Source organism: Oncorhynchus masou, chromosome 21, assembly GCF_036934945.1.
Source record: "Oncorhynchus masou masou isolate Uvic2021 chromosome 21, UVic_Omas_1.1, whole genome shotgun sequence".
Taxonomy (NCBI): domain Eukaryota; kingdom Metazoa; phylum Chordata; class Actinopteri; order Salmoniformes; family Salmonidae; genus Oncorhynchus; species Oncorhynchus masou.
Window position 1 is genome coordinate 30,162,546 of NC_088232.1, and position 66,813 is coordinate 30,229,358.

The window sequence follows — 66,813 nt, forward strand, 5'->3', positions numbered from 1 at the left end:
CTAATTCATATAGCTAACTAGCTATCCAAATCATACATAAAATGTCGTCCTCACAGTTTGATAGATAGCTAACGTTAAGCATCTGCCCTAACAAGCTAATTAGCTAGCTAGTTTGGCTTGTATTAGCTAACTTAGCTAGCGACCAAAACAGTAACTTACATCTTGCAGTCGCTATAATCAGCAACATGTGCTGGCATTCATGAAAACAAAAATAACCGAAAAGCAGAGCTTGAAGAACTTGTAAAATAATTAAGCAAATAGGCTCACCCTCTTGGTCTCGTTGTGAATCTGGTCTATTTCAAGTTTACCGTTTTTTCTTGCTTTTTGGCGACACAATGTAAACACACTGTACTGATCACATTATTCACCTCCGGTTGTTCATACGACCAGTACGTGCTCATTCATTGGTTACTTAGTGAAGGGGGACTTCTGGAGGAAAAGAAAGCGGAAGCGGACGCTGGTGTGGATTGTGAATGTAATGGCGGTAGAATCAAGGAGATATTGAATATTGTCCAAAATATGTACAGTTCTGAGAATATCCCTTCGTATCTTGTACAATTTGTTAATGAGGAGCAGCTGATCGGATTACCAATATTGAAAAATATATTTCAAATTTCCAAACTGAGATTTCCAAAGTGCTGGGTAAAGTGAAGGCTGTGAGGATCACGATAGGCGTGCGTGCATTGAGTTTTCGTACTTCTCTGATCATAAGGAACGTGTGTTGCGTCTCACCCGCTTTGAGAAGTTTGACGTGTCGTGTATGTCTCTTCGGAACAGGGAACCCATGAAGGCGTTAGTATCTGGCCTCTTGTGGGAAGTCGATGTTGAAGAGATTAAAAATATTCCTGGAGTGATCGTGCGGTGAATGATGAAAAAATGAAGTCTCTCTTCTTTTTTTATATGAAGTCTCTCCCTACTCAAGTTCAGTTTGTGTTATATAAACTACAGAGTCGTAGCATTTATCCCAAGACCAATGCAGTGTGATCATTGTAAAGCTTTTGGACTTGTTTCAAGTGTTTGCAGAAGGGAGAAGCCGAGATGCCCAAGTTGTGGAAAAGATCATGTCATGTGTTTTTAAAAGTGATGGAAATGTGACATGTGGCTTCATGGGTCCCATCACATTAAACATCTTTGGAATGCCCAACAAGTGTGAAAGATAATGAGGTGGCCAAAGTCAGGGCTGTCTAGAGCACTTCATATGCAGCGGCTGTTAAAAGGGCTGAGGGTTCAAATTGTGCAACTGAAGAGCTCATGGTGGTGGATAGGCCTTTTACTGCAGGCTGCAGGGGTTGCCTTTCACCAGCAGGGCTCAGATATTTTAAAGGTAAAAAAGGTGGACTTTGTGGCCTTTTATAGCTATGGTGATCAATGGCACTGCCAAGGTGGAGAGAAGGTCCAGGAAGATATATAATATTGTGGATGCAGATGAGCGGTTCCTGGGACTGACAAATTTCTTGGCAAAGGACTTGCATGGAGTATTGTCACAAGCCGTACCATCCTCTCAGGCCTTAGAGCCTGAGAAGGGAGATATGGAGATTTGAAGGAAGAAGTGGGAGTTGTGTTTTGGCTTTGTAAATGTACTTTTTTTTAAGTGTGTGTGTGGGGGGGGTGGATTAAGTTACATATTGGTTTTATTTTTACCTTTCAACCTGTCCAGTTGGTGGCGGCAATACACCTTTTGGGGGTTGTAGTCCACCATAAAACCCACAGAAGAAGGAGGGACTTATGAATTGGAAAAACGATATGCAAAGAACGAGAAGTTATCATTGAGAATACTGCTAAATGGTTTAAAAACTTTTAAACCAGTTAAATGTAACTAAATGTAATCTTTGAAATCCCCAAAAGTAATTATTTATCATGAGGGCCATAAACAATTTGTAATGCTGCATATTCCAAGAAAGGTTAAAATATTACTTTTCTAGTAGTCACTTTTGGGGGCACAAACTCGATTACAGTAACTTACAAATATGATAAAAATATGAAATATTTTATGATGTATTTTCTATTCAACAAAACCGTATGATGATAAGGCTTGAAATTACCTATATGCTTTTAAATATAGTATAATCAAATTATAAAAGGACAAACTAAGATTTCATCTTCCTTATTAGTGTAAATACATATTTGTATGTTTAGTGTTGGAAAATATGCAAATTTTCTCTAAATGTCTATCAAAATGTATGCCTCCATTTTAGCTGAGGAACGTTCAAGGTTCTCTTATATCGAGGCTGAGTTGAGTTTTGATAACTGGTCAAGGGATTTGTTAGTCGATCAAATGTATTTATAAAGCTCTTTTTACATCAGCCGATGTCACAAGGTGCTGTAAATAAACCCAGCCTAAAACCCCAAACAGGAAGCAATGCAGATATAGAAGCGCGTAACAACATTGAGTCAAAGAAAGTAGTACAGTATAAATAACTGCTTCACCAGTAGAAATCCCCGATCAGACTTGTAGACGATGTCATGGCGATGTGGCTATCAAAGCTCATACGTACAAACACGTCATCGTGTCTAACGGTCATCTCACACCGAACTGCACATGCGCAGGCCGTTAAATCAAAGGCACTCCTTTGATATATATACAGTACCAATCAAAAGTTTGGACACACCTACTCATTCAAGGGTTTTTCTTTGTAGACTAATAGTTAACATCAATCAACTATGAAATCATGTAGTAACCAAAACAAGCACTTGTTGGCTGCTTTTCCTTCACTCTGGGGTCCAACTCATCCCAAACCATCTCAATTGGGTTGAGGTCGAGTGATTGTGAAGGCCAGGTCATCTGATGCAGCACTCCACCACTCTCCTTCTTGGTCAAATAACACTTACACAGTGTGCCTTGAATTCTAAATAAATCACAGACAGAGTCACCAGCAAAGCACCATCACACCACCTCCTCCATATATCACGGTGGGAACCATACATGCAGAGATCATCCGTTCACCTACTTTGGGTCTCACAAAGACACTGTGATTGGAACCAAAAGTCTCAAATTTGGACTCATCAGACCAAAGGACAGATTTCCACCGGTCTAATGTCCATTGCTTGTGTTTCTTGGCCCATGCAAGTCTCTTCTTATTGGTGCCCTTTAGTAGTGGTTTATTTGCAGCAATTCAACCATAAAGTCCTGATTCACGCAGTATACTCTGAACAGTACTCTGAACAGATTTTGAGATTTGTCTGTTTCTTGAACTCTGAAGCATTTATTTGGGCTACAATTTTGAGGCTGTTTACTCTATTGAATTTATCCTCTGCAGCAGAGGTAACTCTGGGTCTTTCATTCCTGTGGCGGTCCTCATGAGAGCCAGTTTCATCATGCAGCTTGAAGGTTTTTGCGACTGAACTTGAAGAAACTTTCAAAGTGTTCTTGAAATTTTCCCGGATTTACTGACCTTCATGTCTTAAAGTAATGACGGACTGTTGCTTCTCTTATTTGAGTGGTTCTTTCCATAATATGGACTTGGTCTTTTACCAAATAGGGCTATCTTCTGTATACCACCCCTACTTTGTCACAACACAACTGATTGGCTCAAATGTATTAAGAAGGAAAGAAATTCCACACATTCACTTTTAAGAAGGCCTATCTGTTAATTGAAATGATTTGAAATGCATACCTCAAGAAGCTGGTTGAGAGAATGCCAAGAGTCTGCAAAGCCGCTGTCATCAAGGCAAAGGGTGGCTACTTTGAATAATCTAAAATACCAAATATATTTTGATTTGTTTAGCACTTGTCTGGTTACTACATTATTCCAAATGTGTTATTTCATAGTTTTGATGTCTTCACTATTATTCTACGATGTAGAAAATAGTAAAAAAATAAAGAAAAATCCTGTAATGAGTAGATGTCCAAACTTTTGACTGGTACTGTGTGTGTATATACATATTTTTTTATTTTCCTTGATTTTTTTCCCCTAACCCTACCACTCCTCTCCTAATTGGAGTAAAATAATTGACGACAACAACACCTCTACTTCCAGCTTATACACACTATATAGATTTATCGACTCAATGTATTTTACAATAGTTATCTTTTTAAATCAGACTTTATTAGTATAATGAGTCATTTACACAAGAAACTCTACAGAGCACCAATGGCTACAATGAATGGCTAAATTACTTCTGGACACGTAGAGTGGCTGAGCGCCTCCTCCTCATCACTCCATTCATACAGTCCCATGTTTACCACATTCTTGCCGGGATAAACCTTGCAGATGCCGGCCAGTGTAGAAGCGGAGTAGACGTGGGCGGATGTGTGTGGACGTATATTTGAATAAATCCATAGAATATTCACCATCACAAAGAAATCTATTATTAATACATTTTAAGCAGGTCCTAAGAAACATTTTAAGACTAATACAATTTATTTTCAACTGAATAGAATGGCATATTTTGTTACTGGTCTGTGCAGCCGATATGGTTGCGCCATGCACATGAAATCAAAAGTTATTTTGTTCATTAAACAGACAAGACACACTTAGGCTACCCTGATTTTTCCCACACAACTTGTGTCATGGTAATGTGTGGAACCGCTATCATATAAACCAAGTTATATTTTGAAACAGAACCCAAGGCAAGCCCATGCTTTTTTGATTCACATTTAATCTGTCATTTAATCTAAAAAAAATAATAGGCCTACACTTATTGCAAGCTAAATGTTTCTGATCAGTGATAGATGAGCAAACGAATAGATGAGCTATACAACCTTCACTTATTTGCCCAGCCAGAGAATTAAACAAATATGCAGACGGAGATTCAGTGAAACAAAATCACATTGATTAAGACAGGCTTTCGGTCTTGAGTAGGCCTCGGCTACGAATGAAGAGCAAAATAATCCACTTGTGAAGCTACATAACATATTGGCAAAATGTTCTGATCAGTGCTAATGAATGAGCCAACTAGACAAGATGATCATGAGCAGCACTGACCTCAACTTTCCACAGCCTAATTGTAACCTAATGAATATCCAAATGGATAAAAATACAAATCTGACATTGATTTATTTATCAAGACCCTACGCTTATCTCAAAGCAGCGCAAAACGGTGCTGACCACACGCTGGTAGGCTATTGCTTCAGTCATGGGTATTATAAAAATTAGATGACTTTGCAAAGCAATAATTTGATGCTATCAATTGCATTAGCCTACTTTGTTCCAATATTTTCGTCATTCAGTGATATTTATTCCCACAGTATTTCTTTATGGATCCATCTAGTTGTGGTTAAGAAAACAGTGCATGTGGTGGGCTATGCGAAGAGATGGGTAAAGTGACATGCCTTGCAAAGTTTAGAACTGCCAGAATGATAGTAGTAATGGGCGCTGCCTAGCAACCATCAAGAGTTTAAGAGCTTAGTGCTGGTCAATGCCACCACAGCATTCCGGCTACATTCCATACTAAGCTGTAGGTAGATCTTTATGACAATCATGACTAGGTCAGTTGGTGGAAATAAAAGTAGGGGCTTTTTCACCAGCAATACCTTTCATATATAAGAAAAAAAAGGTTGTTGGGATGCTAAAGTTGGTGGGAAAACATCTTGGTTTGAAAGGTGTATGAGTAAATAGGAAAAAAGCTACACATGTAGGTTCTCCCTTACATATTCCTGAGATTTTTACCTTTCAGGATTGGGGTCATAACAGCGAATAGCTCCAACCGTTCCAAAGTTAGGACAAAGATTGTATGAAGAAGATAGAAACAGCTGTTTGTCTCACCCGCTAATAGTGCTAATAGCAGACATGGTTTATTTCCTCTCCAATCTTAGCGAGTTGACAGCGCAGCTCTGACCCAATGAGATCTTAGTCGCTCAATTTTAACGTCAAACTAAAATGTAAAAAATATATAAAAATGCAGGAAAATTAGTTGTCTCATTGAATGACATCTTTATTACATCTGCTTGTTTGTAGGTGACCAAATACTTATTTTCCACCATAATTTGCAAATAAATTCATTAAAAATCCTACAATGTGATTTTCTGGATTTTTTCTTCTAATTTTGTCTGTCATAGTTGAAGTGTACCTATGATGAAAATTACCTCTCTCATCTTTTTAAGTGGGACAACATGCACAATTGGTGGCTGACTAAATACTTGTTTGCCCACTGTATGTCTTGAGATGTTGCTTCAATATATCCACATAAATTTCCTTTCTCATGATGCCACCTATTTTGTGAAGTGCACCAGATCCTCCTGCAGCAAAGCACCCCCACAACATGATGCTGCCACCCCTGTGCTTCAAGGTTGGGATGGTGTTCTTCGGCTTGCAAGCCTCCCCCTTTCTCCTCCAAACATAACAATGGTCATTATGGCCAAACAGTTCTATTTTTGTTTCATCAGACCAGAGGAAATTTTTCCAAAAAGTACAATCTTTGTCCCCATGTGCATTTGCAAACCATAGTCTGGATTTTTTATGGTGGTTTTGGAGCAGTGGCTTCTTCCTTGCTGAGCAACCTTTCAGGTTATGTCGACATAGGACTCGTTTTACTGTGGATAATAGATACTTTTGTAACTGTTTCCTCCAACATCTTCACAAGATCCTTTACTGTTGTTTTGGGAGTGATTTGTACTTTTCACACCAAAGTACATTTATCTCTTGGAGACAGAACACATCTCCTTCCTGAGCGGTATGACAGCTGTGTGGTCCCATGGTGTTTATACTTGCGTACTATTGTTTGTACATATGAACGCAGTACCTTCAGGCATTTGGAAATTCCTCGCAAGGATGAACCAGACTTGTGGAGGTCTGCAATTTTTTTTTCTGAGGTCTTGGCTGATTTTTTATATTTTTTATTTGATTTTCCCATTATATTTTTATTTGATTTTTTATTTAACTAGGTAAGTCAGTTAAGAACTATTGTTATTTTCAATGATGGCCTAGGAACAGTGGGTTAACTGCCTTGTTCTGGGGTAGAACAACAATTTGTACCTTGTCAGCTCAGGGATTTGATCTTGCAAACTTTCAGTTACTAGTCCAACGCTCTTACCACTAGGCTACCTGCCACCCCAATACTTCATATCAAGCAAAGAGGCACTGAGTTTGAAGGTAGGCCTTGTACTACCTCAAATAGGCTAATTGACATCATTTGAGTCAATCAGAAGCTTCTAAAGCCATGACAGAATTTTCTGGAATTTTCCAAGCTGTTTAAAGGCATAGTCAACTTAGTGTATGTAAACCTCTGACCCACTGGAATTGTGATACAGTGAATTAGAAGTGAAATAATCTGTCTGTAAACAATTGTTGGAATAATTACTTGTGTCATGCACACAGTAGATGTCCTAACTGACTTGCCAAAACTATAGTTTATTAACAAGAAATGTATGGAGTGGTTGAAGAACGAGTTTAATGACTCCAACCTAAGTGTTTGTAAACTTCTGACTTCAACTGTAGGTACGGATACCCACAAGGGCCATCTTACTACATCTTCCCCTCTCCAATGAACAGTAATTCAACATTCATAACCACTGAAGCACATCTGAAATGCAATTTGGAAACCAGTGTTATTCTCTTTAACATGCATCTTCACATCCTGAAACAGTGTTATTCTCTTTAATGTGCTACTTCACATCCTGAACCAGTATGAAAGCGTTAAATTACACAGTCTGAACTCCTATGCATTAACTTAGGTACAATCTCTTTTTGCTGGGTATGGTCCCCAACACGCAACATAGTCTTTCAAGCTATAAGACTCCTGAACAGCTCATGAAATGGCTCATCAAGTGGGGGGGACTATTTGCATTGTCCCCCCCACAACCTCTTTTACGCTGCTGCTACTCTCTGTTTATTATCTATGCATAGTCACTTTAATAACTCTACTTACATGTACACATGACCTCATTTACCTCGACTAACCGATGCCTCCGTACATTGACTCTGTACCAGTACCCCCAGTATATAGCCTCGCTATTGTTATTTTACTGCTGCTCTTTAATGATTTTTGAAGGTATTTTTCTTCAAACTGCATTGTTGGTTAAGGGCTTGTCAGTAAGCATTTCACTGTAAGGTCTACACAACTGTTGTATTCGGCGCATGTGACAAATAACATTTGATTTGATTGTAGGATTCTATGGTTATAACAAGCAGTAGCAATCGGCAGAAGGTTATGTGCAGTCCCTTAAAACAACATTCATCTTTTTCCTCTGATCTGTCGTTGCTGGCTAGATGTCAATTGTAATGGTCATGTTCCTGGTGGCGTGGTCACCATACTCCATAGTGTGTCTATGGGCATCATTTGAGGACCCCAAAAAGAGTCCTGCCCCCATTGCTATCATCACTCCTCTCTTTGCCAAGTCCTCCACTTTCTACAATCCCTGGATCTACGTCATTGCCAACAAAAAGTGACCATAATGCCTACAGTGCCTTCGGAAAGTATTCAGACCCCTTCCCTTGTTGACACTTTGTTACATTACAGCCTTATTCTAAAATGGATTAAATTAATAAAACATCCTACACACAATCCTACACACAATACCCAATAATGACAAAGTGAAAACAGGTTTTTAGAAATTGTTGCAAATTTATAAAACTGAAAAAACTGAAATACCTTATTTACATAAGTATTCTGACCCTTTGCTATGAGACTCGAAATTGAGCTCAGGTACATCCTGTTTCCATTGATCATCCTTGAGATGTTTCTACAACTTAAATGCGAGTCCACCAGTGGCAAATTCAATTGACTGGACATGATTTGGAAGGACACACATCTGTCTATATAAGGTCCCACAGTAGAAAACCATCCATGAGATCGAAGGAAATGTCTGTAGAGCTCTGAGATAGGATTGATCTGGGGAAGTGTACCAAAAAATGTCTGCAGCATTGAAGGTCCGCAAAAGCAGAAGTCCCTCCATCATTCTTAAATGAAAGAAGTTTGGAACAACCAAGACTCTTCCTAGAGCTGGCCGCCCGGCCAAACTGAGCAATCGGGGGGAGAAGGACCTTGGTCAGGGAGGTTACCAAGAATCCGATGGTCTGACAGAGCTCTAGAGTTCCTCTGTGGAGATGGGAGAACCTTCCAGAAGGACAACCATCTCTGCAGCACTTCACCAATCAGGCCTTTATGGTAGTGGCCAGACGGAAGCCACTCCTCAGTAAAAGGCACATGACAGCCCGCTTGGAGTTTGCCAAAATTCACATAAAGACTCTCAGACCATGAGAAACAAGATTCTCTGGTCTGATGAAACCAGGATTGAACTATTTTTGTTCTGAATGCCAAGCGTCACGTCTGGAGGAAACCTGGCACCACACCTACGGTGAAGCATGGTGGTGGCAGCATCATGCTGTGGGGATGATTTTCAGCAGCAGGGACTGGGAGACTTGTCAGGATCAAGGCAAACATGAACGGACAAAAGTACAGAGAGATCCTTGATGAAAAGCTCCTCCTGAGCGCTCAGGACCTCAGACTGGGGCGACGGTTTACCTTCCAACAGGACAACGACCCTAAGCACACAGCCAAAACAACGCTCGAGTGGCTTCGGGACAAGTCTCTGAATATCCTTGAGTGGCCCAGCCAGAGCCCGGACTTGAACCCGATCAAACATCTCTTTAGAGACCTGAAAATAGCTGTGCAGCAACACTCCCCATCCAATCTGACAGAGCTTGAGAGGATCTGCAGAGAAGAATGGGAGAAACTCCCCAAATACAGGTGTGCCAAGCTTGTATCGTCATACCCAGCAAGACTCAAGGCTGTAATCGCTGCCAAAGGTACTTCAAAAAAGTACTGAGTAAAGGGTCTGAGTAATTATGTTAATGTGATATTTCAGTTTGAATTTTATTTATACAAAAACCTGGTTTTTCTTTGTCATAGGGTATTGTGTGTAGATTGATGAGGGGGAAAAAACTATTTAATACATTTTAAAATAAGGTTGTAACATAACAAAATGTGGAAAAAGTGAAGGGGTTTGTATACTTTCCGAAGGCACTGTATATGTATATACATATATGTACAGTGTAATTACAGTATATGTACACACTGTATGGTATTTATTATTTGATTGCACTGATGTTAGAGGATGGGATAGGTGTAAGCAACTTTAAAAGGATGGGATGTTAAAGGGGTGTCCTGACTCTCTGAGGTCATTAAAGATCCCATGGCACTTATCGTAAGAGTAGGGGTGTTAACCCCGGTGTCCTAGCTAAATTCCCAAGCTGTCCCTCATACCATCACAGTCACCTAATCATCCCCAGCTTACAATTGGCTCATTCATCCCCCTCCTCTCCCCGGTAACTATTCCCCGGGTCGTTGCTGTAAATGAGAACGTGTTCTCAGTCAACTTACTTGGTAAAATAACGGTAAAATAAAAATTTATTTAAAAAAAGTCCTACCCCACCAAGCTTTCTAGACCCTACCAGTGGTCATGAGAGAACAGTTAAAAAATCTATTTAAGACTACTGAGGTACAGCCCAAGTCACCCATTATTTATTGGGACATCAAAATATACGAAAGTGGTTTTAATTCATTTGAGACATTAGACGTCAACCTTACAGCTTTGCCTGCATTGCTGTGTATCAAAGAAGAGCTTCTGTCCAATGCCAGTGTTTCTGGACCATGGTTACATTTTTAAGATTCACTATATATACGAAAGTATGTGGACACCCCTTCAAATTAGTGGATTTGGCTATTTCAGCCACACCCATTGCCATACCACCATGCAATCTCTATAGACAAATTGGCAATAGAGCCTTACTGAAGAGCTCAGTGACTTTTAACGTGGCACCATCACAGGATGCCACCATTCCAACAAGTCAGTTTGTCAAATTTCTGCCCTGCTAGAGCTGCCCCGGTCAACTGTAAGTGCTGTTATTAGGAAGTGGAAACGTCTAGACGCAATAATGGCTCACCCGCGAAGTGGTAGACCACACAAGCTTACCGAACGGGACTGCCGAGTGCTGAAGCACGTAGCATGTAAAAGTAATCTGTCCTCGGTTGCAACACTCACTACCAAGTTCCAAACTTCCTCTGGAAGCAACGTCAGCTCTATAACGTTTTTGTCTGGAGCTTCATGAAATGGGATTCCATGGCCGAGCAGCGGCTGGAGTTGGTGTAAGCGCGTTCTCTGGAGGGATGAATCACTCTTCACCATCTGGCAGTCCGACAAACTACCTGCCCTCCAGGACATCTACAGCACCCGATGTCACTGGAAAGCCAAAAAGATCATCAAGGACAACAACCACCCGAGCCACTGCCTGTTCACCCCGCTATCATCTAGAAGGCAAGGTCAGTACAGGTGCATCAAAGCTGGGACTGAGAGACTGAAAAACAGCTTCTATCTCAAGGCCATCAGACTGTTAAATAGCCATCACTAGGCAGCTTCCTTCCGGTTATGTAACCCTGCACCTTCGAGGCTGCTGCACTATATACATAGACTTGAAATCACTGGCCACTTTAATAATGTTGACATATTTTGCTTTACTCATCTCATATGTGTATACTGTATTCTTTTCTACTGTATTTTAGTCTATGCTACTCCGACATTGCTCATCCTAATATTTATATATTCCTTGATTCCATTATTTTACATTTAGGTTTGTGTGTATTGTTGTGAATTGTTAGATATTACTGCACTGTTGGAGCTAGAAACACAAGCATTTCACTGCACCCACAATAACATCTGCTAAACATGTATATGTGACCAATAACATTTGATTTGACAGACGAATCTGGGTTTGGCGGATGCCAAGAGAACGCTACCTGCCCGAATGCATAGTGCCAACTGTAAAGTTTGGTGGAGGAGGAATAATGGTCTGGGGCTGTTTTTCATGGCTTGGGCTAGGCCCCTTAGTTCCAGTGAATGGAAATCTTAACGCTACAGCACACAATGACATTCTAGACGATTATGTGCTTCCAACTTTGTGGCAACAGTTTGGGAAAGGCCTTTTCCTGTTTCAGCATGACAATGCCCTGTGAACAGTGAGATCTATACAGAAATGGTTTGTCAAGATCTGTGTGGAAGAACTTGACTTGCCTGCACAGAGCCCTGACCTCAACTCCATTGAACACATTTGGGATGAATTGGAACGGCGACTGCGAGCCAGGCGTAATGGCCCAACATCAGTGCCCAACCTCACTAATGCTCTTGTGGCTGAATGGAAGCAAGTCTGTGCAGCAATGTTCCAACATCTAGTGGAAAGCCTTCCCAGAAGAGTGGAGGCTGTTATAGCAGCAAAGCGGGGACCAACTCCATATTCATGGCTATGATTTTCAATTGAGATGTTCAATGAGCAGGTGTTCACATGCTTTTGGTCATGTAGTGTTGGTGCTTCTATATTAACTGGGATTTATTTTGATATGTTGGGGTTAACTATGTACATTTTTATTTCATGACATTATAGCCATAGTCTTCCCGATGCGTTTTACTTTACTGTAATATTAGCATAAACAAACAAAGTATGTTTCTGTGTACAACATTATGCTTTCAAAATGTTCTTCCCTGTGGCAACACACTCATCCAAGTGCTCAGTATTCACAGTAAGTGCATATATGCTCTTCTTTATTTCTTATACATTTGAACACTTTTCATTGTTTGAAACAATATTGAAATAATTTTTTATACATGTAAATCAACATACCTGGCCAGAGATGAAAAGTTTTCATGGTTATTTAGATCATCTGAAATTCTGTACAAGCAGTTCATACAAAATTAAATATTTCTGCATCAAAAACATACTTTTATAAGTAATGCAGGAAAGGCACTAAGTACAGAAAATTGATTACACTAGATTAAAGATAGAGTATTCCGCTGAGTTACTGGCCGGAATTCAGTCATTTCAGAGTTTTTCTGCCCTTCAGAAGTGTGTTTGCACAGCAGAGTGCCCAGGATGGAGGGACTTGACACTTGATTTAGAAACAAGCAGTCCTGTGGCATGATCTATCCCTATTGTTGAATGAATGAGTAGAAACCGCATGAAGGTTTGTGATTTGGATTAGGTTTACAGTTCTTTAGTCTTGTGTTGGCCTGATGTCATCAGTAAGTGACGTTGCTCTCCAGCCATGAGCTGATCTCTGCCTTGTTCCTCCTGACCCACTCAATGTTGTTCTTCACTGTTTCTAGAGCTTGCTGCCTAGGCATCTCCCCAGCCCCGGCATTAGGGTTCAGCTTGAAAAAGTGCTCCATCTAAAATACAACCAAACAGTCAGTCATAAACATAGCCACAGTCAAAAGGCACAATCCACATACATCAGTCAATCTTAAATTCGAGCACACCAGCGCTTGTTTTTGATTTGAGTGGTATAATGTTAGAGTAATTCCAGTTCTATGAATAAAAGGGCTCTGTCTTAACCTGCCACAGCTGTAACTCTGTGTTGTAGGTGGTGCTGATTCTGGTCAGCAGGCGTCCCAGGTTCCTGTCGTTGATGGTGTATCTGTAACAAAACAAAAGGAGGCTTAATTGCTGCTAATTCAGTCAATTTACATCGCATTCCATGTAGTCACTATCACTTCAATGACTCTGGGCTCAGTGACTCTCCATTCAGACTCAGAGAAGTAAATCAGAGAATGGGCTCACCTGTTCACTAGGTAGTTCCAGTTGAGGACGACCCAGTTCCAGGCCATGGTCTTGCCGTAGCGATTCAGAGAGACATAGCGGACCACAGTGAACAGATCCTGAGTCCTCACAATACTCTCATCTTTACACGCCTCCAGTAAGCTGTGAAACAACAACACCGTTATCTTAAGCACCATTCTCATAAGCCATATCTAGCTGAACAAACTAAAATATTCCCAGAAAAAAGTATCACACTTTTGCCAATAAATGTACTCTCGCTCTAGTAATAACGTTTCAATGGATTATGTTAAGAAGTGATTTTGAATAATGCTTTTAAAAATTATATATAAAGAGAAAGTATGAAGAGAATGATTGTTTTTTATTTACTTATTCAGAAGACTGATGTTCTCCACAGATGCCAATCCATACAAGAGCTTGTCCTTCTCTTGGGCCAAGCTCTCTGTTTTGTATCTCTCAAACATTACGTTCCACTTCGCCCCAGTGCCTGAGTTCTTCATGCCGTAGCGATACACCAGCAAGCGCAGGTTCACCCCCACAGTGCTGGAGGTCAAAGGTCATGTTACCATTTAGGCTTAGTGGGATAAACAGGATTTTAGGAATATGAATGCTAATGAAGTAGTTAGTTATGTCCATGTACAGCAGATTGGTTTAGTAAGTAGATCATGTGTCATTTTAGTGATTTTATTCAAGAGTCAAGACTAATACTGTATATACCTGATGGTTCCTGCGATCCATTGGTCAAATATAGCAGATGCTTCATTTAGAACTTCCTGGTCGCCCATTTGACAAGCAATTTCCAGGACTGTCTCACGCAACAGCCTATACAAAACCAATATAGACAATACAGTTTAGGATCAATATTCAGTAAATACACCAGTGATCTGTCAAATCCTAGTCTTACCTATCTCTCTGGCTTCCCACGTCGTCCCATCCCAGTTGCCTGGAGATAGTCTGCACATGCTCACGGAATAATTTCTGTAGGGAAAGTAAGTGACACCCCATGTATGAGTAAACTCACAAGATTATTATTTTGTGTGTGTGTGTGCGTGTGTGTGTGTGTGTGTGTGTTCTGGTTGGCCAGCAGAGGGCGGAATTCACCTGTCAAATGTGTTTGTTTTTAAATGACTCACCTGGAATTTGGGGTAAAGGACAGTGTCGTCTGATAACATGTCTTGCACATAGGCGATGGAAGAAGACACACGTTTCCAGACGATGTACTCAGTCTCATTGGTCAGGTATTTTGTCAGGTTGAATGCATTTCCATAATCGACAGCGTCTGCCCTGATGAGGCCGATAAGACAACGACATTATGTTTAATCTCAGTTTTATATTGACAGATGTACTTCAAGGAAATGTCAGTAGTGTTAATTTACCTTCCCAGAGCAAAGATATCATCAATGTAACTGCATCGGTCAGCAGCGTCTAACTCCTAGTAAAGAAAGTGTCATGCTGATCACCACAAGTTTAACCCATGAACTGGTAAGATTAAAACAATTAATATTGCATCTGATACAATAGTAGCAGTTTGAATTATATTACCTGATGATTTGTTTGGAGTTGTTGACTAATTGTGCTCCATATGCTGTCAGGGTGATTGACTCTGTAAAATCCAATGTGGTCGTTGTTGACCTTCAGCAGTCCATCCGTAGCAGGGGAATAGCCAGCTAAGACTAGCTCTATTCGTATGACAGACGAACATGTATGACTTCAATTTGACTAAATACATGATGTTACCAGAGGCTGGAAATGTAATGTTAAAAAGGTCAAGTCTAGGATTTGGTCAGAAATATCTTTACCTGGATTGGACTTGTTGAACATGATGGAAATAGATGTATTACTATCCACTGAGTACCACTTAACAGGGATGTTCCACTTGTAACTAAGATAAAAACATAGACCTTTTAAGAAATACCGGTTTCTCCTAAAAAAATATAGCTGAAACTACATCCATGGGGAAATCAATCAATTATCACAAAGGGATTTGATATTGCTGTGAATAACTGACCTGAGTGGTGAGGGTGGCTGGGTGGGATTGGCATTGGGGTCCAACAGGAATCTTCGCTGGGTGAGTTTGGTCTGAGCATTGATGGTAGACAGGTCCAGTACTGGGTAGCCCATCTGTTTGGTCCATGTGTCCATCACGTCTGCTACAGGCAACCCACTCACCTGCAAACAAAATGTTTTAGTGTGTATCATACAAATAAAAACACGACGTTAGATGCAGTGAAATAATGTCAATAATATCAACTATTTATATATTTATATATTTTTGAATTACTACGACCAAATTAGATATGACAAACATACATTAGCAAGTGATGCCCAAAAGTTGTCTGTTTTGGCATTCTCAAAGTGGAAATCTTTCAAGTATTTCTGTTGAAGGGAGAGAAAAACAGGTTACCATCAATTTAGCAATGTGGCCATCCATAGATTTAATGATAAATCAAATGTAGGTTATGTATTGCTATGACCCTTTCAAGTTAAGTATTACCATGGTAGACTGTCTGACAGTAATCATCATTTTAATTCAACAAGGAAGGGATTGCATCTCCCTAACACTCGCTATTACCACATGATTCCGCTATTGACTGAATAGGAATCAAGAGACTTGCTGTAAGGATACTATTATCTACTCAGATGAAATGGACTCTTACCCGACAGCCATCTCTGAAGTTGTCTCGACCCAACCAGTCCTCCACCATCCTGAGAATTGATGCCCCCTAGAATAACAGTTACAGGAACATGTTTGGAATGGATTTAAAGACTCATTTAATTTCATTACATTTTATTCCATCCCATGAAGTAAGGTGAAAAGAGGCACAGTTTAAGATTACCTTACTGTAGGATATGCTATCAAACACAGAGGTAATCTGAGCCGGAGTTGATACATCCACAATGATTGGATGGGAGGTGACGAGTGCATCGTCCACCATGACAGGAAGTACATCACTGATGATCATGATGTCACGCTGGTAAAGACAGAGACCGAAGTAGATTTAGAATTTATGCATAACCAGAGTTGAGGTTAAAGCAAATCCATTTCAAATCACTCAATTTAGGATCTATTAGATGGACTCACCATTCCCCAGAGGGGCTCAGCCTCCTCTACACCGATGTACTCAAAGAAACTGGCAAAGCCCTCATTTAGCCAAAGGTCATCCCACCAATCCATGGTCACGATGTTCCCGAACCACTGCAGGAAAATACAACATGCAAAGTTATCTTCCAGCTGACTTTATTTACAAACAAGTGTGTATGGGTGAGTGTGAGGGCGTGCATGTGTGTGTGAGTGCTTGTGTGTTCTGGATACTTCAGCCAACAGTGGGACTCAAAGATAGTTGGACTAGTTAGCCAAGGACACAAAACAACAGAGAAACACACACATACCAAACAAAGCTCCAACAACACAATCTTTTCATACACACAAAATATCATAGCATGCAGGTTAACACTCTACAGCTCTGCATACAGTATAAAACATAAAACACAGAACAAAGTTACACAATAAGAACATATAAAACCCACATAGTTTCTACTGGTATTTACTAGTGAAGTTAAGTGCTACTCTCACTTTTTCAAATTTTCTTATGATATATATATATATTAATATATATTTGTACCTTTATTTAACCAGAAAAGGCCTATTGAGACCCAGAGTCTCTTTTTCAAGGGAGACCTGGCCAAGAAGGCAGCAACAATCAATACATTACATAATTAAAACATACAACAATACAATACAACATGATCCAGCCCCCAAAAAGCATTTACACTCTTCCGTAACAGAGTCTCCCATCAATATTTTAAATTCATTCAGTGGCACTAACATATCTAGATGAAGCATGGATTGTAGATTATTCCATGTGTCTGGTGAACAAGAAGAGAAGGCAGTCTTGCCTAATATTGTGAATGTTCTGGGGACTTTAAGTAGCAACCACCTAGCAGACCGGGTATGGTAACTGCTGGTGCTGAAGGAGACCAGACTACAGAGGTAAAGAGGGAGTTTACCCAAAAGGGCATTGTCGATGAACACATACAAATGTATCTTTCTGAGCATATAAAGTGAGGTCCAACCTACCATATGGTACGATGTGCAATGGTGGGTGAGTGACTTGTCATTTGTAATAAAGCGCAATGATGCATGATAAACACAATCCAGTCTCTGTAAGACGGAGGAGGTTGCATGCTTATGCAACAAGTCATCATAATCAATAACAGAGAGAAAAGTGTGCTGCACAAGCTTCTTTCTAGCCGTAAGCAAAAAGCAAGACTTATTACGAAAATAAAAACCCAATTTCAATTTAAGCTTTGTCACAATATTATCCACATGAACTTTAAAGGACAACTTGTTATCCAACCAAATACCTAGGTATTTGTAGGATGACACTTTTGCAATGGATAAGCCACCAGATGTGACAATGCTAATGTTCTCTGGCAGAGTTCTAGCTCTGTTAAAGGTCATGAATTTATTTTTTTTGTATATTCAAGACCAATTTGAGATAATAAAGGGAGACCTGCAGTGATTGAAAAGCAGTCTGGAGCTCTTCAACAGCCTGAACCAGAGAAGGAGCACGTGAATATATAACTGTATCATCTGCATATAGATGTAACTTTGCTGGTTACATCCCATCTCCCAAATCATTAATAAAAATTGAGAACATCACAGGAGCTAAAATGGAACCCTGGGGCACACCTCTATTAATCTCAAGAAAGCTAGACTTGTGATTGTCAGTATATACACATTATGTTCTGTCAGAAAAATAGTTCCTAAACCAATTTACTGCCCCTTCACTGAGACCAATGTTACTGAGTCTAGCTAGCAACAGTTCATGGTCAACTGAATAAAAGGCCTTTGATGAATCCACAAACAGAGCAGCACAATGTTGCTTTTCATCAAGTCCATTAATGATGTCGTTTGCCATTGCTGTAGCTGCAGTTGTGGTGCTGTACCCTAATCTAAAGCTAGACTGAACCACGCTCAATATATTCTTTTCAATTAAGAAGTTTAACTGTGAGTTCACTAGGGATTCATAAACTTTGGCCAAGATAGGGCGTTTAGAGATAGGACAATAGTTATTAGCATCTGAGGGATCTCCACCCTTTAGCAGTGAGAGGATATAAGCTGATTTACAAATGCTGGGTATGGAATTGTAGACCTCAATGTAAGAAACAGACATGTGCTTTTCTGTGGATTTTCATGCTTTTTATTGCTTTTTATGGATTACCGGAGTGTTTTATTTCTTTATGACTGGATCACTATCTGAACTGCACATTGTAAGCATGTTTGTTGTAACTCTAGGATGTGGTTGCAACTGTGCTGATATTCACCTTCCTGTAAACAGGCTGTGGGAACAAGGAAAGAGCACCCAGTTCGCACTTCCCCCTCAGTCCTGTCACTTTGGACAGTTCATAAAACTTTATGGACAGCCCCATCACCCTCTTATTGCCCAAAAAAGAAAAAAGTCCTCATTGTTGCACATCATAAAAGGCTTAATGGATAACTGGGGGGCTGACATAAGTCAATAAAACACTATCATTCCCATTACCAAATTCATGGTCAATATCAAACCATTCCAAGCTATTGATTGATACAAAGATAGGGTTGTTCTCTTTCCAACTTTGAGCTCTGCCGCTAACATGTGCTTCATGACTTTCCCCTCATCATTGGACTTCATCATGGTGACACAATACCGTCAGTGGTGACCCGTCATTCCGGGAAAGGCCACACCTGTTTAGCTATAAAATACATACAGTATATATGTATACAGTTGAAGTCGGAAGTTTACATACACCTTAGCCAAAAACATTTAAACTCAGTTTTCACAATTCCCAACAATTAATCCTAATAAAAATGCCCTGTTTTAGGTCAGTTAGGATGACCACTTTATTTTAAGAATGTGAAATGTCAGAATAACAGTAGAGAGAATTATTTTGTTCAGCTTTAATTTCTTTCATCACATTCCCAGTGGGTCAGAAGTTTACATACACTCAATTAGTACTTGGTAGCATTGCCTTTAAATTGTTTAACTTGGGTCAAACGTTGCGGGTAGCCTTCCACAAGCTTCCCACAATAAATTGGATGAATTTTGTCCCATTCCACCTGACAGAGCTGGTGTAACTGAATCAGGTTTGTAGGCCTCCTTGCTCGCACACGCTTTTTCAGTTCTGCCCACAATTTTATATGGGATTGAGGTCAGGGCTTTGTGATGGCCACTCCAATACCTTGACTTTGTTGTCCTTAATCCATTTTGCCACAATTTTGGAAGTGTCCTTGGAATCATTGTCCATTTGGGAGACCCATTTGCGACGAAGCTTTAACTTCCTGACTTATGTCTTGAGATGTTGCTTCAATATATCCACATAATTTTCCAACCTCATGATGCCATCGATTTTATGAAGTGCACCAGACCCTCCTGCAGAAAAGCACTCCCACAACAACATTTCCTTCTCACCACCCCCCCCCCCCCACCCCTTAATGATTTAGATGCACTATTGTAAAGTGGCTGTTCCACTGGATGTCAGAAGGTGAATTCACCAATTTGTAAGTCGCTCTGGATAAGAGCGTCTGCTAAATGACTTAAATGTAAATGTAAATGATGCTGCCACCCCCGTGCTTCACGGTTGGGATGGTGTTCTTCAGCTTGCAAGCTTCCCCCTTTTTGCTCCAAACATAATAATGGTCATTATGGCCAAACAGTTCTATTTTTGTTTCATAATTTCTCCAAAAAGTACGATCTTTGTACCCATGTGCAGTTGCAAACCGTAGTCTGGCTATTTTATTGAGGTTTTGGAGCAGTGGCTTCTTCCTTGCTGAGATAGGACTCGTTTTACTGTGAATATAGATACTTTTGTACCTGTTTCCTCCGCATCTTCACAAGGTCCTTTGCTGTTGCTCTGGGATTGCTTTTCACTTTTCGCACCAAAGTACGTTCATCGCTAGGTGACAGAACGCGTCTCCTTCCTGAGCGGTATGACACCTGCGTGGTCCCATGATGTATATACTTGTGTACGATTGTTTATACAAATGAACGTGGTACCTTCAGGCATTTGGAAATTGCTCCCAAGGATGAACCAGACTTGTGGAGGTCTACAATTTATTTTCTGAGGTCTTGGCTGATTTCTTTTGATTTTCCCATGATGTCAAGCAAAGAGGCACTGGGTTTGAAGGTAGGCCTTGAAATACATCCACAGGTACACCTCCAATTGACTCAGGCTAATTTACATCATTTATCAGAAGCTTCTAAAGCCATGACATCATTTTCTGGAATTTTCCAAGCTGTTTAAAGGCACAGTCAACTTAGTGTGTCTAAACTTCTGACCCACTGGAATTGTGATACAGTGAATTATACGTGAAATAATCTGTCTGTAAACAATTGTTGGAGAAAATACTTGTGTCATGCACAAAGTAGATGTCCTAACTGACTTGTCAAAACTATAGTTTGTTAACAAGAAATTTGTGGAGTGGTTGAAAAACAAGTTTTAATGACTCTAACCTAAGTGTATGTAAACTTCCGACTTCAACTGTATATACATTTATAAAAATAATTGCCTGTTTTGCATGTTAGTTTGGCATTAATTCATGTCACTTAAAACTGTAATTTAAAAAAAAAAAATTAAATTAATTAAATTAAATCTATCTTGAGTAAGGCAGCTCCAAAATGCAGGTGTTTCAGTCTAGGTCAGTGCTTACTGTGGTTGAGGGGCAGCCAGCGGAATATACAGAGCGTAGGTGTTGGTAATCTTCTTTAGTTGTGCCATGATTGGCTCCGTGTTCTGTCACTCATGGGGACACTATGTCACCACAGAATCTACAGGGAGAGCTAGGCAGTTCAAGCCCCCTTGAGTGTTACCATAGATTTACATTAGAAGTGCCCATCCAAGAAGGCTCAATGTCATTGGCCACATATAAAATGTATGTCAAATCACCTTATATCTACCGTAGCTTTGATTGGACTGATCATGTTGCTTTCTAAATCTCAGCTAGCAAGCTAGACAAGCAGTCATCGTCACGTCAACAATCTACTGGCAGTTCCTTTTCCAGCCTTGTCATATGAAGATAAATTATAGATAAAAGGTATCGGTGCTCATCATCCATCGGACATAAACATTACACAACAAGTCGGAAATCGCAATTTCAACAATGAGTGGGTTGGAAGGAATCAGTGGCTAACTGCAAGCATTGCAAAGCAATCACTATTTTGCTTCGACAGCCTGCTATTTGGTGGCAAGGGTGTGTGGTCCAAGTCTGGGTTTAAGAATTTAAAACATCTGTCTGAAAGTGTCTCTTTTCCAAGCTTAAAATATAAACATTGGGGCCTCCCGAGTGGCGCAGTGCTAGCTGTGCCACTGACATTCTGGGTTCGAGTCCAGGCTCTGTCACAGCCGGCCATGACCCTCCCCAATCCCAGGGAAGGGTTTGGTCGGCAGGGATGTCCTTGTCCCATCGCACACTAGCGACTCTTGTGGCGGGCTGGGCTCAGTGCACGCTGACATGGGCGCCAGTTATACAGTGTTTCTTCCAACACATTGGTGTGGCTGGCTTCCGGGTTAAGTGGGCATTGTGTCAAGAAGCAGTGCGGCTTGGTTGTGTTTTGGAGGACGCACTGCTCTTGACCATTACCTCTCCCAGGTCTGTACAGGAGTTACAGCGATGAGACAATTGGATACCACGAAAAAGGGGTAAAAAAAAGAAGATAAACATTCACTTGCAACACCATGAGCCAGAAAAGGTTGAATACATTGGCCATGCTGTCAATCCAGCATGACTTCTGCTGCGTTCAAAACAACTAGAAACTCGGAACCGGGAATTCTCAGAGTTCAGTGACGAGCTCCGACTGGGAAAATACATCTTGAACGGTCATCCAACTCGGAATTCCAAACCGAGAACTATGGCCTCTTCTAGAGCACCGACCTGAAGATCACTGACGTCATGATTCAACCTTGTTTTTTTTAGTTCCCAGTTGTGTTGAGAGCCCCTTTGACAACAAAATGTGACAACAAGAAGGACCGCTGCGCCACCTCCCTGTCCAAGTGAGCACAGCACAACAACGGTGAGTCCAAAAATGGCTTGTATGCTGCTGCATAAATTAGCTCATGTGCTTTTCTTCATGAGGAGAGGATACTAAATAATGTTGTTGGATCTGTAACCACGTTTGCCAGTGGCATTCTCTTCCCATTCAAATATTTGTTTTCATACGAAAAGTTCAGTAATAGACGCAGTTGATATTGTGAGGGTCGGTTTTTGTTTTGTTGTCACCGTTATAGTGCAATTAATGTATTGTTTAGTGTTTTGTTGTGTAGTGGCTTTGTGGCATGCATAATAATATGAGTTTGCCCCACCAAAATGTACATGCTAAAATCATCACTGAATACCGTAATATAATTTTGGGGTGATTGAGCTTGGGTCCCTCTATGACTATGACTATAAAATATGTTTTTTAATATTCCACTATAAGATGTTTTCCATTAGTTTTCCACTATAACATGACTAATGAATAACTCTTGAATGTTTTCTCGTGGTTGTGTTTCTGTTGTGGGAATGTTGGAGACAGGTGTTTCTCACCTGGTGGACCAGCTCATGAGCGATGACGCTAGCCACACGTTGTTTGTTGTACGATGACGACTGGTTCTCATCATAGAGGAGGTTGGCCTCCCTGTAGGTGATCAGACCCCAGTTCTCCATGGCACCTGTGCCAAAGTCAGGGATGGCAATCTTATCTGGAAAAACAAAAATTGCAAGCATGTGTGTATAAGTCATTATGAATTAATTGTATCCAGTAGTTACAACAGTTCACAAACAGAGGAGATATCAAATTACCTAGCTTTGGGATGGAGTATGTCATGTCGAAATATTCCTCAAAGTAGTCAAAAATGATCTTGGTTGTGTTAGCAGCATACTCTGCTGTCGCAATTTGTGCAGGCTGTGCATAGATTCGCAACTGGAAGAAAATTATTAAAAGCAAAGTTGTTGAGGTAGGTTATGGGAGTGTTATACACTACAGTATGTGCGAGCATGCCTGTCTAAATACATGCGTGCATTTAATCAACACAGTATTTATAATTCTTTAGATTTTCTCCAAAACATTGTAAAGTGTAACTAACTGCTGAAATCTCAACACAACAATTAAATCAACTTTTTACTTAGCTTTTACACCATTTAAAACTTTGAACTGGACAGGCTTAAGGTAAAGTGTTACAATATTTACTCTCAATATACTCTGTAGACTATAAAATATGACTTTCAACAGTAAATATTTTCTTAGTTTAAGGTAGTAGAGGGACCAGTGAAAATGACTGCTGAGAAAAATTGCAAGTACTTACAGGAATCCCTCTAGACGATTTCCTTTCCACAAACGTAAACTGGTGCACAGCAAAACATACCAAATAGGTACTCATTGGAACGGATCTCTGGAAGGACGTTTTGATCTTATTGTCAGGAAGCAGCTCTGGGGCGCCCTGGAGAGGAAGAAGGTCTGTGGTTTAATACAGATGTGAGTCAGCCTCTCTAATGGTTGTGTTCTCAGCACCAAGGACCCAAAGCATAAGATTGATGGCTCTTGCTTTTGCATTCATGGCACTGAATCTCTTCTCCCTCTTAGTGACTTCCATTGCAGCTTCAAGTAAACTAACGGATAACACTATGCACACCTTTTTTTGTGATAGATTGTGGATACATTATATGCACTTATTTGGTATGTTTTATAAGGAGCAATTTGTTACTATGAAATGTTTTTCTTGCAAAGACTGTACCTCCACTGGCATATTGGAGAGGGCTTCATAGTCCTTGTCATGGGTGATAGAAATCTTGTAGGTGGCCTTCTGGTTTGGCTCATCAAAACAGGGGAAAGATTTGCGGGCGTCTGTCGGCTCATGGTCGGTGGCAGCAATTTTTCTTGGAAGAAAAAGAAACATGGCATGACTAAGTCACCCCTTTATATGACTTTTTATTAGACTGTTGTGTACAATAAATGTTTAGGTATGCAGCGTTTACTGGATTGTGGCTGCTAAATGTGCTTGAGCAAAGAGAAAATTGACATTTCATGGCCAATGCTGCAAGTAGCTTTACTACACCTGTCCACCTTTCAAGTCATACTTATCGACACACACAATTTGCATATACTCCTGAATGTTATGAAGAGTGATCAGATTAATTGCAATTAATTGCAAAGTTCCTCTTTGCCATGCAAATGAACTGAATCCCCAAAAAACAATTTCCACTGAATTTCAGCCCTGCCACAAAAGAACCAACTGACATCATGCCAGTGATTCTCTCGTTAACACAGGTGTGAATGTTGACGAGGAGAAGGCAGGAGATCACTCTGTCATGCTGATTGAGTTCGAATAACAGACTGGAAGCTTCAAAAGGAGGGTGGTGCTTGGAATCATTGTTCTTCCTCTGTCAACCATGATTACCTGCAAGGAAACACGTGCCGTCATCATTGCTTTGCACAAAAAGGACTTCACAGGCCAGGATATTGCTGCCAGTAAGAATGCACCTAAATCAACCATTTATCAGATCATCAAGACCTTCAAGGAGAGCGGTTCAATTGTTGTGAAGCTTCAGGGTCCAGCAAGCGCCAGGACCGTCTCCTAAAGTTGATTCAGCTGTGGGATCGGGGCACCACCAGTATAGAGCTTGCTCAGGAATGGCAGCAGGCAGGTGTGAGTGCATCTGCACGCACAGTGAGGCAAAGACTTTTGGAGGATGGCCTGGTGTAAAGAAGCCACTTCTCTCCAGGTAAAACATCAGGGACAGACTGATATTCTGCAAAAGGTACAGGGATTGGACTGCTGAGGACTGGGGTAAAGTCATTTTCTCTGATGAATCCCCTTTCCGATTGTTTGGGGCATCTGGAAAAAAGCTTGTTCGGAAAAGGCAAGGTGAGCGCTACCATCAGTCCGGTGTCATGCCAAGAGTAAAGCATCCTGAGACCATTCATGTGTGGGGTTGCTTCTCAGCCAAGGGAGTTGGCTCACTCACAATTTTGCCTAAGAACACAGCCATGAATAAAGAATGGTACCAACACATCCTCCGAGACCAACTTCTCCCAACCATCCAGGAACAGTTTGGTGGCTAACAATGCCCTTTCCAGCATGATGGAGCACCTTGCCATTAGGCAAAAGTGATAACTAAGTGGCTCGGGGAACAAAACATCGATATTTTGGGTCCATAGCCAGGAAACTCTCCAGACCTTAATCCCATTGAGAACTTGTGGTCAATCCTCAAGAGACAAGTTCTGACAACCCCACAAATTCTGACAAACTCCAAGCATTGATTATGCAAGAATGGGCTGCCATCAGTCAGGGTGTGGTCCAGAAGTTAATTGACAGCATGCCAGGGCAGATTGCAGAGGTCTTGAAAAAGAAGGGTCAACACTGCAAATATTGACTCTTTGCGTCAACTTAATGTAATTGTCAATAAACGCCTTTGACACTTATGAAATGCTTGTAATTATGATTCAGTTATCCATAGTAACATCTGAAAAAAAATATCTAAAAACACTGAAGCATCAGAATTTGTGGAAATTAATATTTGTCTTTCTCAAAACCTTTGGCCACGACTGTACATTATCAACACTATCATTTTAACTTTGAATAAGAGCAACTTAACCGATAACGTACTGTGACGGGTAAATATACTCTTACCTAACGGAGGTTCAACCATGGTCCTATTAGTGATAAGAATCAATGCACTCCCTGGGAAAATAAGTACTGTGAAAAAAAATGACGAGGTTTATTTTTCCCTCAGTGGTTTCATCCCATTACACCCCTGTCTCTTTAGTGTGACATAAAGTACTAACAGATGGTGTGCTGCTGGGCCTCATGTGCACGCATACACACACAGACAAGCACAGATGCACACACTCACATTCAGCTAAACTCAGCTGTCAACACTCAGATTACGTCTCGTAAACTTGTTCCCAAAAGGAAATTGTCCTTGAAGGAATTTGGCTGAGGGTCTAAAGTTCTGCAGATTTTCTTCCCTATCCCACATTGCATAATGGAGTCATGGTTATAGATCTATTCAAGTGGGTCCAAAGTAGCATATGCAGCACTCATAACACTGAGCATGTGAGGGATTTAGTTGCATTGTAACCATTCTCAGCAATCATTCATTCATGTCTTCGTAAATATTGTCTTCCCCTACGCCTCGATCAGACGGACAGCATCATTGCTTCAATGCTGCGTAATAAATTCTGCAGTTATACATTTTAACTTGATATGGCTCTGACGAAGGCCGTGAGGCCGATACGTAAGCTTATTAAATATCAGTGATACTATCAAGAGCAGTGTGCGGTTTTCTTTGTCCTTCAACTGGATATGTGTGCAACAAAAGTTAAAAGTTCACCTTTTGATACTATTTCTGTCAAGTATACGAATACAATTTGATGTATACGTTGGATATATCCAACGCATGCACCACAATAGAACACAGAACGCACTGCAACTGCCTCTGCAACATATTGCTGCAAGGCAAATGCAGCATTCCATTGGAAATGAAGGTACTTCTGGTGTACCAAAATGCATACATGCATGGAGACACAAAAACAAACTGAAATACACCCAATCTATAACCACAAATGCATGCCTCGAAGGACTTACTTGGTGGCCCCATTTTCTGGGTAGGTGACTCTGTAGAAGCCCACCAGAGATCCGTTGAGCCAGCCCTGGAAGTCCAGGGTGAGGATGTACACCTCATTGGGCTTGGTGGCCGCAAGCTCCTCCTCCGCCTCCACTACGACATACTCCTGCAGTTTGAACTCAAAGCAACCCTTGATGGCCACAGTCACATCCCTCTGTGCCTGTGGGGTTTTCAGAACAAGCCTGGGGACTGCCCTGACGAAAGTCTCCCGGATGTGGAGCCACAGGTGCCTCGTGGGTCGTCTCACCTCCAGGTGCACGGATACATTCCCCTTGTAGAGGTCAGTTGTCAGGTCAGGCTCCACGTGGAGGTCATAGTGCACCGGCTTCACGTAGTCCGGCAGCCGGAAATTCTTCCAGTCCCCGTCAGTGTTGTTGGAGGGCTTGCAGGGCCCCCTGTCAACTGGTGGGGGAGGGGAGGTGGGCTTGGGGGGTCCCTCGGTGGGGGCCGGGTCAGCCGGGGTACTGTCGGGCTGTGTGAGGCCCACCCCTAGCCCCACAGCTACAGCTGACACCACCACCACAGCACAGATGAGGGCCACGTGCTTTCCTCGGATGCAATACCTCTTCTCCACCTTCTCAAAGTCCAGGCTTTCAACCATGGTGCCCGCCTTGGTGGCCCAAGACAAAATGCTGTGGCCTCAGATATCTTCTGAATCCCCTACTGGAGGAATAACGTAAGGGAAGAAAACACTATTTCCTGATCAGATTTCCAAGGAGTTGCAGCTGAGAGATAGCACAATGCCAGGCTGCTTTAAAACTGACCACAGATCAGTTCCTGTAAAACCTGATAAAAGAGAACCCTAGGCTGAGCTAATCTGAAACTAACAGTTTGTCATTCAGAGTTCCAGTATATCAAAGATGAAAATCTATTGGTCTGAGTTGATCCAAGCTCAGTCTGCCTGCCATCGAGTGCAAGGCTGCATGTGGGAGGTGGAGAGAGGTTAGCTGGAGTGGTGGAGAGGAGGTGGAGAAGGAGGAGCAGGGTTGCTGAGGGGGAGTCTACAATAGAGAGAGGGAATATCACGCACTGGAGGCAAATCTTATACACTAATGCAGGGCAGTTTTTTTTCAGTGGGCATTGCGTATACATATACTCACTTCTTAATCCCCACTGATGCATATCAAAGTAGTGTAGTGGAGGTAAAGGCCTACGCCATATCAATTATGTACATTGCCTTCGGAAAGTATTCAGACCAATTTACCTTTTCCACATTTTGTTAAGTTACAGCCTTATTCTAAAATAGATAAACATTTTTAAAATCCTCATCATTCTACACACAATACTCCATAATGACAAAGTGAAAACAGGTTTTAGACATTTTTGCAAATTTATTAAACAAAAAAACTGCAATACCTTATTTACATAAGTATTCAGACCCTTTGCTATGAGACTCGAAATTGAGCTCAGGTGTATCCTGTTTCCATTGGTCATCCTTCAGATTTTTCTACAACTTGACTGGAGTCCACCTGTGATCAATTAAAAAAACTGGACATGATTTGGAAAGGCACACACCTGTCTATATAAGGTCCCACCGTTGACAGTGTATGTCAGAGCAAAAACCAAGCCACGAGGTCGAAGGAATTGTCTGTAGAGCTCAGGATTTTGTTGAGGTACAAATCTGGGAAGGATAGCAAAACAATGTCTGCAGCATTGAAAGGTCCCCAAGAACACAGTGGCCTCCATTCTTAAATAGAGGAAGTTTGGAATAACCAAGACTCTTCCGAGAGCTGGCCACCCGGCAAAACTGAGCAATCGGAGAAGGGCCTTGGTCCTGGAGGTGACCAAGAACCTTATGGCCACTCTGACAGAGCTCCAGAGTTCCAGGAAGACAACCATCTCTGCAGCACTTCACCAATCAGGCATTTATAGTAGAGTGGCCCAGACAGAAGCCACTCCTCAGTAAAAGGCGCATGACAGCCCGCTTGAAGTTTGCCAAAATTCACCTAAAACACTCTCAGACCATGAGAAACAAGACTCTCTGGTCTGATGAAACCAAGATTGAACTCTTTGGCCTGAATGCCAAGCGTCACATCTGGAGGAAACCTGACACCATCCCTACGGTGAAGCATGGTGGTGGCAGCGTCATGCTGTGGGGATGTTTTTCAGCGGCAGGGACTGTGAGAGTAGTCAGGGTCGAGGCAAAGATGAACGGAGCAAAGTAGAGGGAGATCCTTGATGAAAACCTGTTTCAGAGTGCTCAGGACCTCAGACTGGGGCGAAGGTTCCCCTTCCAACAGGACAACGACCCTAAGCACACAGCCAAGACAACGCAGGAGTGGCTTCGGGACAAGTCTCTGAATGTCCTTAAGTGGCCCAGCCAGAGCCCAGATTTGAACCCAGTCGAAACATCTCTGGAGAGACCTGAAAATAGCTGTGCAGTGACACTCCCGACATAACCTGACCGAGCTTGAGAGAATCTGCAGAGAAGAATGGGAGAAACTCCCCAAGTACAGGTGTGCCAAGCTTGTAGCGTCATACCCAAGGAGACTCGAGGCTGTAATTGCTGCAAAATGTTCTTCAACAAAGTACTGAGTAAAGAGTCTGAATATCTGCAGTGTATGTAAATATGATATTTCCATATTTATTTTTAATACATTTTCAAAAATGTCTAAAAACCTGTTTTGGCTTTGTCATCATGGGGTATTGTGTGTAGATTGATGAGGGGGGGAAACGATTTAATGAGATAAGATTGCAACGTAACAAAATGTGGAAAATGTCTAGCCGTCTGTATACTTTCCGGATGGACTGTATAAATTATCAAATCATCCGCATCCTAAAGTGGTTTGAAGTCCTGGGGTTCCTTCCAACTTCTTCTAGATGCTTATTTTTTTGCGGGGGAAGAGAGACCCGACAGAACCACAACTTCCATTTAAGAACAAAACGGAACTCAACAGCAGAGGTACCGTTTCCGGTTGGTTTTTCTTTGGATTTTCTCCTACCATATCTATTGTGTTATAGTCTTATACATTATTTTAACATTTCTACAAACTTCAAAGTGTTTTCTATCCAATGGTACCAATTATATGCATATCCTGGCTTCTGGGCCTGAGTAACAGGCAGTTTACTTTGGGCACATCAGTCAGGCGGAAAGTCAGAAAAAAGAACCGTAGCCCTATGCTGCCCTGTATACATAGACATGGAATCACTGGCCACTTTAATAATGGAACACTAGTCACATGAATAATGTTTACATACTGCTTTACTAATTTCATATTATATACTGTATTCTATTCTACTGTATTTTAGTCAATGCCACTCCGACATTGCTCGCCCTAATATTTATATATTTCTTAATTCCATTCATTTGTTTTTAGATTTATGTGTATTGTTATGAATTAGATACTACTGCACTGTTGGTGCTTAGGAACACAAGCATTTCGGTACACCCACAATAACATCTGCTAAATATGTGTATGTGACCAATAAAATGTGATTTTATTTTATTTGATTTATGTAGGCCCTAACAGTTTGTGGGCATCATTTGTCACCGTTGTAGTGCAATGAAAGTATTGTTTAGTGTTGTGGCTTTGCTGACATGCATAAAAAAAATATATATATATATATATTTGTTTGCCCCACCAAGATTTACATCCTAAAATAACCGCTGCATGGTGGATATATTTCGAACTGCCGTGATTTTAGGTCATTCATAGTACACTGTTTGTCATCTAATTTTTCACAAGGGGCGGGGTGCCTTCGCCGGGCGGACTGTTTGCAAAATTTTGTGCAAAATTTTAGTATAGCCACTTCTCCATGCACATCAACACCACTGTATGTATGAATAAATACATGAAGGTGAAGAGCTTCCAAACTGTCAGATTATTAGAACATTTGGTACACACATGCTCTCCTCAGATTATCTATCAATCAAATTTATTTATAAAGCCCTTCTTACATCAGCTGATGTCACAAAGTGCTATACAGAAACCCAGCCTAAAACTCCAAACAGAAAGCAATGCAGGTGTAGAATAGGAGACTAACCTTGATTAAATGTAGGTAGCATGGTTTCCTTGTTACTTCAACTTACTTTACTTGCAGTGTACACCTTTGCCTCTTCAGTGTATGTCTATAACATCCTAACACAAGTATGAGACAGTATTCAAAGAATGCATTGCTCATCATATAAAGGACCATTTTTACAATAAATATGACAATAAATGATGTTCATAGACACTGTGGTATCTTAATCAGTCCTATTCCAAGATGGTGTAGCAGTCTTTTGTCTTCATCTTGTCGTGTCCCGGGTATATCTTTTTATACATTTTTTTTCTTGGCATATATTTTTTTTCTATTTTTCTTAACCCCAAACTTCAACATACTCTCCTGCAACCCGTCTCACCCAATGTGGTATGGATCTGCTATTTTCTTTACTTTAGAACTGGAACCCTCAACAGCAGCTAGCCAGCTAGCCAGCTAAACTAGCTACTAGCTAGTAGTTAGCTAGCCACTGCTAGCGGTCATCAGCTAACCTTCAGCCCGGTCAACTCCTGCCAGTGTGAGGTTCTGTGTTGTGCACTATAGCCCCGTTACCATATCATATGTGATTGAATATTATCTGCTGTTGGCTTGTGTGGGTGTATGTGTTATGCAACATAGCTGACTTGAGACATTGTTAACAGTTTCAGGGCCATGGGCCTTTCTCGTGATGGAAAAATACAGAAAAAGAACGTAGTGTAGAGAACAAATGGTCTTTTGTTAGATAACAGGAGCCAGGTGTGTGATAACTGTATCGAGTGTGTGAGCGCATAGATATTCTACACAACTACAATGACTGACCGCTGAAGCGCCTAGGGGGCTGGGACCGGCTCGTGTGCCAACAATCAACTATAGGCTGAGTGAGTTTAAACCACGCCCAGTCTCTACTCTGTGACAGGCCAGCTCAGAAGCGGGAACTACTTCTGTCAGAGTATATTATAATAACTTTGGTGCTTGCCTACGGAGCTGTGAGGGGAACGGCACCGCAGTACCTCCAGGCTCTGATCAGGCCCTACACCCAAACAAGGGCACTGCGTTCATCCACCTCTGGCCTGCTCGCCTCCCTACCACTGAGGAAGTACAGTTCCCGCTCAGCCCAGTCAAAACTGTTCGCTGCTCTGGCCCCCCAATGGTGGAACAAACTCCCTCACGACGCCAGGACAGCGGAGTCAATCACCACCTTCCGGAGACACCTAAAACCCCACCTCTTCAAGGAATACCTAGGATAGGATAAGTAATCCTTCTCACCCCCCCCCTTAAATGATTTAGATGCACTATTGTAAAGTGGCTGTTCCACTGGATGTCAGAAGGTGAATTCACCAATTTGTAAGTCGCTCTGGATAAGAGCGTCTGCTAAATGACTTAAATGTAATGTAAATGTTTGTCAGGAACAAGTTAGTTCTCTGTTCTACCCTGCGTGTTGTTACAGCGAACCCGTATATACGAAAATTGCATTTACCACTTATTGCTTAGCTAATAAAAAGTACATAGCATACAATACGGTGACTCAGTGTCATACTTATCCTGATACTAGATTAGATTGACGCAACCCTTCACACCAGTCTGCACAGCGTGCTTCAACCCAGAGCTTATCAGACTTCTTTTTCTCCATATCCCCAGATTCCCACCGCAAGCTCTGAATCTCTTCACCTGGATCATCACAGCTCGCTAGCTGCTATCCGATTGGCTTCTCCTGGCCAACTTCTCTGTCTCGAAGCAAGCACCAATTAGCCGGGAGCTAGCCTTTGCAAGGCCCATCTCCCGGCTAGCTGAAGAGGTCCATCAGCCATTCCTTGGGCAACAATACCTATTTTGCCAATTGGCCTGTACCCGTTTTATTGCCAATATGGAGCCCCCCGATCCATCACGACTGGACTACTGACGTAATCCGCCCAAGTTTTTTTTTTTCAACAGGCTCCTCCATCGTGACGTCCCCTAAATGCCCATCTGCTAGCCTGCTAGCCGCGGCCCGCTAGCTGCCTAGAGCATAACGGACTGTTAGCTGAAGAGGTCCATCAGCCAATTTTTTGGGCTACTATACCTATTTTGCCAATTGGCCTGGACCCTTTTACTACACGGACACCTGCTGATCCATCATGACTGGTCTGCCGACGTAACTGCACGAGGTGGCTACAACAGACTTCTTCCTTCGCGACGTCCCTCTAAAGCCCTTCCGCTAGCCTGCTATCCCCGGCCCGCTAGCTGTCTGAATCTCCGTGCCTCCAGCCCGCCGGCTACGCATGCCTCTCCCTAATGTCAATATGCCTTGTCCATTGCTGTTTTGGTTAGTGATTATTTTCTTATTTCACTGTAGAGCCTCCAGCCCTGCTCAATATGCCTCAGCTAAACCTCTCGCCCCACCTCCCACATGCGGTGACCTCACCTGCTTTAATTGATGTCTCTAGAGACAATACATCTCTCATCATCACTCAATGCTTAGGTTTACCTCCACTGTACTCACATCCTACCATACCTTTGTCTGTACATTATGCATTGAATCTATTCTACCGCGCCCAGAAACCTGCTCCTTTTACTCTCTGTTCTAAATGCACTAGACGACCAGTTCTTATAGACTTTAGCCGTACCCTTATCCTACTCTTCCTCTTCTCCTCTGCTGATGTAAAGGTTAATCCAGGCCCTGCAGTGCCTAGCTCCACTCCCATTCCCCAGGCGCTCTCATTTGTTGACTTCTGTAACCGTAAAAGCCTTGGTTTCATGCATGTTAACATTAGAAGCCTCCTCCCTAAGTTTGTTTTATTCACTACTTTAGCACACTCTGCCAACCCATATGTCCTAGTCGTGTCTGAATCCTGGTGTAGGAAGGCCACCAAAACCCCTGAAATTTCAATCCCTAACTATAACATTTCCCGACAAGATAGAACTGCCAAAGGTGGCGGAGTTGCAATCTACTGCAGAGATAGCATGCAGAGTTTTGTCTTTCTATCCAGGTATGTTCCCAAACAATTCGAGCTTCTACCTTTAAAAATCCACCTTTCCAGAAACAAGTCTCTCACCGTTGCCGCTTGCTATAGACAACCTTCTGCCCCCAGCTGTGTCCTGGACAGCATATTTGAATTGATTGCCCCCCATCTAACTTCAGAGCTCGTGCTGTTAGGTGACCTGAACTGGGACATGCTTAACACCCAGGCCATCCTACAATCTAAGCTTGATGCCCTAAATCTCGCACAAATGATCAATGAATCTATCAGGTACAACCCCAAATCCATAAACACAGGCACCCTCAAAGAAATCATCCGAACCAACCAGTCCTCCAAATACAACTCTGCTGTCTTCAACCAGGATCTCAGCGATCACTGCCTCATTGCTTGCGTCCGTAAGGGGTCTGCGGTCGAAAGACCACCCCTCATCACTGTCAAAAGCTCCCTAAAACACTTCAGCGAGCAGGCCTTTCTAATCGACCTGGCCCAGGTATCCTGTAGGGATATTGACCTCATTCCGTTAGTAGAAGACGCCTGGTTATTCTTTAAAGTGCTTCCTCACAATCTTAAATAAGCATGCCCAATTAAAAAAATTGTAGAACCAGAAACAGATATAGTCCGTGGTTCACTCCAGACCTGACTGCCTTGACCGGCACAAAAAAATTCTGGGGCATACTGCATTAGTATCGAATAGCCCCCGATATGCAACTTTTTAAACAGAAATTTGCATCCTGCAGCACAAACTCCAAAAAGTTCTGGGACACTGTAAAGTCCATGGAGGATAAGATCACCTCCACCCAGCTGCCCACTGCACCGAGGCTAGGAAACACTGTCACCAGCGATAAATCCACGATAATTGAGAATTTCAATAAACATTTTTCTACGGCTGGTCATGCTTTCCACCTAGCCACCCCGACTCCGGTCAACAGCCCTGTACCCCCCATAGCAACTTGCCCAAGCCTCCCCCATCTCTCCTCCACCCAAATCCAGATAGCTGATGTTCTGAAAGAGCTGCAAATCTAAACCCTACAAAATCAGCAGGACTAGAAAATTTGGACCCTCTCTTTCTAAAATTATCAGTCGAAATTGTTGCAACCCCTATTACTAGCCTGTTCAACCTCACTTTCATATGGTCTGAGATCCCCAAAGATTGGAAAGCTGCTGCGGTCATCCCCCTCTTCAAAAAGGGAGACACTCTAGACCCGAACTGCTACAGACCTATATCTATCCTACCCTGCCTTTCTAAGATCTTCGAAAGCCAAGTTAACAAACAGATCTCCAACCATTTAGAATCCACCGTACCTTATCTGCTATGCAATCTGGATTCCGAGCTGGTCTTTGGTGCACCTCAATCTCGCTCAAGGTCCTAAACGATATCATAACTGCCATTGATAAGAGACAATACTGTGAAGCTGGCCAAGGCTTTCGACTCTGTCAATCACCACATTATCGGCAGACTCAACAGCCTTGGTTTCTCAAATGACTGCCCCGCCTGGTTCACCAACTACTTCTCAGACAGAGTTCAGTGTGTCAAATCGGAGGGCCTTTTGTCCGGACCTCTGGCAGTCTCTATGGGGGTGCCACAGGGTTCAATTCTCGGGCCGACTCTTTTCTCTGTATACATTAATGATGTTGCTCTTGCTGCTGATGATTCTCTGATCCACCTCTACGCAGACGACACCATTCTGTTTTCTTCTGGCCCTTCTTTGGACACTGTGTTAACTAACCTCCAGACGAGCTTCAATGCCATACAACTCTTCTTCCGTGGCGACCAACTGCTCTTGAATGCAAGTAAAACTAAATGCATAGTCTTCAACCGATCACTACAAGCACCTGCCCGCCCGCCCGTCCAGCATCACTACTCTGGACGGTTCTGACTTAGAATATGTGGACATCTACAAATACCTAGGTGTCTGGTAAGACTCTCCTTCCAGACTCACATTTAGCATCTCCAACACAAAATGAAATCTAGAATCGGCTTCCTATTTCGCAACAAAACATCCTTCACTCATGCTGCCAAACATACCCTCGTAAAACTGACTATCCTACCGATCCTTGAGCCTCCAACACTCTACTCAGCTAATTGGATGCAGTCTATCACAGTGCCATCCATTTTGTCACCAAAGCCCCATATACTACGCACCACTGCGACCTGTATGCTCTCATTGGCTGGCCCTCGCTTCATATTCGTCGCCAACCCCACTGGCTCCAGGTCATCTATAAGTCTTTGGGAGGTAAAGCCCCACCTTATCTCAGCTCACTGGTCACCATAGCAGCACCCACCAGTAGCACGTGCTCCAGCAGGTATATTTCACTGGTCAACCCCAAAGCCAATTGCTCCTTTGGCCGCCTTTCCTTCCAGTTCTCTGCTGCACATTCATTTTCTGCAAATCTATCACTCCAGTCTCTATCACTCCAGTGTTTAATTGCTCAATTGTAATTATTTCACCACTATGGCCTATTTATTGCCTTACCTCCCTTATCTTACCTCATTTGCACACACTGTATATAGCCTTTTTCTATTGTGTTATTGACTGTATGTTTTGTTTATTCCATGTGTAACTCTGTGTTGTTTGTGTCACACTGCTTTGCTCTATCTTGGCCAGGTCACAGTTGTAAATGAGAACTTGTTCTCAACTAGCCTACCTGGTTAAATAAATCCACACACATTTCAAAGTTTACTAGCCTTTACATGCAAACCTCGGCAGCAAAACATTTTAGTGGCCCCCTTTCTTGACCGTGGATAATTTATTTTAGTTTTAAAGTTAATTTCCTGGAATTCTACACATTTTACCATGGGCACAGAGAAAATTGTGCAACTTTAAAGCACGTTTATGGCAAATTGGACACATTTTGCAAATGTATAACTAATTTCAGGGAATTGGGAAACCTAGTCAATTGCACAACTGAATGCATTCAACCGAAATGTGCTTTCTGCATTTAACCCAACCCCTCTGAATTAGAGAGGTGCAGTGGGCTGCCTTATTTAACGTCCATAGCACCCAGGGAGCAGTTGTTGATGGGGGTTAACTGCCTTTTGGTTCATGGCCAAACACTCTTAACTGCTAGGCTATCTGCCTTTAGGCTACCTACTCATTTTGCCATGAGATGAAGAGGAAAATTGTTAGTGTTACAGCACATTTCCTACAATTCGCCAGATTTTGCCATGGAGTAAAGATTTTTTTTCCTTTGTTTTAAAGCTAATTTCCTGAAATTCTACACATTTTGCCATGACTTATGCCATGTTAGAATTATATCTGTGTGAGAGTGGCTAACAAAATCAATGGAGGCACGTGGCCTTCATGCCCCGTTGGTAATTCAGCCATGATAAAAAAAAAAATCTTAATTTTAATCATGCACTGTTATTTCATAGAGAAGCATTTGAGGACCTTTCTGCTCTTTACCAGAGATCATAGAAACACACCATTTTCATGCAGACACTGGTATGGTGGAGGAGAGAATGAATATGAAGTGGCGGAATTACCCTTTATAGCTGACCTCCTAGTAAGAATATGTCCTTGTAGGAATATGTCCTCATAATCTTTAGCACAAGTACAGATCTTACACAGATAAGAGGGTGATAAGCGTTACCTCTCTAAAAACAGTAAAACAAAATAAAACAAATCTGGAAAAAGAATACATCAGATCCTCAATGGTAATTGTTGTCACTTAAACAGAGTAACTGTAGTTTGCTATTCATGTCTATGGGCTCTGGACGCCCTCTGTTGGCCACTGATCACTCTGTTTTTAAAGGGTCATGTATGAGCTCCTTAAAATATTGACCAACAGAAAGGCATAGAATAAGAAGGGTTGTTATAGTAATAGATGAAAGGGCCACTACATCTGGTCCTTGTTGTTTTCTGGTGAAGACGATGTAGTGGTAGTGTTTTCTGGTGAGGTGGGTATAGTATTGACAGATATCTGAGGTTTTCTGTTTGACTTTTTTGCATTTGGGTATGTACTTGAGGACGATTACATTTTTTTCAGGGGGATGGGGACCGGGGCCATTTTGATACTCTGGGTCTTGTTCGTTGGAGTGGGGGGTGTAACATACTTGAGGTTCAGAAGAGTCTTCTTTTTTGAGGTGGAGATTGAAGTAATATTCTGTGCCCGTTTCGGCTTTTGTGGGAGAGGTTTTCTGTTGCTGGTTAAGGATCTAGAAGGGGCTTTGCGGGTCTTGCTCTGTATGGAAGGGGGCACCACCCCCACCACCCTAAGTCTAATGGGGGCTTCTGCTGTTCCTGCCATGTTCCGTGCCTGGCACCGATATTCTCCTGCATCCTTGTACGAAAGTCCATTTAGGTTGATGATGGACCATCGGATTCCCACACGCGGAGATTCCTGAATAACTATAATGTAACACAAAAATAGGTGACTCAAGTCTATTGACAAGACATGCGGCAATAAAAGAGTCAAAATGCAGCAATGCACATGAAGTACTTACAGCTGTCCAAGTTAATGGGTAGTTTTTCAAGGTCAGCTTTGCTGTATGGTTGTTGACAGCACTCTGTCAAGATCAAACATAATCAGACATTTGAAAACAGCACAGGGAATGATTTTCCATGTTAAAATTGAAGAGTAGGGTTGAGTTTAATTGGGTGCGATGTTACAGAATGTTCATAGATATTTACCTGTGTTGTATATGGAGGCTCCTGCTGCTTTGGTCCAGGTGAGTACTGGCGTGGGGTAGCCTGTGGCATCACAGCGGAGCATCACGTTGCTGCCCAGCGGGGAGGTAACCCGGGTGGCTGAAGGCTGGACAGAGGGCCTCTGGCACCGCGACAAGTCAGCCTCTGTGAGGGGGGCCCCCAGCTGGTCGGCGGTTCCCTCGCTACGGCTACAGGTCAGGAGCTGGTCCATCAGAACTACAGGGCTCTCCTGGTACTTAGACAGGGCCAGCAGCATAGAGATTTGGCAGTCACACTGCCACATGTTGTCATGGACACCTGGAGACACAAAAAGAGCCGGACCATTTGGCTTAGCTTTGAAAAGGAGTGAAATGGGGAACATGTCCAATAAGAAATTAACATGAACGTTTGAGATATGAGCATTTCTCAATTTCAGATGCTGTCCTTTGACAAAGGACCTATTTTTGCATAGAACACTAAGATTACTATTAGTGAACCATACCTAGCACTCTTCTCTGTGTTGGGCCTGTTAGTTGGGCAGGGGGAGGGAACCAAAGGTCCAACAGCTCTGAGGGCAGAGTGGTCAGTCTGTTGCTGGACAGATCCAGGTAGGTGACGTTGGGAAGAAAGAGGGCAGCGTGGGCAGGGAGGCTGGAGAGGCGGTTATTGTGCAGACCCAGTGTGCGCAGCCGCGGCATGTCCCTAAGCCCCTCCCAGGGGAAGGCAGAGAGAAGGTTCCCGTCCAATCGCAGCTCACGCAACGCCTTCAGGGAGAGGTAAGTTTTAGATACTGTCAAATTTAGTTTTCATATAAAACCAAGTAAGTCTAAGGATAGTATTGCAGATACTGCTAGTTTAAATAGAGAGAATTATACAGGTAGGAGTATGCCCACTTCTACCTTCAAGTTAAGGAAGCTGCTGGGGTGGATGGTGGTGATGGAGTTGTAGGTCAACCACAGGAACTGGAGCTCAGACAGGTAGAAGAAGGCTGCCCTGGGCACTCTGGAGATAGAGGTTTTCTCCAGACGAAACTTGACTGTGTTGGCTGGAGCATTGAGGGGGATGGCCGACATGCGGGGTTCGCTGCACAAAACAGACCTGTCAGTGCAAACAGCGTGATATATGAATCATGTATATGAAGAATGCACTGAGAAGAGTAGCTAGCTATCAGAGCTAAAATGCCTTTCAGTCCTATTTAGCAACTCAAGGAATTTAAGAGTTAACTGTGTTTGTTGTATAAACAAACACGCATGGCAAATGACATGTCTACCACCTCCTTTGCCGTTATTTTTTACAATAATATTTCACTCAACCTCTGACCAAACATATTTCTAAAATGTTATCCAACCATCCCAGAGCACATAAATATTGATGCATAGTTGATCAAAATGTAGTCCGTCAGACAATGCTGTATAAAGTACAGTATATGTTTTAAAGAACAACATCATTGATCCAAGATGTTAGGTAAATTCATGCAGATCCATTGATATGAGAGAAGGAGCACACCCAAGCAAGCAACTGAAATGAAGGCAGTAAATTAAGACATTTAATTAACTAAAGTGTACGCTACCTGAGACCTGTCCCATTGCTCCCTCCTAGGTAAACACAAGTACACAGAGTGGGGCAGGAATGGGCCACCAGGAAACAACAATGTAGCATCTGAACCAAGAGAAGTCGATACATTATTCACCAAGAAAAACCTCTGTTTAGCTCCACATTCCTCTGTTTAGCTGACATTCCCAGTTTGCCGCTCCCAAATTCTCCTACATTAACGTCAAGTGGAAAGAAGCAGAGGCAGATTAGTTGGGATTACGCAGGTTACTAGGTCTTCTTCTTAATCCTGTGCCTCACTATATAGCATACTGCTAAATCACAAAATCACAGGTCAAGTAGCCTACCGAAAACAATGCCAGTTGGTTGGCCTGACATGTAATCCATTGCTGATTATTAGAAAAACCCTTATTACTAGTAGTTAGATTTTATGGTATTTTAAATAAATAGCTATGTTTTGTGATATTTAATTGATACACAACACTTGTCATGGTTTTTATTCTGTCGTGCAAATGTGTATTTTCTTGCATAGTCCTGTATTAGTTTGGTTACTTTATATTATTCAGTTTAATTTCCATACACTTACCACTTGAAAAGTTACACACTGCTTGATAGTCACTTAAATGTACTAAATAGTGGAGCCACAGTAAAAAAAAAAAGGATATATATATATATATAAACTTCTAAAAAAGCACTGTACTAATTCTAGAAACAGGGTTGCTTGATTTTGACATTTCAACGATCTGACAGTTGAAGTTGACACGCCCCTTACCATGTTGTTAGATTGGTTTATTACACACGTGACACAGGGTGGGCGGGGGTCCGGAAGTGCCATTGACAGTATTGAATGTTTTTGTTTGTTTCCTGAAACATCATTCTAACGGCGTGTATAACATGTCGACCATACCACCAACTGTGAATGATCAACCGGTGGGAGTTGAGGAGCTAGAGAGTCGAATAAGATGTCAATCTCATAATCCACCCAACGACACAGAAAGGAAAACGTTCCAGGTAGCTAAAATATGTTTTATAATGAACCCTCATTGGTCTATCTGTAGTAACGTTAACCAATGCTATCCAGCGGGTGTAGTTAGCTAGTTATCTTGGCAATGCGAGCAGCGCAATATTTATCAAGTGGCTTCAGCTCAAATGTTTAAACCTAGCTAAGTGATTTACATTTCATGTTGTGCTTGCTTGCCTGGATTATTACTATTAGCTAGCTAATCCCTTGCCATGTATTTGAGTCATGATGATATGAGAGCAACTCGATAGCTAGCTAACAGCTAGATATGACAACAGTGATGTGTGATCTGTGTACCTCGGGTCATCAGGGAGGGAACATTGACAGCTACATTTAGTGCATTTACTGTATTGCTTTGGCCAAGGATTCAGCTGTCACCTAGCTACTTGCACAACCAACAGTTGCATTTCAAGGCTGACAGGCAGTCTGACTCCAGCATGTACCAGTATAACGCACATAATGAAGTTATACTCTAATAAGAGTCCTATTCACACAACCTTGTAGCATTTCACACAGCCTTATGACATCACTGAAAGAGTTAGCAGACACCTTGAAAGAGAACAGAACTCTAACTGCTACACTTCAATCAGAAGACAGATCTGATGAGAAATCAGTTCATTCCAAAAGTTCCCCCATCCTCATATGTAACCAAGCCACCCTAGCGGACATGGAGAGTGACAACCTGTCCCAAGCCTTTGGGAGTATCTCCCTACTGGAGGCAGAGGTGAATGAGCTTCGTGGTGAGGTGACAGTTCTGAGGCAGGAAAAGGAGGAGCTGAGAAAGAAACTGGCAAAGGTCCAGAGCATAATGAGGTAGCTGACATTAGGGAGGAGTTAGAAAAGGAGTTGTCAGCAGTCATAGAAATGCTACAACACAGAGACTCCACAATCTAACAGAACAACTGTAGCCTACCACAACCCTCACATTGTTAGTTCCACTGCTTCTCATAGTGAACCTCTGGAACTCACAGACTCATCACAAGAGGTCAGGAACCTTCCACAAACTCCTCCTCCCACACCAGCACATTCCCTTTGTCAGATGGGTCTGACCAGACCTCCCCAAGCCAGTGAAGCCTTGTGCTTAACTGCACACACAGAAATAACATCAACAACATACATGACAGTGTTTCATGGTTGAGGAGAAATTTACTACCACCAAACACCCCACAGCACCTCCTTTTTTCTAAAGATCTACTTTAACTGTACTGTATATATGAACATGTATATCTCAGTAGTATTTTTGTTGTCTCTTGGTGTCTTTCCTTATATATAAAATCTTATTGTTCTTGTCTATTACCGTTCTGTACTTTCATGTATTTGTACATTTTATATGGATCCCAGGAAGAGTAGCTGCTGCATGTGCAGTAGCTAATGGGGATCCTAATAAACTAAACAAGACCACATGTCTATCCTTGGTATGGTATCCTCTCCTGTACATTCCATGTAGAGTAGCTACTTATTTTGAACAGAGCCCGTGTCGTCCTGGGGAATTGTAGTCCAGCACACTGTATGGGGAATAGGGGTGTCATTTAAACTTAATCCATACTTGTCTTTTCAGGATGACCCCAGAGGCAGACCACTTGGATCTAGGTGGCAAGGCCCTCCTGGTGACCCCAGGACTTGGTGGTCATGCCCCTCTGGTGATCCCGGAACCAGGTCCCACCCAGTTGCTGACCCCAGAGCCAGGTTATGCCGCTCCAGAGACCCCAGGGCCAGACCACTCCCAGCCGGTGACCCTACAGCAAGGTGGCCAAGCATTGACAACCTCACGACCAGACCTCAGGTGGACGACTGCAAGCGGATGGGGACCCTGTTTGGGCAGCTGAACAAGTGCCTGCGTAGTGCAGGCTTCACCCAGATGTACTTTGGGGAGAAGATTGTGGAGCCTGTGATCATCATCTTTTTCTGGGTCCTACTGTGGTTCCTGGGCATCCAAGCTCTGGGGCTGGTGGGGACTCTGTGCATTGTCATCATCTTCATTCAGAAGTAACTGGATCTCCGGCCTGTTTGATTGGCAGTTGGGAGCTCCGGTGTCTAAAAATGAAAAACATGTGAACCTACAGCGCGAATCCCTCACTGTCTTTTCTTTTTGCAATAAGGCTTCCTAGATTTGTTGAGCATTTCTCGATGCTCAGCTTCATACCGGCCAATGTACACTATATGGATGAACATTTGAGTGCTGACGAATAAAATGGAGGCCTTGTGCCTAACTACCGGTTGCCTGGTTTCAAGCTTTTAAAACAAATCTAACTCAAAATCAGACCACTTCGCTCACTAGCTGTACCCCAATACTCAAAGGCGATGTCTCATCTTACGTGTGAGTACTGATTTGAAAGAACTGGATCAATGAAAGCAATATGTCTCATAGCTTAAAGGTAGAGTCAGCGAAATGACATTGCACTAGAAGCGCTGCAGATAGTGTGATGAGCAAGATGCAAATCACATACAGTATCTGCGCATGTACACGGTTTCGCGTCGAGATCTTACAATATGGTAGCCACTGGACAAAAACAGCAAACTTTAGCCTCACGCTCCAACTCTTAGTTGTTGCGGAAATTGACCCTCTATACTGTTTACTTTGTTTATCTACATCATATAGCTGACTCTGCCTTTAACTAGTTTTTGTCTCACAGATTAACTGGTATCTATCATTTTCAAGTGTTATGAGAATTTGATCATGAGTGATAGCAATCAAGGAAAGAAAGTCTGTCAGGAGCATTTTGATGCAGATTGCTTCAAGTAGCATTTCTAAAGGTGCAATCTGTAAAAGGATATCTATGGTGTTCAGGGAATTATATTATGTGTGGGGGGAAATTAACCTGTAGCCTTAGAATATGGTCTTTCTATGAGATTTACACATCAGCAGCTCATAATAATTTCTATGATACAGTATATTTGTAGTGAGAGCAACATTACTTACCTCCACATTTGATGTTACATGCCATTTCGTTATAAACATTGGAATGAAGTAAAAGGTCCTTTAGTCGTTAACAATTATTTTTTTTAAATCAACAGGTCTTTTGCTGCTGCATTAGTTTTAATTACCAATGACCATCAGGACATCTTACAGATTGCACCTTTTTAAGGTTAATCGGGAGCAACATTCTAACACCTGCATGCCTCAAAAGGACAAAGCGTTCAGTCCAAATACTTAAAAGACACACCCTGTCCCCCTCGGCCCTCAAATTAAGTGGACACTTCTGATGACGTTATCATGACGTCTGACGAGTATACACTTGCAGGGCGAAGGAGGAAGGAATGATTTTTAAATGGACCAGCCTTGGCCGGAAATTCTTTACTCCTTCGTGCCACGATGATTGTGTTTTCAGCCACTGGTGGCTTGTCGGTGCTTTATATGCACTACATTCAATTATGAGTGCATGTCTACTTATATTAAATATATAATTATTAATATACGCCTACTGTATAATAGCTAGCAAATTAATTAGCTAACTAACGTTAGCCTGCCTAGCTGGAACTTCTGAAGGGAAATGTTTTATTTCTACAATTTCCAAAAGATAACCAAACAAAAATATATTTCGACCACCCGCCAAGAGCGCGACGGGGATTCCCCCAAGGGCATACGCCGAGGGTGTGTCATTTAAGTGTTTGGACTGGAACCCTGGAACACATATCACTGACTGGTTTATTAGGTTCTATAGTAACTGAAGTTGTCCCCCTACTTTTAATATGCATTCAAACATCTCCCTTTGACATGCATGTAACCTCAAAGTGAAGGAGAAATGTGTGCTCATGACAATCATGGATATTTAACTTGCACATATATCAAGCCTATCCTTTTGAATGAGAATTGTACAGTGCATTTGAAAGTATTCAGACCCCTTGACTTTTTCCACCATTTTGTTACTTTACAGCCTTTTTCTAAAATTGATGAGGATTTGTATTTATTTAATACATCTACGCACAATCCCCATAATGACAGGTTTAAAAAACAGAAATGCCTTATGTAAATAAGTATTCAGACCCTTTGCAATGAGACTTGAAATTGAGCTCAGGTGCATCCTGTTTCGATTGATCATCCGTGAGATGTTTCTACAACTTGATTGGAGTCCACCTGTGGTGATTTGGAAAGGCACACACCTGTCTATATAAGGTCCTACAGTTGACAGTGCGTGTCAGAGCAAAAACCGAGCCATGAGGTCGAAATCGCTTCCAAAGGTGCTTCATCAAAGTACTGAGTAAAGGGTCTGAATACTTATGTAAATGTGATATTTCAGCTTTTTTAAATTTGCAAACACTTCTAAAAACCTTTTTTTGCTCTGTTATTATGGGGTATTTTGTGTAGATTGGTGAGGGGGGAAACCGATTTGCATGTTAGAGTAAGGCTGTAACAAAATGTGGAAAAAGTCATGGGATCTGAATACTTTCTGAATGCACTGTACATTGTCAGGAATCATACCCTTGTTAATGAGTGGTATATCATTCTGAAAATCACTCCAAATGTAACCAGAAGGTGGTGCTGTAAGGCTAACATACCTTTCTTGATGGTTTTTCATTGTCAATTCATGTGGGAAAGTCTATATCAAATTGCAAAGTTAAAACTGACTAAATCACTGCTTTTGTTAGATATGGCTACTATCATACAGTTTGAAGATAATGAGGATGACTTTTTTCTGTCATTGGTGTCTAAATTCAACATCAAACACATCAGAATGGATGGTGGCTTACAGTATCTACTTATACTACTGTAACCCGGTGCACTGCAAAGCATGCCCAGTGTTCACTGCATGAGAATCATTGTTTAACTTGTGGAGTATTAGATATACATCACATATACTCCTAGGAAAATATTCAGCAACACTATTAGTTGAGTGCAAGAGCCAGGGATGTAGTCCACACTGGTAAATTAACGTTGTCCATAAGTGCTGATCCAAAGTAGTCTTTGCTACCAAATAGTTAAGGTTAGGGAAACCTGATCCTAGATCTTTGCTGGGGCCAATCTCTACCAGGATTCATCGACTGTAGAATAAAAGTCAGTTTATAATCTTGTGCTGCCAACTAAAATACCGTAGTCCTTGTGGAATGATTTTTGGTGTTTGGCATGTTCCATGTTTACAGTGCCTTTGGAAAGTATTCAAACCCCTTGACCTTTTCCAAATTCTGTTACGTTACAGCTGTATTTTAAAATGTATTCTTTTTTTAAATCCTCAGCAATCTACCCCATAGTGACAAAATGAAAACAGGCTTTTAGAAATTTTACCACATGTATTAATAATAGAAAACAGAAATAGCTTATTTACATAAGTATTCAGACCCTTTGCTATGAGACTCAAAATTGAGCTCAGGTGCATCCTGTTTCCATTGATCATCTTTGAGATGTTTCTACAACTTGATTGGGGTCCACCTGTGGTACATTCAAATGATTGGACATGATTTGGAAAGGCACACAACTGTCTATAAAGGGTCTCACAATTGACAGTGCATGTCACAGCAAAAACCAAGCCATGAGGATGAATGAATTGTCCGTAGAGCGCCGAGACAGGATCGTGTCGAGGCACAGATCTGGGGAAGGGTACCAAAATAATTTGGCATCATTGAAGTTCTCCAAGAACACAGTGCCCTCCATCATTCTGAAATGGAAGAAGTTTGGAACCATCAAAACTGTTCCTCGAGCTGGCCGCCTGGCCAAACTGAGCAATCGGGGGAGAAGGGCCTTGGTCAGGGAGGTGACCAAGAACCTGATGGTCACTTTGACAGAGCTCTAGAGTTCACCTTTGGTGATTGTTGTCCTGGAATGTTCTCCCATCTCTGCAGCACTCCACCAATCAGGCCTTTATGGAAGAGTGGCCAGGCAGAAGCCACTCCTCAGTAAAAGGCACATGACAGAATAAGGCTGTAACGTATCAAAATGTGGAAAAAGTCAAGGGGTCTGAATACTTTCCGAAGGTACTGTATATGCAAAAAAAAAGTGGAATGTCTATTAATATTTACAAAGTAGGTTTTTAAGAGTGTTTGGTCACAAAGCAAAGCAAGATGTGAATCTGCAAAGGGAGCGAGTGAATTGAGAGTGAATTTATTGGATTGAGTTGACATTGCATCAGATTCACTGTAGGTCTGTGATCAGTTTGTTAAAGGGATGAGTGATCTTTGTTTACGAATGAGAATATAATTCTTCTGTTTATGTTGAAATGTTGGGTAAGTTACAAGGTGGATGATGTTTGAGAAATTTGTAATCAATGTTAATTTTTTGGGCACTAATTGTACACTAAGTGTTAATGTTTTACTACTGTATGAGTATGAGGGTCGTTCCACCAATTGGGTGCCTTTTTGAGTAGTGTAACTTGGTAAAAAGTTAGTTTTGTTTGACCAAATCTTTACATTCTGTCATAAAAAGCACATGCTAAAATTAATAAAAATGAATAAATATCATGTTTTCCCATCTCAAGAGGTTGAATAAAAAAATATGACAATAGTAAGTGCCATATAAAATAACAGAGTTGATCGTGACAGGGTTGACAATTTCATCTTAAATCAGCCTTAAATTAAAAAAAAATCTAGCCTGTCAATCGATGGGTAACAGGATTGATGTGGTATGCTCAACCCACTCAGTTTTCCACCACAGAATACCAGAAAATGGTTGAAAAGAGTACAACGAGTTCAACCACTTTTACACTAGGGTATGACTAAAAGATTTTCAATGTTTCTTTAAAAAACAATTGGGGGGGGGGGGGGGGGGAATAGTTTCATCATATTAAAACGATAGTTAAATTCACGTAACAGGGTTGATCTTAAACTGAGGGGCAGGTTTTGGGGGATTTTTTTGACCTTAAAAGGAATCACTAATCACATTAAATAAATAATCTCCAGAAATAACTTAACTAGGGCTTTACAATGATGGTGAAATCTTGGAGAAATGTTGGGGTTAAGTGGGTTGTTATGTTATTCCTGTGTGTCCTGTTCTCAACACATATGCCTCTGGAGAATTACCAAACTAGTTGAGCAAGTCATGGCCATAGAATATTTAATTCTAATTCTATGGTCATAACATCATACTGTTCTGATGATAACTGATGACATCATAATGAATTTTAATAAACCTGTTTATGATGTAAATCAAAACTCCTTGACCAGAACAGGGAGGTTTCAGGAAGGTCCTGCTACATTTCACCATACCATGATGCAAGAGCAGGTCAGTGCTTAATTTGTAAAAAATATCTTGCCTGAGACCTGACGATTTCTTTATGCTCTTGATCAACAATCTAGGCTTTAGCTCAGCGGGCAAACACAGTCATATGGGACGTTGACCAGGTGATCTGTGTTGAAACCCAGTCACATATTGTATATTCAAATAATATTTTTATTGGTCGCATACAGGTATTTAGCAGATGTTATTGCGGGTGTAGGGAAATGCTTGTGCTCCTAGCTCCAACAGTATCTAACAATTCGCAACAATACACACAAATCCTAAAGTAAAAGAATGAAATTAAGAAATATAAATATTAGGACGAACAATGAAGGAGTGGCATTGACTAAAATACAGTAGAATAGAATACAGTTTATACATAGGAAATGAGTAAAGCAGTATGTAAACATTATTAAAGTGATTAGTGATTCCATGTCTATGTACAGTGGGGCAAATTAGTATTTAGTCAGCCACCAATTGTGCAAGTTCTCCCACTTAAAAAGATGAGAGAGGCCTGTAATTTTCATCATATGTACACTTCAACTATGACAGACAAAATTAGAAGAAAAAATACAGAAAATCACATTGTAGGATTTTTAATGAATTTATTTTCAAATTATGGTGGAAAATAAGTATTTGGTCAATAACAAAAGTTTATCTCAATACTTTGTTATATACCCTTTGTTGGCAATGACAGAGGTCAAACGTTTTCTGTAAGTCTTCACAAGGTTTTCACACACTGTTGCTGGTATTTTGGCCCATTCCTCCATGCAGATCTCCTCTAGAGCAGTGATGTTTTGGGGCTGTTTCTGGGCAATACGGACTTTCAACTCCCTCCAAAGATTTTCTATGGGGTTGAGATCTGGAGACTGGCTAGGCCACTCCAGGACCCTGAAATGCTTCTTACGAAGCCACTACTTTGTTGCCTGGGCGGTGTGTTTGGGATCATTGTCATGCTGAAAGACCCAGCCACATTTCATCTTCAATGCCCTTGCTGATGGAAGGAGGTTTTCACTCAAAATCTCACGATACATGGCCCCATTCATTCTTTCCTTTACACGGATCAGTCGTCCTGGTCCCTTTGCAGAAAAACAGCCCCAAAGCATGAAGTTTCCACCCCCATGCTTCACAGTAGGTATGGTGTTCTTTGGATGCAACTCAGCATTCTTTATCCTCCAAACACGACGAGTTGAGTTTTTACCAAAAAGTTATATTTTGGTTTCATCTGATCATATGACATTCTCCCAATCTTCTTCTGGATCCTCCAAATGCTCTCTAGCAAACTTCAGACGGGCCTGGACATGTACTGGCTTAAGCAGGGGGACACGTCTGGCACTGCAGGATTTGAGTCCCTGGCGGCGTAGTGTGTTACTGATGGTAGGCTTTGTTACTTTGGTCCCAGCTCTCTGCAGGTCATTCACTAGGTCCCCCCCGTGTGGTTCTGGGATTTTTGCTCACCGTTCTTGTGATCATTTTGACCCCACGAGGTGAGATCTTGCGGGAGCCCCAGATCGAGGGAGATTATCAGTGGTCTTGTATGTCTTCTATTTCCTAATAATTGCTCCCACAGTTGATTTCTTCAAACCAAGCTGCTTACCTATTGCAGATTCAGTCTTCCCAGCCTGGTGCAGGTCTACAATTTTGTTTCTGGTGTCCTTTGACAGCTCTTTGGTCTTGGCCATAGTGGAGTTTGGAGTGTGACTGTTTGAGGTTGTGGACAGGTGTCTTTTATACTGATAACATGTTCAAACAGGTGCCATTAATACAGTTAACGAGTGGAGGACAGAGGAGCCTCTTAAAGAAGTTGTTACAGGTCTGTGAAAGCCAGAAATCTTGCTTGTTTGTAGGTGACCAAATACTTATTTTCCACCATAATTTGCAAATAAATTCATTAAAAATCCTACAATGTGATTTTCTGGATTTGTTTTCTCATTTTGTCTGTCATAGTTGAAGTGTACCTATGATGAAAATTACAGGCCTCTCTCATCTTTTTAAGTGGGAGAACTTTCACAATTGGTGGCTGACTAAATGCTTTTTCGCCCCACTGTATATGGGTCAGCAGCCTCTAAGATGCAGGGTTGAGTAACCGGGTTGTAGCCGGCTAGTGATGGCTATTTAACAGTCTGATGGTCTTGAGATAGAAGCTGTGTTTCAGTCTCTCTGTCCCAGATTTGATGCAACTCTGCTGACCTCGCCTTCTGGATGTTAGCGGGGTGAACAGGCTGTGGTTTGGGTGTTTGATGTCCTTGATGATCTTTTTGGCTTTTCTGTGACATCGGATTCTGTAGGTGTCCCGGAGGTGAGCAAGAGTGCCCCCGGTGATGTGTTGGGCAGACCGCTGCACCCTCTGCAGTTGCGGGCGGTGCAGTTGCCGTACCAGGTAGTCATAGCCTGACAGGATGCTCTCAATTGTGCATTTTTAAAAGTTTGTGAGGGTCTTAGGGGCCAAGCCAATTTCTTCAGCCTCCTGAGGTTGAAGAGGCTCTGTTGCACATTCTTCACCACACTGTGTGTGTGGGTAGACCATTTCAGATTGTCAGTGATGTGTACACTGAGGAACCTGAAGCTTTCCACCTTCTCCACTGCGATCCCGTTGATATGGATAGAGGCGTGCTTCCTCTGCTGTTTCCTGAAGTCCACGATCATCTTCTTTTTGTTGATGTTGACAGGAGGTTATTTTCCTGGCAGCACTCTGCCAGGGCCCTCACCTCCTCCCTGTAGGCTGCCTCGTCATTGTTGGTAATCAGGCCTACTACTGTTGTGTCGTCTGCAAACTGGATGATTGAGTTGGAGGCATGTATGGCCACACAATCATGGGTGAACTGGGAGCACAGGAGGGGCTGAGCACGGACCCTTCTGGGGCCCCTGTGTTGACGATCAGATAAGTGGAGGTGTTGTTTCCTACCTTGACCACCTGGTGGCAGCCTGTCGGGAAGTCGAGGACCCAGTTGCACAGGATGGGGTTCAGACCCAGGGCCCCGAGCTTAATGATGAGCTTGGAGGGTACTTTGGTGTTGAAGGCTGAACTATGTTCATCATGTGTTGAACTGTGCTTTCGGCCGCAGGGGGACCAGCAGCTCTGCAAAGCCCAGGAGGCCCAGCGTGTAGAGCGGGCCGTGCTGCTGGAAGCCGTCCAGGGCCTGGAGATTGAGTTGTCTGTGTGCCAGCAGAGACAGAAGGACCTGCAGGACACTTTCTCCACAGCCCAGAGCCACTGGAGGGCCCAAGAGGAGCGGCTGCACCATGAAGGTAACAATGGCACTCGTCTTCATCTAAAATGTGTGTTTTATAATTTGGTGCAATGTTTCCCAATCTGTTTCTTGGCGAAGATCCTAGAATTTGCTGCAAAAAGGCCTGTTTCAGCAGTGCGTGTGTATGTGTGTATGTGTAGTGTCCTCCCTTACCTGTTTGTTGGGAGACCACAGGCAGATGACCGACAGTTTGATTGAGACAGTCAAAACTGAGCAGAAGAAAGCAGCCAATCAGTTTGCAGAGTGGAGGTCAGTAAATTGATAATGAAAGGCTGTGTTAAAAGATTTCTACCCAAGAGCTTGATGATCAGTTGATTTATTGAATCACGAAAACATTTATGATTTCTGGGGACCGGAATCGAAACCCCCAGATTTAAGTTGATAATGATTCCTTGTTGACCATTTCTTCTTTATTTCATGAAGCACGGAAAATCCGGGCAAACAAGATGAGGTAAAATTGATGTATCTGTTTATTCTTCATTGACCTTAACACTGTTTATTAAGGAGTTATGCCAGCTTTACATACTTGCGCTTACTTCTGTTTTAGATGGTTGCTGATGCTGCTGAAGGCATGGGCTACAATCAGAGCAGGCCCCGGCTGCAGCGCACCGTGAAGCTCCACTCCGACCTGCACCAGGCCTTAGAGGGCCTCCAGCTGCAGACACCAGCATCACCCTCCCCATTATTAGACCCCACGAGCTCCTACCAGGTCTCTGTCCAGCAGCTTCAGGAGGAGCTTCAGAGAGAGAAGGACCAAGTATCGAGGCTGGTGGAGCGTCTGGAGAGGGCCGAGCAGAAGTCAGAGGAGCTGAGGCAGCAGCAGGAGCAAGACGCTAAGGAAAGCTGGAACACTGTCCACCAAGAGATGGAGACCAACCAGGAGATGGGCGGCATGGTGGAGCGGATGAGGGGGAAGGTGCAGGAGTTTAGCACCATACTGCGAAGCAAGATAAGCTGGGGTGGATGGGCTGGGATGAAGGATGAGGAGGAAGAAGAAGAGAAGAGGAAGCCTGCAAACGCCCTTAACTCAGAGTGCGTAAACCAGTGTCAGGCAATGCACCCAGATCCACAAATACTAAAACAGGCCCAAAGGAACCCAGCACTAGAACCAGAGAAGGGAGCCCAGGACCAGCACTCCTGCCTAGAGACGTTGCTGTGGAGGTGGCAGAAGACGCTGGGTGGACAGAGGGACATTGTGAAGAGGCTGAAGGCCGACATGAAGAGGGAGACAGTGAGCATGCAGGTGATGGCTGCCGGCCTCTTGAACAACAGACAGCACAGCCTGGACACATGCCAAGTTCAAGCCCTTGAAGAGCACCTGGAGATCTGGAGGCGGAGGCAGAGAGAGATGAAAATGCAGGTAAGATGGATGCTTGTTTAATTCAAGTGAGTCTTATCTGTCATGCCTAATTCATTTTTAAAAATCATAATAATAATAAAAGGGAAGCTATGCATATGGGCCTCCATTGAGCCCTGAGCTACGAAGTCTAATGTCTAGTGGTTCTCTTTTTCAGCTATCTGAGATGCAGGCCCAGTTTGACGTGGAGCGGAACCGCTCTGCCGAGTTCCTGAAAGAGAATGACAAGCTGAGTAGACTGCTTTGCACGGTGGAGTCCTCGGTGGCTGACCTGCAGCCCCTGCTCACCTACCACCAAGTCCTAATAGAGGACGCCATGAAGGACAACTCTATCCAGCATGGCCGCCACAGGAGCAAGATGTAAAAATAACTCTCAAAGACCGATGAATAAAAGTTGACAATATAATTTGCTTCTGTGTTTGCTTACTGTTTCAATTGGCCTCTAAAAGATAATGTATGATGTAATTATAACTCTTTCATATAAATTTCTGCCCTTTATATGTCCCTAAGTCAACATAAATTGATTGTTCTTTATCTTTACAATAAGAGCTACAATTATCTACTAGACAATACTGAGCACCTACGTTGTCTGGGATTCAAATGTCCCTTTATTTTGAAGGTAAACACAGATACAGCAAACAGCTGCCGCTCTTACTTACAGATGTTACGTCTCTAATTACCATTTTATCAGAACAGTAGGGCATAACTTCTGAAGTTAATTGAGAAGCATTATAAAACATTTGCATAACCAATAAAACAAAAATCCAAAATGTAGACATTTCCATTTGCAATAAAATTGTAAAACTCAACTTCGTATGAGTTTATATTTGAAAGTTGTATTTTAAGTTGTGCATGCTGCAAACAGATGTAATACCTGAAAGTAGTTATGTAACAATATATGTACCTACGCTGTAATTACATAACCCTTTTTACAATGTGTAATAATGCCTAAGTGTTGCTGCTAAAATGGCTATTCAACATAGTAGTCCTTTCACCTATCCACTAAGGTACTGGCAACAAAGATGGGAAGCTATTCAATATTATGTTCTTTATTCTGTAAACCAGAGCAAACAGGGTCTAATTAAAAAAGTGCTGTGAGACATTGCCATATCAGCAGTTCATCAGCACAGAAAGCTGATACATATTTACATAATCTAGCTTTAAAAAAAATAATATACTCTTTTTAATCATCTCACTCATTTTCAGATTGTTTGTTTTGAGTAACATGTTTTGAGTCCTGAAATCACCTGGGTAATATTACTTCACATGCAACTATCTGAGCCACAGGCAAAGGCTGCCTATTGTCGTCCTGGGGGAAACTCTGTATTTCAAAAAAGTACTTTTTTATGAACAACGCTTTATTCTATTAATGGGAAGGCATTTTGTGTGACTTGTATTAGACCTAGAGTCATGAAACCTTCACAACTTCAGTTTAATTTATCTGTATTTTTTGTAATTATTTTACTGCTCTAGGTTATTGTTTCTTGGATAACCTTATCTACTATTATGTATTGATTTATTTTTCATTCACTCTGTAAAACACAGGAGGAATTGTCACTAAATTATCACTGTGAATCATTGTAATGTTTATGTATCAATTAATCCCGTAAGGGATGGGTTGCCAACTGGCAATTTGACACAAAAATAAAATGTAATCCATTCACTGAATATTGAGGGGAATGACTACATTCAATGTATGTGAAAAAAACAAAATCGCCAAAAAATGAGATCCAAGGTTTTTCCAGGATGCCGACGATATCGAAGAGAATAAGTCTCCACAGTGTTGGAGAAGAACGAGACAACACCATCTCCCAGAAGAGCCTATCCCACACAGACTGTTCAATCTACTTTCTAGTTAACACTATTGTTGCATGTAAATATAAAGACAAAATTCACAGGTTATATCAAAGGTCATTACAAACAGATGAATCCCATGATTGTCTCATCTCGGTGACTTATCTATATTACATGCAGTTATGTTAGCTACAAACAATAACTGTGCAGTGTTAGTTGTAATCTACGTTGAACGAACCGGCAGTTGTGATATCCAATTTCATGCCACTTGTATCAGTGTAAGGATATCTAGCCTTGCAATAAAAGGTCCCTCCCTTTCTGAATGTTAGCCTCTAGTCTGGATGGCTGGAGTATTTAAAGGTTGTCCAAACCATCCCTCTGTCACACTCTCTCCCTCTAACTCTATGCTGAAATATATTGCTCTTCTCTTCTAAACTCCTTAGGTTGATAGAAGATGGCAACTGCAGGAAAAGTATGTATATCTGTCTTCACCCCTCTCTTTCTCAAATACACATCTGTATATCTATTTTTATTAATATATCTACTGTAACTTTTATCACTTATTTATTTTGTATTTGGGTTCATGTACAGTACACATACAGCTGTACACATACATTTGGCTTCCTACCAAGTGATTGTTATTGAGAGATATGCATGTGTAAAGATGTAACAATAGAGAATCCTCTGCATTTGAATTAGTTGATCAAGCCTCTCTCTAACTGATAATGAACTGACATGTGATGATGCACAATCTGTGATTTAAAGTGTTTCAGTACGATTTGATTAAGGTTGAGTGTGTACTTAAGAAAATGACAGTGAATGGTGGCAGTGACGCAATTTTTGGATTATCCAAACTAATTGGATTGCTTTCAGTTACTTTTGCATTAATTTCCCCTTAAAAGGCATCAGAATAAGACAAAAAGAATCCATCAAATGCATTTGATGCATAGTGCTCTCTGATTTGTGGTGAGATTACTCAGGTGGAACAAACTTAAACTTGCACCTTTTTTCAATGCTGAATTGAACGGCATTGCAAAAACTTAAGAAATGTAATCCAAGAAGTAATCATCTAGTTTTTCAAAAGTATCTGTAATTAGATTACAATATAACGTTAAAAAACAATGATTAACTTCCCAAAGCTGGGCTTATTATAGCTCTCTAGTAAGTTATTTTCAAGTTCATCAGAGATTTGTCCTGCAGAATAACAACCTCTTGTTTGGGATAAATATCCTTTTGGAATTACACAATAACTGGAATGGTCTTCAAAACCTGGCAACTGCGGTCACTCACTCACTCCCTCACACTCACACACGCTCACGCACACACACACTGTAAACTCCATGCCTAATGTGAAGCATAATATGTTTTTTGGGGAGAGTCACTCTGAAACTATCCAAATTGTTTTTGCACAACCATTGACTTTGGCAGAGAGTGCATCTGGGATGAAGCCAATGGACAAAAAGATAAACATTTATATAGGGTTTCAGTTGCTCAACAGTTGAATGAATCAGATTGTACTGTAAACAATGAAGTATATAAAGACTGAAATGAAGCCCTTCGCTGAATTACACAACATAACCAAAAGTATGTGAACACCTGCTTGTCGAGCATCTCATTCCAAAATCATGGGCATTAATATTAAGTTGGTCCCCCCTTTGCTGCTATAACAGCCTCCACTCTTCTGGTAAGGCTTTCCACTGAATGTTGGAACATTGCTGCTAAGACTTGCTTCCATTCAACCACAAGAGCATTAGTGAGGTTGGGTACTGATGTTTGGCGATTAGGCCTGGCTCGCAGTCTGCGTTGTAATTCATCCCAAATGTGTTCGATAGGTTGAGGTCAGGGCTCTTGAAGCCATGAAGTTCTCCCACACCAATCTCGACAAACCGTTTCTGTATGGACTTCGCTTTGTGCACGGGCATTGTCATTCTGAAATAGGAAAGGACCTTTTCCAAACTGTTGCCACAAAGTTGGAAGCACAGAATCGTCTAGAATGTCATTGTATGCTGTAGCGTTAAGATTTTCCTTCACTGGAACAATGAGGCCTAGTCCGAACCATCAACAACAGCCCAGACCATTATTCCTCCTCTCCCAAACTTTACAGTTTGCACTACGCATTCGTGCAGGTAGTGTTCTCCTGGCATCTGACAACCCAGATTAGTCTGTTTCCACTGCGCTAGAGTCCAATGGTGGTGAGCTTGGCACTGTGCATGATCTTAGGCTTGTGTGAGGCTGCTCGGCCATGGAAACCCATTTCATTAAGCTCCCGATGAACAGTTCTTGTGCTGACTTTGCTTCCAGAGGCAGTTTGGACCACGGCAGTGAGTGTTGCAACCAAGGACAGACCATTTTTAAGGGCTACGCGTTTCAGCACTCGGTGGTTCTGTTCTGTGAGCTTGGCCTACCACTTGTTAGATGTTTTCACTTCACAATAACAGCACTTACAGTTGACCAGGGAAGCTCTAGTGGAGAAGAAATTTGATGAACTGACTTGTTGGAACGGTGTCATCCTATGGCGTTGCCACATTGAAAGTCACTGAGCTCTTCAGTAAAGCCATTCTACTGCCGATGTTTGTCTATGGAGATTGCATGGCTGTGTGCTCGATTTTATACACCTGTCAGCAACGGGTGTGGCTGAAATAGCCAAATTCACCAATGTAGTGAAGTAAAAGTAAAAGTTGTAAAAAAGATAAATATTAATGTACAAAAAACAACTTGAGTAGTACTTTAAATCATTTTTATGTAAGTACTTTACACCACTGGACCTGTTTTGGGTCGTGTTGTGTTTTATAGGTGATTAAATGCCGCGCTGCAGTGGCATGGGAGCCAAGCAAACCCCTGGTGATGGAAGAAATTGAGGTGGCTCCTCCCCAGGCACATGAGATTCGCATCAAGGTGAGAGAGATTACAATTAATGCAAACACACACACACAAGCTCTCATTTATGCAGCGCATAGAAGGCAATGATCAAGTGTTCATCATCGCCATTGATATTACCCTGGCCAAGTATGAGGGCACTGCTGAGGACACACAGCACACATGAATACACATAACGTGCCATGGGTCCAGTACACATAAATACACATAACATGCCATGGGTCCAGTATACATAAATACACATTAATACACATAATGTGCCATGGGTCCTGTACACATAAATACACATGAATACACACAACGTGCCACACATAAATAAACATGAGCATACAGAAACACTTCTGACACTCACATTAGCATATTTTTTAGAACACTTCTCAAAATTCATACCTCTTTGTTTTTTTCCTGTTGAGTGTAGATAGTGGCCACGGGTGTGTGTCACACTGACCTGTACCACCTGTTTGAGGGGAAACACAAGGATGGCTTCCCTTGTGTCCTGGGTCACGAAGGGGCTGGGATTGTCGAGAGTGTGGGGTCGGAAGTGACCAAGTTCAATCCAGGTTGGAAATATAGCTAGTAAACCTGTATTTTCAAATTGGATACAAATAACAGCATGTACGAAAAAGCTGTGTACTCTGCCTCTCCTCCTGTTAGGTGATAAAGTCATCCCTCTGTTCATCTCCCAATGTGGCCAGTGCCGGTTCTGCAAGAGCCCAAAGACCAACCTGTGTGAGAAGGGCTGGTGAGGTCCCATTACTAGCCTAGTCTTGAGAAACTTTCACAATACCTTTTTTTTTTTTTGGAATATAACTTTGTGTGTTTTTCTTGCACTGAACATGAGCCAATCCCACCAGGGCCAGTGATAGGTATGATGTGATGTCAGAGTCAGACACCCGGTTCACTTGTAAGGGGAAGAAGGTGCTGCAGTTCATGGGGACCAGCACTTTCTCAGAATACACCGTGGTCAATGAGATCGCCGTGGCCAAGATTCATCCCTCAGCCCCTCTCGACAAGGTCTGTCTCCTTGGCTGTGGAGTCGCCACCGGATATGGCGCTGCCCTTAACACAGCCAAGGTGTGTTAATTGTAACTATCAGGTTTAGTTGAAGTGATGTCTTTATATACTAAAGTGTTGATGCATAGGACACCTTTCCCCCCAGGTGGAGCCAGGGTCTACATGTGCTGTGTTTGGCCTGGGAGCTGTGGGGTTGGCAGCGGTCATGGGTTGCAAAAACGCTGGGGCCAAGAGGATCATCGCCATTGATATTAACCCGACCAAATATGAGAAGGCCAAGGTCTTCGGTGCCACAGAGTTTGTCAACCCCAAGGACCACAACAAACCCATCAGTCAAGTGCTGCATGAGATGACCAATGGAGGAGTGGACTTTTCCCTGGAATGTGTGGGGAGTGTGGCCGTAATGGTGGGTTTAGATTGTGTTTTTGTATGATGTTGAGATAAGTGTATGCGTGTGATGTCTTGATTGAGTCAAGTGGTATAGATCTATAATTCTCTATCTATTCCTGTCTCTCTTTAGAGGAGTGCTTTGGAGTCGTGTGTTAAGGGATGGGGAGTAAGTGTGCTGGTCGGATGGACTGACATGGATGACTTTGCTGCCAGACCCATTCAGCTCATAGCTGGCCGCACCTGGAAAGGATCTCTGTTTGGAGGTGTGCCACCTATCAATCAACTGTCAAACATTATACATGTATTTGAGAGTGTGTGATATATTTCTAAATGTGTGTCTGTGTGTGCGCACGCCAGGTTTTAAGAGTAAGGATGGTGTGCCCAAGCTGGTGAATGAGTACCTGGAGAAGAAGGTGAAGCTGGATGAGTTTGTCACCCACAACATGACCCTGGCCCAGGTCAACGACGCCATCCAACTCATGCAGACAGGAGACTGGTAACTTTCACCTTAGTACTGTTTGTCTCTGTGAGAAGTTTAATTTAATGTTCAGAAAAATAAACGCTCGTGTTCTCCTTGTTTTGCAGTATACGGTCAGTCCTGAGTGTGGCACTGCAGTAAGAGGGTCAACTCAACCCAGCCAATATCATTTATTTTTCCTGCTCAACCAATCAACGAGCAAAACTATACAATATGGCTTGATAAACCAATGATTCACTATATCACAATATGTATTAGTAGGGGTGAATACTCAATGGTAGGTAGCATACTGCAGGCATGCTGCTAGTAACCATTGTAACAACAATGATAATCATGTTTTTAATTTGTTATGTTGCCTGGAAGCCAATTATGTTTCTGCTTTAGTCATTGTCAAGTGGGAGTAGGATAAAGTACAAAGAAATCTGGCTATCATGTATGTCAGTTTTGAATAAAACCATTCCCTACTTCTCGGGCGTTGCTCAATCAATGCTAGGTCAATAGATTGGCGGTTATTAGTTATCCTATCTCATACCTTAGTTTGCGCATCTAAACATAAAGTCGCTGTGAGCGATGATAACTCATCAGTAGGGTATCCGGGCCTTTCAATACCCTTTATCAGTGTAATGTCTGTGCTCAAACATTGTTATTAATACATAAACAGAGTACATTTCCACACAAACGTGTTTCAACAACACTTACATGCTTCTTCTCTGTTATGATACTTATTGTCATGATTGTGTTTGTCAATTAGTGACAGTGACCCAGTTATTTTTTATTTTTTATTTTTATTTTTTTAAATCAGACAGTGTAGTTATTTGTAATAATATTGTCAGGGATCAGCTTGTCCCTACATTTGATGATATTCTGTAGTTAGATAATTATAAATATATGTGATTGAAATAGAGTAGGATTGATTCTGGCATTAAATATATTTATAACACATTGCTGCTATCAGAACATTGACTAAAAACCACAGAGTGATAAAGATACAGGCAATTTGTGTCACTTCAATGACTGCATCAGACTCACACAGATGAAAAGTGACAGAAGCAGCCTGGATCAAACACACAAACATCAAAGTGGTGAAGTGACACACACTGCATGTGATCACAAGCATACTGCAGAGCGGCACACACTGACAGGGAATGGGAACCTGATCACATAGAAAATTAAAGCGAAATGTGTTTCAGAATATAACAAATAAAAAGTACAGGTCTGATTACAGGTAATAAAAGCACTGCTTCAATTCCAATTCAATGCATCTTTATTTTCCCAGAAGACCAACTTGTTGCAGCATTAACAGAATGAAACCGTCTTTTGAGAGACTGAAGTAAAAAATAATATATATTTTTTTTAAGTCTGAAGATAGTACTTCCAGAATATCCTTATACATGAGTTCACATTTTCTAACATTACAGTAAAAACAAAGTATTTTACAATAATACAAGCAAACTGTCTACTGAACATGGGTGGAGAAAAGTGTTGAGTCATTTGGGATTGTTAGGACAGATGTATTGTATCATTCAGAGAAGATGGGGAACAAAAACATGAACTTCAGATGACAGTTATTTGCTCTTCCTGAAAGGGTGCACGCACGCACACACACACACACACACACACACACACACACACACACTTTGCCTATGCATGCATACACACTTTTTAAATGTAAAAACATTACAAAAAAGGTTCACCTAAAATGTAATGGACCCCATTTTAAAAGACTTAGATTTCACATGGAGGAATATTTAGTGATGTTTGTGAGAACTCCAGCCACATAATAATTCTGACCTGGTCCTTCAAAGTCAATACCACAGTCAACAGTTTACACAGTAACAACACACAGTTACTGGTTAACCAGCGGTGATGTGGAGTCAGGGTAGGCAGGATGGGAAATGCTTACCCTGTAATAATGATTTACTGTCATTTCTCTTTGCTTATTTGAGCTGTTCTTGCCATATGGACTTGGTATTTTACCAAATAGGGCTATCTTCTGTATGCTGTGCCAATTCCACAAATGAACTTTTAACAAGGCACACCTGTTAATTGAAATGCATTCCAAGTGACTACCTCATGAAGCTGGTTGAGAGAACACCAAGAGTGTGCAAAGCTGTCATCAAGGCAAAGGGTGGCTACTTTGAAGAATCTAAAAAAAATAATAATATTTATTTAAGACTTTTTTTGGTTAATACATAATTCCATGTGTTATTTCATAGTTTAGATGTCTTTACTATTATTCTACAATGTAGAAAATAGTGAAAAAAAGAAAACCCTTGAATGAGTAGGTCTGTCCAAACTTGACTGGTACTGTAGGTCACACAGTGACATTCAATGTCGTCTTGGTAAGCAACTTGTGTATATTTGGCCTTGTGTTTTAGGTAATTGTCCTGCTGAAAGGTGAATGTGTGTTGGAAAGTGGACTGAACCAAGTTTTCCTCTAGGATTTGGCCTGTGCTTAGCTCTATTCTGTTTGTTTTTTATCCTAAAAACTCTGTAGCCCTTGCCAATGATAAGCATACTCATAACATGATGCAGCCACCACCATGCTTGAAAAGAGTGGTTCTCAGTGATGTTATGTTTGGGGCAAATTCAACACGTATTGTATTCAGGACAAAAAGTTCACCTCAAACTCAAAGCGACACCACATAGTCAACAAAGCGTCTCAACACTTTTCAGATTAACGATATTGGACACAACGGAATCACCTATTTTCGACGTGCCCACACATGAATGCTTAGCTGAATGGAAAGGACTCCTTTTTCAAGGTTTACACCAGTTCATCACACAGGACTTGTCCTTGTTGGATTAGATCGCAAAGACATCGTGACTGTATTCATGGGTTTGAGAGACATTGTAGCCACTCAGCAAAATGCAGCAATATCGCAGGTATTGTCTTTTATCGGTGGCAGTTATATTGTTTAGGACCTTGAGCGTGGCTGAGATGCACCCATGACCAGCTCGGAATCCAGATTGCATAGCGGATAAGGTACGGTGGGATTCGAAATGGTCGGTGATCTGTTTGTTAACTTGGCTTTCGAAGGCCTTTGAAAAGGCAGGGTAGGATAGATATGGATCTGTAACGGTTTAGGTCTAGAGTGTCTCTCCCTTTGAAGAGGAAAATTACCACGGCAGCTTTCCAATCTTATGGGATCTCAGACGATACGAAAGCGAGGTTGAACAGCCTAGTAATAGGGGTTGCAACAATTGCGGCAGATCATTTTAGAAAGAGGGTCCAGACTGTCTAGCCTAGCTGATTAGTATAGGTCCAGATTTTGCAACTCTTTCAGAACATCAACTGTCTGGATTTGGGTGAAGGAGAAATGGGGGAGGCTTGGGCAACTTGCTGTGGGGGGTGCAGAGTTGTTGACCGGGGTAGGGGTAGCCAGGTGGAAAGCATGGCCAGCCACAGAAAAATGCTTATTGAAATTCTCGGTTATCGTAGATTATTGGTTGTGACAGTGTTTCCTAGCCTCAGTGCAGTAGGCAGCTGGGAGGAGGTGCTCTTATTCTCAATGGACTTTACAGTGTCCCAGAACTTTTTGGAGTTTGTGTTACAGGATGCAAATTTCTGTTTGAAAAAGCTAGCCTTTGCTTTCCTTACTGCCTGTGTATATTGGTTCCCAACTTCCCTGAAAAGTTGTATATCGCTTGGGGCTATTCGATGCCAATGTAGTACGCCACAGGATGTTTTTGCGCTGGTCAAGGGGAGAAGTTTGGATTGAACCAAGGGATATATCTGTTCTTTGTTCTACATTTTTTTGAACGGGGCGTGCTTATTTAAGATCGTTAGGAATGCAGTTTTAAAGAATATCCAGGCATCCTCTACTGACGGAATAAGGCCAAAATCCTTCCACGATACCTGGGCCAGGTCGATTAGAAAGGCCTGCTCGCTGAAGTGTTTAAGGGAGCGTTTGACAGTGTTGAGGGGTGGTCGTTTGACCCATTCCAGACGCAGGCAATGAGGCAGTGATCGCTGAGATCCTGGTTGAATACAGCAGAGGTGTATTTAGAGGGCCGGTTGGTCAGGATTATATCTATGAGGGTGCCCGTGTTTACGGATTTAGGGTTGTACCTGGTAGGTTCCTTGATAATTTGTGTGAGATTTAGGACATCTAGCTTAGACTTCTCATACGGTCAAGCTGCTCTCACAGCAGCTCAATAGGGTTGAGATCCGGTGACTGTGCTGGCCACTCCATTATGGAAAGAATACCAGCTGACTACTTCTTCCCTCCCTAAATAGTTCTTGCATCGTTTGGAGCTGTGCTTTGAGTCAATGTCCTGTTGTAGGAGGAAATTGGCTCCAATTGAGCGCTGTCCACAGAGTATGGCATGGCGGTGCAAAATGGAGTGATAGTCTTCCTTCAAGATCCCTTTTACCCTGTACAAATCTCCCACTTTACCACCACCAAAGCACTCCCAGACCATCACATTGCCTCCACCATGCTTGACAGATGGCGTCAAGCACTCCTCCTGCATCTTTACATTTTTTCGGCATCTCACGATCATCACACTTCTTTGTGGTCCGAACACCTAAAACTTAGATTAGTCTGTCCATAACATTTTTTTCCAATCTTCCTCTGTCCAGTGTCTGTGTTCATTTGCCCATCTTAATCTTATCTTTTTATTGGCCAGTCTGAGATATGGCTTTTTCTTTGCAACTCTGCCTAGAAGGCCAGCATCCCGGAGTTGCCTCTTCACTGTTGATGTTGAGACTGGTGTTTTGCGGGTACTATTTAATGGATCTGGCAGTTGAGGACTTGTGAGGCATCGGTTTTTCAAACTTGACACTAATGTACTTCTCCTCTTGCTCAATGGTGCAATGGGGCCTCCCACTCTTTCTATTCTGGTTAGGGCTGTTCTGTGAAGGGAGTAGTAAGAGATCTTCAGTTTCTTGGCAATTTTTCGCATGGAATAGCCTTCATTTCTCAGAACAAGATTAGACTGACGAGTTTCAGAAGCAAGTTCTTTGTTTCTGGCCATTTTGAGCCTGTAATCGAACGCCCAAATGCTGATACTGCAGAAACTAGTCTAAAGAAGGCCAGTTTTACTACTTTAAATCAAGACAAGTTTTCAGCTGTGCTAACAATTGCAAAAGGTTTTCTAATGATCCATTAGCTAATCCAAGTTTATCATTTTAAAAGGCTAACACAACGTGTCATTGGAACAGAGGAGTGATGGTTGCTGATAATGGGCCTCTTCGCCTATGTAGATATTCCATTAAAAATAATCAGTTTCCAGCTACAATAGTCATTTACAACATTAACAATGTCTACACTGTATTTCTGATCAATTTGATGTTATTTTAATGGCCAAGAAAAAAACGTGCTTTTCTTTCAAAAACAAGGACATTTCTAAGTAACCCCAACCTTTGGAACAGTAGCGTAGTATATTAATAATTACACATTTTTCTAAATGTGATGTGTCAACAAAACTGTGTAGTCAGACACACACACAAGCTCTCCAGCGTATCCATCGTTTATAAGAGGATGTGCCATTATGTGTGCTGTATTCTCACTCAGCAGCAATGCCTCTTGAAAAAAACTAATATGAAGCCATTTGTGATATCCCAATGTATCAAAAGGTCATGTAGAATATTGCTAAATTAAACAGAGCATGATTATTGTTTTTCAACTGAAAAGTCATAAATTCAGGGCTTGAGCAATCTGTCGTTTTGGGAAAGATAGTCCACTGTTGCAATTATTTCCACACAAACCCTGGTAAAGGAAAAACAAGGAAAACTGTTGTTTATAATCTGGATGTGTTTGGGGAATATTTTGAGTGCTAAGCCATACATGAATCCTGACATTGGTGGTCAAGTTCAAACAAAGCTTATTTCTCTCAAATGTTGTGCACAAATTTGTTTATATCCCTGTTAATGAGCATTTGTTCTTTGCCAAGATAATCCAGCCACCAGTGTGGCATATCAAGAAGCTGATTAAACATGATCATTATACAGGTGCACCTTGTGCTGGGGACAATAAAAAGCCACTCTAAAATGTACAATTTTGTCACAACACAATGTCACATACAGTACTAGTCAAAAGTTTAGACACCTACTCATTCCAGGGTTTTTCTTTAATATTTTACTACTTTCTACATTGTAGAATAATAGTGAAGACATCCAAACTATGAAACATATATTGAATAATGTATTAACTCAAAAAGTGTTAAACAAATAAAATATATGTCATATTTTAGGTTCTTCAAAGTAGCCACCCTTTACTTTGACAGTTAGCACACTTTTGGCATGCCCAAGACTTCCACATCCGGCTTCTTCCCCTGCTGGATTGTCTGAGACCAGCCACCAGGACAGCTGATGAAACTGTGTGTACACAAGCGAAGAATTGCTGCACAAATTGTCAGAAACTGTCTCGTGTACAGTAGACATGGGTCACAATAGCACTTAACATTAGGCACCACTTTATTTTGATTACTTTAGATAGGATTGATTTATCACCTTATATTGCTATATGAGATTACTGTAAAGATGGGTGTTGGGAAGGGAGAGAGTGAGTGGGCAACCAAGAATCGTAGGCAAGAGTCCATTTACCCTTCAATTATTAACATCTTTGACACTTAGGTGGTTTCATACTTGCCTTTGAGGGAAAACACTGCAGTTACTGTAATTACCTTAGTAGACAACAGTAAAGTTGAATCATCTCCTTATTTGGCTGAATTAAAATAGATTTACTTACCCTGTGTGTTGCAGATTGTTGCCACGGCAGCAATTGGGACTCTTCCAAAGCCATGTTTCTCCTTAACCCAGGGTGACACAGAGCATGGGGGCAGATGCCAGATGGAACCTCCCGATTATCCTGTAAGGGGAAGTGTCTGGCCCCACTTCATGGGCTGGAGCACTTTCTCTGAGTGCACAAGGTAGACGAGAAGGCATCTCTGGACAGGGTCTGGCTGCTGTGCTATTTCCACAGGCTATGGGGCAGCAATTAATTTACTCCAGGGGGGCAAAAACACGATTTCTAAAAGCTTTAACAAGAACAAGGAAAACAGCATGACATTTTGTAAATGCAGATTTCCTCACTAACACATCTGATTCCAAGTTCCAACCAAATGATTGCAGCATTACCACAAATGGAGAAGGCAAGTGGAAGGTAGGGAACTTAGAGGGCAAAAATGTTGACAGCTATGCCACACAGGTTGCAAAATATCTGGGAAAATCTTTTTTTTTGGAACATGGTATTTGACCTCATACAAGAAACACTTAAAATATTTCAATTTAAATTACACAAAATTATTGCCACCAATAT

General features: G+C 41.8%; 6 protein-coding genes across 8 annotated transcripts in view; 3 read left to right on the plus strand and 3 right to left on the minus strand.

Moving 5' to 3' along the window:
• LOC135508091 (glucosamine-6-phosphate isomerase 2) overlaps nt 1-393 on the minus strand; it is a 5,011-nt gene extending 4,618 nt beyond the window's left edge. Inside the window, exon 1 of the mRNA XM_064928033.1 lies at nt 268-393. The gene's annotated coding sequence lies outside the window, so the exon portion shown is untranslated. The remainder of the gene's footprint in view (nt 1-267) is intronic.
• A 12,051-nt stretch (nt 394-12,444) lies between these two features.
• On the minus strand, nt 12,445-28,084 carry LOC135508092 (glutamyl aminopeptidase-like). Its single transcript, XM_064928034.1, has 20 exons — nt 27,087-28,084; nt 24,234-24,375; nt 23,805-23,939; nt 23,302-23,422; nt 23,047-23,201; nt 16,567-16,680; nt 16,322-16,456; nt 16,142-16,207; nt 15,795-15,860; nt 15,493-15,653; nt 15,284-15,366; nt 15,027-15,163; nt 14,861-14,916; nt 14,618-14,768; nt 14,389-14,462; nt 14,202-14,306; nt 13,854-14,027; nt 13,488-13,628; nt 13,263-13,344; nt 12,445-13,096 (listed from the first exon to the last, which is right to left on the minus strand). The coding sequence occupies exons 1-20, from the start codon at nt 27,725-27,727 to the stop codon at nt 12,947-12,949; spliced, it is 2,889 nt and encodes a 962-aa protein (XP_064784106.1). The 5' UTR covers nt 27,728-28,084; the 3' UTR covers nt 12,445-12,946.
• A 9,350-nt stretch (nt 28,085-37,434) lies between these two features.
• Nucleotides 37,435-40,354, minus strand: lrit3b (leucine-rich repeat, immunoglobulin-like and transmembrane domains 3b). Its single transcript, XM_064928035.1, has 5 exons — nt 40,242-40,354; nt 39,571-39,769; nt 39,174-39,435; nt 38,675-38,989; nt 37,435-38,392 (listed from the first exon to the last, which is right to left on the minus strand). Exons 1-5 carry the CDS (start codon nt 40,352-40,354, stop codon nt 38,016-38,018), a joined length of 1,266 nt encoding a protein of 421 aa, XP_064784107.1. The 3' UTR covers nt 37,435-38,015.
• A 697-nt stretch (nt 40,355-41,051) lies between these two features.
• On the plus strand, nt 41,052-47,649 carry LOC135508095 (uncharacterized protein FAM241A-like). Its single transcript, XM_064928039.1, has 2 exons — nt 41,052-41,233; nt 42,802-47,649. Exons 1-2 carry the CDS (start codon nt 41,117-41,119, stop codon nt 43,231-43,233), a joined length of 549 nt encoding a protein of 182 aa, XP_064784111.1. The 5' UTR covers nt 41,052-41,116; the 3' UTR covers nt 43,234-47,649.
• LOC135508094 (trichohyalin-like) lies at nt 43,472-54,663 on the plus strand. 3 transcript variants are annotated; one of them, XM_064928037.1, is made up of 6 exons: nt 43,472-43,560; nt 51,453-51,636; nt 51,779-51,887; nt 52,062-52,089; nt 52,186-52,998; nt 53,153-54,663. In XM_064928037.1, exons 3-6 carry the CDS (start codon nt 51,817-51,819, stop codon nt 53,357-53,359), a joined length of 1,119 nt encoding a protein of 372 aa, XP_064784109.1. In that variant the 5' UTR covers nt 43,472-43,560; nt 51,453-51,636; nt 51,779-51,816; the 3' UTR covers nt 53,360-54,663. The 3 variants fall into 3 exon arrangements, with proteins under 3 accessions (XP_064784109.1, XP_064784110.1, XP_064784108.1); XM_064928038.1 differs by having other exon boundaries at nt 51,813-51,887; XM_064928036.1 differs by having other exon boundaries at nt 51,453-51,887.
• A 458-nt stretch (nt 54,664-55,121) lies between these two features.
• On the plus strand, nt 55,122-60,015 carry LOC135508098 (alcohol dehydrogenase 1-like). Its single transcript, XM_064928042.1, has 9 exons — nt 55,122-55,261; nt 57,583-57,684; nt 58,085-58,226; nt 58,321-58,408; nt 58,521-58,740; nt 58,826-59,086; nt 59,201-59,333; nt 59,428-59,566; nt 59,656-60,015. The coding sequence occupies exons 1-9, from the start codon at nt 55,244-55,246 to the stop codon at nt 59,687-59,689; spliced, it is 1,137 nt and encodes a 378-aa protein (XP_064784114.1). The 5' UTR covers nt 55,122-55,243; the 3' UTR covers nt 59,690-60,015.
• The last annotated feature ends 6,798 nt before the right edge of the window (nt 60,016-66,813 follow it).

Coding starts and splice junctions, on each gene's coding strand:
- LOC135508092 (XM_064928034.1), bottom strand. CDS start 27,727: ATGGTTGAAAGCCTGGACTTTGAGAAGGTGGAGAAGAGGTATTGCATC. Junction 14,917..15,026: donor AACTCCAAACAAATCATCAG/GTAATATAATTC, acceptor TTTCTTTACTAG/GAGTTAGACGCTGCTGACCG. Junction 14,463..14,617: donor TCCTTTACCCCAAATTCCAG/GTGAGTCATTTA, acceptor CTTTCCCTACAG/AAATTATTCCGTGAGCATGT.
- lrit3b (XM_064928035.1), bottom strand. CDS start 40,354: ATGTATCGACTTCTCTTGGTTCAGATGCTACATTGTTGTTTCCTGGTG. Junction 38,990..39,173: donor AACACAGAGAAGAGTGCTAG/GTATGGTTCACT, acceptor TTGTGTCTCCAG/GTGTCCATGACAACATGTGG. Junction 38,393..38,674: donor AGCCTCCATATACAACACAG/GTAAATATCTAT, acceptor GTTACATTATAG/TTATTCAGGAATCTCCGCGT.
- LOC135508095 (XM_064928039.1), top strand. CDS start 41,117: ATGTCGACCATACCACCAACTGTGAATGATCAACCGGTGGGAGTTGAG. Junction 41,234..42,801: donor CAGAAAGGAAAACGTTCCAG/GTAGCTAAAATA, acceptor TTGTCTTTTCAG/GATGACCCCAGAGGCAGACC.
- LOC135508094 (XM_064928036.1), top strand. CDS start 51,763: ATGTGTGTATGTGTAGTGTCCTCCCTTACCTGTTTGTTGGGAGACCAC. Junction 51,888..52,061: donor AATCAGTTTGCAGAGTGGAG/GTCAGTAAATTG, acceptor TATTTCATGAAG/CACGGAAAATCCGGGCAAAC. Junction 52,090..52,185: donor ATCCGGGCAAACAAGATGAG/GTAAAATTGATG, acceptor CTTCTGTTTTAG/ATGGTTGCTGATGCTGCTGA.
- LOC135508098 (XM_064928042.1), top strand. Junction 58,409..58,520: donor AACCTGTGTGAGAAGGGCTG/GTGAGGTCCCAT, acceptor CAATCCCACCAG/GGCCAGTGATAGGTATGATG. Junction 59,334..59,427: donor GAAAGGATCTCTGTTTGGAG/GTGTGCCACCTA, acceptor TGCGCACGCCAG/GTTTTAAGAGTAAGGATGGT.